Source organism: Macrosteles quadrilineatus, unplaced genomic scaffold, assembly GCF_028750875.1.
Source record: "Macrosteles quadrilineatus isolate MER2022 unplaced genomic scaffold, UCM_ALF_1.0 Scaffold_8__2_contigs__length_117827958, whole genome shotgun sequence".
In the NCBI taxonomy this organism is placed as follows: Eukaryota; Metazoa; Arthropoda; class Insecta; order Hemiptera; family Cicadellidae; genus Macrosteles; species Macrosteles quadrilineatus.
The window spans coordinates 35,269,621-35,330,568 of record NW_026542601.1 but is presented as its reverse complement, the minus strand read 5'-3'; the positions used below and the strand labels follow the sequence as shown (position 1 = coordinate 35,330,568).

General features: G+C 33.3%; 1 protein-coding gene across 1 annotated transcript; it reads left to right on the top strand.

The window, feature by feature from the left end:
• Positions 1-7,323: 7,323 nt before the first annotated feature.
• LOC129000063 (uncharacterized) lies at positions 7,324-30,067 on the top strand. Its single transcript, XM_054426923.1, has 6 exons — positions 7,324-7,697; positions 18,456-18,528; positions 20,162-20,456; positions 24,724-24,846; positions 25,346-25,593; positions 27,765-30,067. Exons 2-6 carry the CDS (start codon positions 18,488-18,490, stop codon positions 27,850-27,852), a joined length of 795 nt encoding a protein of 264 aa, XP_054282898.1. The 5' UTR covers positions 7,324-7,697; positions 18,456-18,487; the 3' UTR covers positions 27,853-30,067.
• Positions 30,068-60,948: the final 30,881 nt, after the last annotated feature.

Below are 60,948 nucleotides of genomic sequence, written 5' to 3'. Positions count from 1 at the left end.
TAAAAGACATTTTTTATATAATAAAAATGGTAAAAAATAATAAGAAAACATGTAAAAAGGGCAAAGGTTTATTCCTAAAGCCTTATAGGGGTCGAGGGTTATTGAATACTCTTATAAATAACCTTCCATTTCCACTTCACATACCATCATATCGGTACTGTGGACCTGGAACGAATATACGTGAGAATTTAGCTAAAAATGTACCTCCAAAAAATAAACTAGACTCTTATTGTAAAGAGCATGACATATTCTACATGAATAATCCCGATACCGCTGCTCGGAACAAAGCAGACATGAGATTAGCAGACTTAGCTTGGACTAGAGTAACAGCCAAGGACGCAAGTCTTGCCGAAAGAGCTGCTGCTTATGCCGTGACAAATTTGATGAAGGCAAAAGCAAAGATGGGAATGGGATTAAAATTTAATAAAAAAGATGGACAACTACCAGCTGTTAGAGGCCGCAAAAGACGTGCCTCACTTCAGGGGGGTGTACCTAAAAAACGAGCTAAAAAATCTAACACCAAGAGTAAAAGAGTGCGGAATAGTTAATTTGGACAGTTCATCTGGCACACATTGGACAGCTTATCGTAAAAATAAAGATATTGTAATTTATTTTGACCCATTTGGAATCCAACCTCCAAAAGAAGTAATTAAATATTTTGAGGGATATAAAATCTACTATACAACCGATCAAATACAAGATTTAAATAGTTCCATTTGTGGAATTTTATGTTTATCATTCATAAAAAATTTTTGTTTATAAAAATGGATTCATTTACTATAGCATTTTCGGGTACAGAGCCAGAGCTTAAGTCAGTGTTCTTTCCTCCCATTGAATTAAATGATGATTATGTAATTGGATTAGTAGATTTTCAAAGTTATAATTCTATATTTAATGTTAAAAAACCACTAAATACTTTAACATATTACAAAGTAGAGAAAATAACATTACCAAAGGGAGAGATCTTAGTTGATGATTTAAACCAATTATTAAATGGTAAACTTAAAGTTATAATAGATAAAAATGGAGAAGCATTAATTAATACTAAATCCAAACTTTTATTCAAAGGGCTTATTCCAAAATTAAATCAACTTAAAGGCAATAAATTAACCATTGGAGAAGGTGATGATGTTTTCTATTATGATCACAATGCTCCAGTTACAATAGAAATTTCTGAAGGAACATATGAGGTGGTTGAGCTTGCAAAGGAAATTCAAAAGCAAATCCCAGACTTTTTCCTTACAGCTAATAATAAAACTATGAAAGCGACATTACTTTCTAGCCACGTGTTTGATTTTACAAAACCATGTTTAGGGTCTGTTTTATTGGGATTTAAAGGTATTTCTACTCCTGGTGTTCAGTTTGAATCTACAAATAAAATAAACATTAATAATGTAAATGTGATTAGAGTAAAATGTAATATTGCAAACGGGTCCTATTTAAATGGAAACAAATCACACACCATACATAGCTTTTATCCAGAAGCTCCTCCTGGCTACAAAATTATTGAAGTTCCAAGAAATATTATATATTTTCCTGTAAATAAGAGAAGTTTAGATGTTGTCAGTATTACATTTGCCGATCAGCACGACAAGGCAATTGACTTTAACGGAGAAGAAACTACAATTACTTGTCATATAAAAAAGATATGAGAATTTATAACAATTTATCTATAAGTGTACAAAATGCTAGGTTCCTAAAATCAATAGGACTAAAGTTAAATTTTTCTATTAATAAAAATGGAAGATTTTCTAGACGTTACAGGGAAATCCCAATTCGACGATAGTGTGGTTAAAATTACAAATCACTCCTATGTTCCCCACAACACTTTAGCAATAAATAATTCTGATGAAATTCGAATATGTATTAATAATCAAGATTTGCTAACTCTCCCATGTAGGAGTTATCTGTATATTAAGGGAGAAATTGAGAATCATGATAAAGGTCATTTTATAAATAATGCATTTGCGTTCTTATTTGATGAAATTAGATACGAAGTCGCAGGTAAAGAAATAGACATTGTAAGAAACCCAGGAATTTCTAGTCTTATGAAAATATTGAGCTCTTACAATAAAACAACTAAATTGTCAAATGTAGCATTTGATTCTGACACAAATTTAAAAGAGTTCCATAAAGGTGGCAAGTTTAGTACATGTTTGCCATTAGAGCTGTTAATGGGTGTATTTGAGGATTTTAATAAGGTATTAGTAAATGTCAAACAAGAATTGGTGTTGAAAAGATCCAAAAATGATTTGAATTGTATATTAACAACCACTAGTGCTCCAGCCAGTGGCACTGCTGATACGATTCCCAAAATTACACTTAACTCAATTCAGTGGGTAATGCCACACGTGATACCATCAGATGGAGAGAAGTTACAATTACAAAAGATGTTATTGCAAAATAAAAATTTGCAAATTGCATTTAGAAGTTTAGAGTTACATGAACTTCCATCATATCCCAATACTACAAGACATACATGGTCAGTAAAGACATCTTCAAGTTTGGAGAAGCCTAGGTATATTATATTTGGTTTCCAAACAGCTAGGGATAATAGTGCACGAAAAAGAACTGATGAATTTGATCACTGTAAGTTAAAAAATCTCAAAGTATTTCTAAACTCTGAATATTATCCTTATAGTGATTTAAATCTCGACTTTGAAAATGGAGATGTCTCTAAAGCTTATGAGATGTTTATGAGGTTTAGAGAGACTTACTATAATACTATCCCAGATCCTATGATTAGTAGGGCTGAGTTTATGAAGAAATATCCACTAATTGTAATAGACTGTTCTAGACAGAATGAAACAGTGAAGGAAGGAATTGTTGATATTAAATTAGAGATTGAAACTGCAGAAAATGTACCAGCAAATACATCTGCATATTGTTTGATAATACATGATAAAGTGTTTGAGTACAATCCTTTGTCAAATGAGATAAATAAAATGTAAATAAAAGATGAAAAACATTCAACAAGAATTGGTTGACTCTGCAAATCAAATACGAGAGAAATATAGAGCTTTAAAACGTGGCAAGTTTCTAGAGGCTGAAGAGAGGTTTCAAACATTCCAACCTTTAATAGAGCCATTACAAGAATTAAAAAAAATCACATCAGAGAGGCCTCGAATGGAGATTCTCCCAATGACTCCATCTAGAATACCAATAATACCAAGATTGCAACCATTACAACCATTACAACAATCCACTCCACAGAAATTAGATTTTGGTCTTTTAGCATCAGACTATTTAGGAAATTACCTCAGTAAAAGTAGTATGACAGACACTACATATGGTATTAGACGAGAAGCAAATAAATTTTTTATCGGAAATAAGGAAGTTGACATTGCCAATGATGATGTTACAATTGCAAATAAAACCTACAAGGGGACAAAAGGTTTGTGGCAATTGTTAACTTTAAAAGAACCTGAGGATTATACTCCGGCTGATTTGCAAAACTATAAAGAAATTTTGGAAGCTACAAATGGACATTTAAAGAGTTACAAAGATGGTGCACCAATTTCAAGTAATAGACATACTAAATATCTTAATATAATTAAACCTCTTTTTAAATCTGTTGGTGAAGGTTTGAGACAAGTGACTGGTAATAAAATAGACTATATTTATTGGGATGATCCTAATGAGCTTGTAGATAGGTTAAGACTTCTTTGGCTAAGTCGCCAAGCCGGTAACTCAGGAGTGGATAATGAAATAGATTCCATTATTGAGGAATTAAGAGAAAGTGGAATTATTTATTAAATAAAAATATGTTTATAGATAAATTTTATCGTTTATATAATCCATATAATAAGCCTGCAGAACCCAGGGCTAGTAGTGAACCTACTTTAAATTTACAAGACAATAGTTGGAATGGTTTAAACCGTAAAATTGGTAATGTTAAAGATGGGGAGTTTGTAGATGATGTATCAACTTTGGGACAGACATTAACTAGAAAAGGTGATGTCTTTTTACAAGGTAAAACTAAATATGAGTTTTTAGAATCTAAGAATAAAAATTGGAATGCTAAAAAACAGAAAATTACTAATGTGGGAAAGGGTGAAAGTTTAGATGATGTGCCCACTTTACAACAGACTTTAATACGAAAAAAAGATGGTACATTTGTACAAGACGATAATTATGAATTTTTAGAATCAGAGAATGGTATTTGGAATGCTAAGAAACGGAAAATTACTAATGTAGAAAAGGGTGAAAGTTTAGATGATGTGCCCACTTTACAACAGACTTTAATACGAAAAGAAGATGGTAAATTTGTACAAGACGATAATAATTATGAATTTTTAGAATCAGAGAATGGTGTTTGGAATGCAAAGAAACAGAAAATTAGTAATTTGATGGAAGGTACAGATAGTAAAGATGCTGTGAATGTTTCACAAGTTCCAAAAATGGAAGCAGGCTATTGGAGTTTTAATAGTAAAAGGTTAGTACGTGTCAAACCTGCCATTGATGACACTGACTGTGTTATAAAAGAACAGACTATAACTTTTGATAAAAAAGAAAAATGTTGGGATGCCAAAAAACAATTTATAAGAAATCTACCAGAGGGGGAATATTTAGATGATATTTGTTTAATGTCACAAGCTATGTATTATGATGGATCAAAATTTGTATATGGAGGAAGAAAATTTAATTTGATGGAATACAATCCTGATTTATTAGTTGCCGACCCCACATCTTTGAGTGGATTTAAGTATATAGATAATAGACCATATATACCAGAAAACTATGTATTTAAAAGAATGGAAGATAATCTATTGATTGGGGCTAATGGTAATATATTTACAGTACAAGGAAAGAATGATGTTATAAAAAATGAATGAAATTGCATACGAACTTCATAAGCCTGCAAGAAAGAATTTCATTAGAAGGTCTTTTAAAGTATTAGGTATAAACGAAACTGTACAAATAGATTTAATTGATATGCAAAACTATGCTAGAGAGAATTCTGGCAATAAATATATTTTAACTTTAATAGATACATTTTCTAAAAAAGTTTATGCTGCTCCGCTAAAGAATAAGACGGGTTTGGTGGTTACAGAAGCCATTAAAACCATTCTACCAAAGGGGGTTAAAAACATTCAATCTGACAATGGAAAAGAATTTTTTAATCAATATTTTAGCAAACTAATGAAACAATTAAATATTAATCACTATCACACATTTTCTACAACTAAGGCTGCAATTGTAGAGAGGTTTCAGAGAACTTTAAAGAATTGGTTATATAGGGAATTTAGTGCTCAGGGGAGTTATAAATGGTTGGATTTACTTCCAAAGTTAATTCGAAAATATAATAATAAGGTGCATAGATCTATAGGAATGAAGCCTAACCAAGTGAATATTAAGAACAGTAAATATGTGCATGAGAGGTTGACTTCTAAAGTAGTGCAAGTTAAAAAGCCAAGATATAAGGTAGGTGATAGTGTGAGAATTTCCAAGTATAAACATGTTTTTAGTAAAGGATATACCCCGAATTGGACAGGGGAGCTATTTACAATAGCAGAAGTAAAGAATACAAAGCCTGTGACTTATATCTTGAAAGATGAAAATGGTAATATAATCAGGGGAGGCTTCTATACAGAGGAATTATTAAAGACCAAATATAAAGACATGTATTTGATAGAAAAGGTTATTAGGAGAAAAGGTGATTTATTATATGTCAAATGGCTTGGGTTCCCAAGTAGCCAGAATTCATGGATTTCCACTAAGGATGTCCAAGGGAGCGCGCCATGAGCCGGGAGCGCGCCCGAGTTCGCATACAAACCTCACACTGTCAAGTTGATGATTTTGAGAATATACATGTGAATGCATGTGGATTTGAAATAGTAATGGAGTTATACAATGGTATTGATCATTTATATAGGCTTGTATTGGTCGAGAGCTGGATTTTTAAAAAAGTGGTCAAAAAAAGCTCACCATGTTATTCTTATGGGGAAAACGTGCCTAAAGTGATGTCATATTGTGGGTTCACCACTACTCTACATTTACACTTGTAAGGGTCAATAAATATAAGAAATAGCTTTTTTAGCTTAATATCGAATATATTTATGGGAAATAAGTAAGAAATAAGGTTTGACAATTTTATAGGGATATGTGAGCAAAGATCAGGATTTTTGGTTTTGGTGGCCAAAAAATGATCCCCATGTTATTCTTATGGGAAAAAACGCCTAAAGTGACTTATCTTTCTGGGTTCACCACTACTGATGATGATACTCGGACAAATGAAATCTCGGACAGTTGACATTTTAATATACTCGGACAACTGATATTTTAATAAAATCAGGAAATAAAAACTCGGACAGTTGATTTATCTAAATATTATTAGTTATATTTATCAAACCTTGGACAACTGATTTTCCTAATATTTTGTAATTTTTAGATTATAAACTGTAATTTTTTCTCCATTTTTGGTATTGCTTCAGTAAGAGTGAAACGCAATGGGATATCGACCATAAAACCGCTATATGTTGCTCGTTGCTCCCTGGATACAGTCCTATTGGGTAGAAATTATCTGTGGTAGAACATGGATCTGACATTTGCAGATTAAACTTCAATAATATCGATGAAACTCAGAGGGTCAATAGGTTCTATAAAACATGACAAACTTTATTTGTACTTGAACCGAAAGTTGAGGATGAAGTTAGAAATTTTGAAACCGCAATAGTCAAGTCAACTGTTCACAAAGTCAACCATCCAGTAATCTTCAAATACGGAGACAGGGTTCTAGTCCAGTGCGCATGGGAGAGGTTTGGAAATCTGGCAAAGTTGTGACCCGGCTCGGAGAGCTCCATTACACAATCAAACTGGGTAACGGTTATGTTAAAGAAACGCATCAATCAACTGAGGCGACGAAGTACCAAGAAACCGATTCCCAGTTTGATTGTGTAATGGAGAGCTCCAAGCGGCACCTTGACATGTTCCCCTACCAAGTCCACTTGTACCTATTTCTTGCCCAGTGGTTATATCATAGCTGCCACTCTGTAAACGCCTTTAGTCTTCGTGAATGTAGCATCAATAAACAATCACAAACCTATAACAACACAAAAAAAGGTTTAAATTAGTCAAAAGATTTTGATTTTTTCATCTTTACAAATTTTTTTCATTTTTTACAATATTGTAAGAAACTGTTTTCAATAATCAACGGTATTACCGTTTGATAGCCTTCATACCTTCTCTTACTCTTTTCCTGTCTCACAAAAGTGAGATAGCGATTGTTCCCAGTTCCCAATTTGTGTGAGTAGTGTATGTATGTATGTGTCAATTTTTCAAAGTTCAAGTCTATTCTTTGCCCGCTCGTCCTGTACCGTTCCCTACCCGATCTATTTTCCATTCTAATTAAATTTGCTATTAGTGCTATTTTCCTTTATCATCAGGCCTACCATAGTGATCACATTGTATGTTTTGACGTGAATAACTGAACGTTAAATTTATTTTGTTGAAGTGAAATAATTTTTAACGCGTCAATCGAGATGTGTGATGTAGGCCTACCATAAATAATCCAGATGAACACTCACATTTTTCGGCAAAGTTAGTTAACTTAAGTTTGGTTAGTAGGAAGGAAGTGCAATTTTCATGTTGGCCTAAAATTATGCTTGTTAGGAAGTGAATAGTTCTTGTTAATGCGTTGGGAAATGTACTTTAGTAGTTGTGCACCAAGAGGACACCTTACTGGCTGATATTCTCAGGTAACGGTAATTTAGGCCTAGGTCTAGACCTACTAATACTTTAACGTTAGGGCTAAGCCTATCCTATCATGGGATTGTTCTGCGGGACACTTATGAAACTACAGCCTTAGCTAGCCTACATTTAAAACTCGAATAAAACTGACACTGTCCTAGGTTAACTTAAGTTAAACCTAGGCCTTTTCCTCCTTGTTTTACCAATACCAATCCGATTCGGTCCAAAGGAAGGAAATATTCCCCATGTTAGGCTTAGTTTTGATAATCTTGTCTAACCTCAACATTCAGCTAAACTAGGAGGTTAACCTGTTGTAAACATCTAGCCAGTGACAGCTCATTCTTGGTGGAAATCCAACTCCTCGTATGGAGGTCCTCTACCCTCTCCACCCTCAATTTTAACTGTGAACACTTTTAAGAACTTAACACGTTCGCTACTGAGCGACGCACATTTGCGTCGGTCCGGTCACTCCTACAGACTAAAAGGAATGATCATGACGTTCCTTACAGACCAAGTGATATAGGAATAACATTGCCGACAGACCAAAAGAGAAATATCGTTTAAATGGACTAATTGACTTCATAATAACCTTAAGCGAATTAGGCCTAGTAAGCAATAAATGACTTATTGTTTTTATTTTTCGTTATGAACTAATTTTAAAACGCCGCATATATGCGTCGGTCAGTCTATTTAATGAAATCCAGTTAAAAAGATTACATACATTTTCGTTTCAATAGACCAGGCGACGCATGTAAGCGTCGTTGTAAATTTGGTTGTTTCAAGCTTTTACACAAACAAATAAAGAAACTCCACTAAACACTAGCCAAAACTGCAAAGGTTATAACGTTTACATCTGTTCTGTGATGTCGCGGAATACACAATGTAAACAACAATGTTGCCAACTGTTGTGTGACGTAACCAATTGTCATATCCACAGACCAAGCGACGCACATTTGCGGCAGATATCCCTCTAGACCGATACGATAAAATCCGAGCTTTACAATAGACCGCTGCTAAGAAATACGCTGTTTAATAACATTAGAACACCGACGCAAATGTGCGTCGTTAGTCTATTTCAATGTGACCAGCTGACGCAAATATGCGTCGGTGGTCTATTGTGAGAAACGAGTCGACGCACAATTGCGTCGCTGGTCTATGCGAACGTAGGCCTAAATTCCATATAATTGTGGTAGCGAACGTGTTAAGCTGAGGCCTGATTTGTATGGTAGGCCTACTGTAAGCTTGTTTGTCAGCGATTTGGTTGACTTAACGAATTCAATCTCTGAACATCCCTTAAAAATCTGAAATAGGCTAGGCCTACACTAGATTTCTTTGTAAAGTAGAAGGTTACCATTATAACGGTAGGTATCAATCTACCTACAAGAAACGTCCTACATACTTACTGCAGTTTGGTAGGGCCTATATTTCATGGTTGGTTAGGTGTAGTTTAGAACAGTTTCATTTTATAATCAGCTGGTAGTTAATGTATAATGTAATAAATTATTGGGTGTAAACTAAAGTGCAACTATAACCTGGGTACGATATATAGTTGGGCTCAGAGTCTTAACTAACATAGGTCAGTGAAGGGATCAGTAGGCCTAGGTTATGGGAGATTATTTCAACCATAATAAGTTACCACACTGTGAACACTCTTTGTGATTAACTTATGTTTTGGATTGAATAACTTGCCATCTTAAGAGTAGGTTAATAGGGGTTTCAGGAAGGTTAAGTCTAGTACCTCCGGGGCACTTAAGAAGCCAGCGAACCTGGTTGGTAAGGCTTTTGAAGCTGCAAATTTCTCAGTGACTCTCAGAATGTGAGTTTTTGCTTAACTTAGCACCATTGACTGTATTAGTTAGTCCTAAGTTAAACCATGACTTTCTTGCAAGGAAACGTGAAAACATTGATGATGACTAAGCTATGCTGCTAAAGGATTAGACCTAGATAACTTACCTATCCAAAATTATCTTTGAACTTAAAAAAAAACCTCAAGTCAAATAGTCAGTCGGGAGAGCAAATAGCTGGATCTTAAGGGTGCTTCCAAATGGTTGGAGACAAATATTTACCTGTTAACATAGACCAGAAGACTGTACTTGATCAGTCTCTGCTAGAAACTCCTCCCTTGACGAATGTGTCTTTATTTATTTCTAGATAATTATTATAGGCCTATTATTTATTTCTCTCTCAACGGTTACCGTAGGCCTACACCATTTTACAAATAGGCCTATCTTCAATTTAGTCAATAGACACACTAACAACTAGTCTTCATCGTGGCTTTACCCCTGCCTGTGTTAGAATAGAGTTTTCCTCCAGGGGAATTTATTTTTATGGAAAAATATGCATTCTATCTAGCTAGCCGGATGTTTTAAGAGAAAGCAATACTGTACCCCAACACACTTCTTTCTAGGAACTGATTAGCTGTATGGGCTATTAACTAACAGCTGTGTCCAAGGAATATGTCGGCCTTGGTCACTAACAAGACTACAAGATCCACTCATCCTACACTCATCTCCATTCATACTTAGGCTATTTTAAAATACCTACTCTGTTTGATCGCCATTTCAATGAAAAGTATTAAAGTATTGAACATCATAACTTATTTTGGTCTCTCTATGTGCAGTAGTCTCCTGTCGATCATGAAGGGATGCATTAACAATGTGTTATCAAAGATTGCTTAATTCTCGGTGTACACATGGCATTTTACCTAAGAACAAATAGGCCCTAGGCCTACGTACATTGCTACAGTTACAGTCTGCAGTTAGATGTAATGCACAGCAGAAGTCAACAGACAACACATAGGATATCCAAATAAAATAGGGTTGTTAAACAGAGCCCTAAAGCTACATAGATTTATACCATTTTAGATTTATATCTCCCATAGTTGATATTTGGTACCAAATAGGAGGAGTAGGCCTATTTGTAAATAAAAAGCAAAAGTGTGTAGTACAGGCCTAAGAGCTTTGCTCACTCCGCTCAATAATTAGCCTATGTACCGGTACTGTAGCTAAATATTAATAAATTAAGAAGGTGATTAAAAATATACCTACATAGGTCTAGTAACACTTGAAACAATTTCATTCATACTTTTATTTAACTCTGAAGAATCTATCGAAGATGTTAAGTGGTAATCGATTGCGATTGAACATTCCAATCTTTATTAGACCTGATAGGTGAATCAAACTATATAATATAATTGACGTGTATTCCAAATTTACCTTGCTATTACATCCGTTCTGTTCGGGTTGTTATTTGTTATCATGAAATAGGTAGGCCTAGTCTCATTCTCACATTTCTCTAAAACATTAGGAAATACGATTTGACCCAGTAGAGATTCTTGATTGTCTAATTTGCATCAAGAATCGTATTTGTTGTAACTTTGTGTCCATATCCCCTCCTTTATCTTTTATGGCTAGTACCCTTTGTAGTTGGACAAATCTATCCGCTTGACCATTGATCCCTGGACTAAAATATCACCGAAAAAACATTGTACACCATCCATAATTTGTAGTAAGGAATCCATGAGTTTTTGCCACAGGCATGGAGAAGCTTAACCCCCGAACATTAGTCCATTTACTTTGAACGACCCGTTATGAGTACTAAAAAACGCTACTTACTTATTAGTACGGTAACTAGTGTTTGCATTTTGCTACTCTCTTCATCCATTTTCAAACGTGCATAGCTTATATCAAGACTTAAGTATTAACCTCCACTCATTGTAGAAGAAATTTCTTCAATCCTCGAAATTGGGCATTTCTTGTCTTTCACCACTTTGTTCAGAGTAACTTTGAAATCAGGGCAGATATGAATGTCACCAGTGGGTTTAAGACTTAGGCACAATATGTGTTCCCCATTCTAAGTTGTCTACCTAAGTGATAATATTTTATGTTTCCAGAAGGCTGAGTTCATTTTTAACTTTTGTCCTTATGCCATATGAACCTGTCTGGCGTTTATGTAAATAGGGCTTAAGCTGTCCTTCAAGTTTAGTTTTGCTTCAAAGTTTGGAATAGACCCTATGTTTTTGTCAAATAAACCTTCATAGTTTGCAAGTAATAAATCCAGCTCCGGCTTCCTTGTTTCATATATGATCATGTAGATGTTATTTCTCCCTAGTCTAGTTTTATTTCTCTCGTCCATTCACGTCCAAAAATCCTGTCGACATGTTTATCAATGACAAAAACTTTTCCAATGAAACACTGTCCCTTATAGGCCTAGTCGCATTGTACCTATGTTATTCCCTTAGGTTTTATCATCTCCGCCAAATGTTATCCAATCAATTGATTTCCCTATCCAAGAAAGCTTTCATACCTATTCATAGCCAGGGCTAGAGATATACTGTAGCCCTGATTCATAGCAAAGAAAACATACTACCACAGACAATGGAAAGTATTATATTGTCTGTGATACTACTATAACCCAGAATGCCAACCGCATGGTAAAAAGCGTTAAGTACTCGGAGAGAGCTTTGACTGTCAAATCGTAGGCAGCGCCACCAGCGTTGCTATGCTGAGTGCCTGACCATTGATCCAAATTACAATTACAGTACATCCGAATTAGCTTTATTGGACCGAATTACACGCGGGTTGTACCGTTGTACCAAAAAAAAGGTTACGAGTCCTATATGTGCAGGTTTCATTTGTATTTTGAAAATATTTATGTTAATTGGGTCAAAAATGGAAATTAAACTTTTCTTATGGAGATTTAAAACATGGGGCCAAATTCTTTAACTTACGACAGCCACCCTGACCATACTACTGGACTGATTTACACGCGCATTGTACCAAAAGAAAGGTTATCGGTCCTATATTATGTGCAGTTTTTATTTGTATTTTGAGAATATTTATTTTTATTAGATCAAAAATGGAAATTCAACTTATCTTAAATGGAGATTTAACATGTTGCTAATCCTACTAATATTATAAATGAGAAAGTTTAGATGTATGGATGTGTGGATGTATGTTTGTGACAAGTGAACGCGAAAAATACTGGTTGGATTGGGCTGAAATTTGGCATGATGATAGCTAACATTCCCGATTAACATATAGGCATATTCTTATTTCAAAAATCCTTTCGGGCTCCGCCCCAGTGGCTCTGGAGTTTCCCATGTTAACCTTATGAGAAATGGAATTATTGAATCTTAACAGCTGTTTCAATTAAACAAGTTGGTTCTGTTCTATGATGTTCAATAGCATTAAAGTTACAAGGATTACCAACAGGGTGCAGCACTATTATTTCTTTTACATTTATGACAACAGCTAATTTGCAACCAAAAGGTGAGTGAGCGTAGCGAACAAACTTCAACCTGGAGGCGAGTTAGAGTAGCGAACGAGCTAACCTGAAGGCAAGTGAGCGCAGCGAACGAGCTCCAACCTAAAGGTGAGTGAGCGTAGCGAACAAACTTCAACCAGGACGTGATTGAGCCATGCGAACGAGATTAACTTGAAAATTTAGAAGTTAAACGGGGCAAAGCCCGCGGGTTACAGCTAGTTCTATATAATACACAACCATGTTTGTTGAAAACCTTTTTTCTCAACTCCTGTGCATCACAGGGAATATCTACGCCTACTGTTAGAAATATATTTGCCTGTAGATGTGCAGAAGCCCTTTATAAATTATAATAGGCTAGCTAAAAGATTAGCACAAAAAAATGATTACAAATTAAAAAAAAATAACACGGGCCTTATGGGTTACCATGATAGTCACGAAATAAAAAAAAAATATATGAATAGGAAATTAAAACAAATGGAAGAAATTCCAATCATTGCTCAACTTTTGGTCGAGTTTTCGACCAAGGGGCGAGCTCTAGTTTATAAATAATTTAATTTTCAACATAGGCCTACAATAAATAGCTTACGCTTTGAGCTTGCCTAAATAATTCAAATTCCCAATAACACTAAAACTCGTAGATAACTATGCAACAATGCATATCAGCTGATTTAGCAATGAAGTTAGGAAAACAGGTTAACCAACATATAAGCTGGTTTTTGACGTTTAAAAAAGTGTCTCAGGGTAGTTGTTTTAAATAGGTTGGGTTGAAAGAAAAAAAACACCCTTTATTAGGCCTAATTTACTATTTGAAAACAAAGCTCTTGTCACCAACATAGTAGGCCTACTTAGCGGTCAGTTTTCGCAAACTCGACCAAGTTCCCAGATGTGCCTGCTCATTGTTGACAGGGTAGTAAATAAAACAGCGGGGGGTGAGGGGAGGAAATCCGCACAGGGGGGGCCAGCCAGCCCACAGTGTGTTGAAATTGAAATACTGTGGTTTAAAAATACACTTGTAGAATGCCGTCAGTTGTATATAAGGGGAATTTAGCGATCCATCAAACGGTCCAACGGTTAATCGCCGGATCGATCCCTGAGAAATTACTGCAGATTTTTTTCTCAAAACTGGACCAAACTGCCCGTGACATTCATCTCTAGCCTAAACAGTCGGGTGTGTGGTTTTGTTACAAAACTAAACAGATCATCTAGTTTTAGTTTACATTCTCCTTTCATTCATATTCACTCCAAAATACCTGCTCAAAGTATTATGCTGTTTTTGTGAAGTAAAAAATTTAGAAAACTGCGAAAAATTGAATTTGTTACATGCATGGCAGATATTTCCAATTTAAGAATCTTCTTTATTTTTTTATAAATCTGAGAATTGCTCACTTCCTATCCAATTGCAAAAAGTTAAAAACGTATTAATTAACACTAAAAACGAGATAAACCATCTTAACCACGCAAATTTTCTCCCCATGTAAAAAATAACATTATTGTGGTCTGGAAACATTATCAGACCATTTTGTTCTAGGCATAAAACGAAGGTGTAGTCAAACGTAATTAGGCCTACGCTATTTTTGATAAGTTAGTTATATCCATGAAATAAATAAACACCGTCTGTAATATGAATAATAATATGTGTGTAGTTTCTCCCCTAATATCGTACCCCTACTTGGGAAGCAGAAGTCGTATTTCCGCCTGTAATAATCGTTTCCGGTCCCTGGGTAAATATCAAAGGCCGCTCCCTCCCTTGCGGGTAAAGTGTCAAACGGTCCACCCCTAACTACAGTGAATATAATTCGTCGCGAAACTCCATCGCCGAAACCACGTCATCGAGGCTTTACTGAGAATGTTAAAATATGCGGTCTTTAAAAGCGTTTTACGAAAATAGTTTTTGGAAACGGCGTTATGTTGTACCAAAGGTTGTACTGACCTTCAACTTATTTCCGCTGTTAATCCATAGCTTGTTATAGATTCGTTGTTTTGGTGACAAATGCATGTCTTATTAATTTTTCAAACATTTGCCATCGTTAAATTTTAATTTGATGCTATAAATATTGAGCAACTATAAAAATCGTATTGGTAATTTTAAAAGATACTCCAAAGGATGTATAGGTTAACTTAAACTGTTTTTAAACCCTAGTTGTTTAACAAAATAAGATTGCACAACAATCGCAAGAAACTGTTTATAGCTTGAATAGTTTGAACTCGATCTGTCCATGGTCATCGCGATTTCAATATAATATTTCTGGTTAGGAATCCCAGTTTCTGTAACTAAATTGCACAAAGCTTCTTACCGAATTCCACACCCAACTTTCATTCGTATTCGGGTGAAAACCCCAGGTCCGATTTTTTATCTGCAATTTATGAACTATAGTAGTCGTGTTTCTTGAAACGTTTTCTAGCTATTCACATTCATTGCTACTTTGCCGTACTACGACGGGTTTAGACAAAATATAGCCTAGATTTATATCATTATATTCTGTCTGTAATCGGAAACACTGGCGTTTGTAATTCCTGTGAAATAATTAAAATAGAATTTCTCTGATGTACTTTGTGAAATACTATTAGCAAGTAGTAAATTATAGAGTCAGTTTCCACAATTTGTAATGTTGAAGATCGATAGGGTAGTTTGATTCTTAAATCCTGCAATTATACAAACTAAACAGTTTGGTACAAACTCTGCGGTTCGGTACACAGTTTAGCAGTTTAGTACAAACTTTAGCTTGGTACAATCTTTTGCAGTCTATTAAACATACAGATTGTTGGCTACAATAGCTTTTAATTCATGATATTTCGACGTACAATTTCGAAGGACCACAAATTGGGTTTAATAGTTGGGAGCAAACAGAAACATGACAGCAGGACCCCACACACCCAATCATCCGATAGACCACAGTAGGTGTGTGTGTGCGTGTGAGAGAGAGAGAGAGAGCGAGGGGGAAGCAGATGTGACATGATAACAAGCCAGCGGTCGCGGCGTTCAAAACCGGTTCTGTTCTAAAGGTAGTAAATCTTCAAAACGAGCCGCGACCAACGTGTATTGCCCATTGCCTGCTTCTTCGACCTTGTCTTGTTAGGGAACAATCGAATGGAACAACCGAAACCGAGTAGTTCTCTATCGTACCGAGTAGATTGCCGGGATCGGATTTTTGGGGGTATCACGAATTCGCAATTTGGTGTTCCTGTTTTACTCTCCACTCATAAACCAATCATCTTGGGACCTTTTAAGTCGGTTAAATCATGCAACCATGTAAAATGATTTTGAAAAGTTTTTATATGTATGACTACATGATCGTTGCAGTGGTATTCAAAATCTATAAGTGTGCCATTTAATCAAGTTACAATGGCATTTAACAAAGTGAATGTGCAAAGATAAGTGAATGTACCAGTTAACTGAATGTCATAGTCAATGGTTTCAGCAATGTGTGTAAAGCCTGAGCTTGGGCAACTTGAGCTTTCATTCCACCTTTATTATAAAAAAAAAAATAGTAGAGGATTTTCTCTGCTAAATTTTTCTCCGATTTTTTTACCAAAATAAAATAAAATTTTTGAATACTTAATTCCTATTTTTATACCTTATTTCATTATGGTACATTTTATTATTTTTTAAGCAACTTTTTGTGCATATGTATGATACTCGTTTTGTAAGTAGGTACCGGTAACAATATGTTGAGTTTTAGCAAATTACCCCATAGGGAAGTAGCTATTACCGTAGGTGGCACGGTAAGACTTAGGCCCGGGACAGACTTATTTTTTTCATTTTGATGTCCCCAGAGGCCAAAAACACTATTCGTTCAAATTTTTATATATATGTGTCCGTGATCGCTTAATTTTTGTCCGATTTTAATGAAATTTGGTTTGAAGGTGTAATGCGAGATAAACTTGGATGACCTCGTGAACCAGCATGATCGGACCATGGGAACAGAATATTACAGGGGATTTTATGAGAAAAAATTTGGTTTTCTCATTTTTGACCCTCAAAAGCAGAAATATTTCAATTTCTCTCTAGATCATCTAAAAGAGCTTAAAAAAAGCAAATAATTCAGTATATCAACGTTTTTTACTACAGTTAGTTAATTAAAAAAAAATGTAATTTTAAAATTCCCATGGTATTCTTATTGGAGAATATTGTAAAAAATGTTGTAGTTTGCTTGTTTATGGACAATTTTTTATCAAACTTAGCAAATTTATTTATTAAAAACTAAGCTATCAATATTTTACTAAAAACACACTTTTTTAGTTTCCCTGTACCGTAGCAGCAAACTTAGGTACTCGTTAAACCTATGTTATTTAGGCCCTAAATAGATTTGAAAATCAATTCAGGCAAATGGAAAGTCAGCAGGTTTGCTGCGGCGGGGGTATTTATTCATTAGTAGGCCTAAGGTTGCTCCTTAACCCAGCATTTTGATTTAAATTATTTTTTATTTGTGCTGTAACAATTTTTTAATGATATTACTTATTTATCCTGCTTTAACAATCTTAGATTATTTTGGAGTACGGTACATGCTTATTTTGTCATTCAAAAATCATGAATAAGGAAAGCTATATCAAGTTTATGTATGATGAAGTTGTCTATCTGATTCTTGCTAGAAACTAAATTGTAAGTTTCTGTCTATTATCTGTCTGTATTAAGAAGGTGTTGATGTTGCCCAAGAGCTGAGAATGTTCAGGATAAGTCCAACTTTAGGCTACTACATGTCTATTGCCTCCAGCCTGTTTGTTAACAAGCCCTTCTAACATTCCTAGACATATTATCATCCCTCACTTGGGTATCTGATAATTCACAAACATTGTAACAATTGGATATTTGCTCTTAAAGATGTTTTCGATAGGGTGCTGTGCTGTGAAATTTTGCCAGAAGTTGGAATTGCTAATTCAATTTTAATGTGACGGAAGTTTTAGCTTTTTGAATTATGGACATTCATATATGTAACCAACCAACTATTTACAGTTTGTAGAAATCAATATTGCAGCATTAAGAATTTTCTCAACCAGTTAAACAATTTTATTCACTAACTAGATCCACGTCACCAACGTAAAAAATTATTTTGAAGGACATTAAATCTAGAAAATAGCATTATTAAATTTGTCTCCTTTTCCTGAACTGTCATGAACTTGTTACCTTTTGCAGGTGTTCTGCATCCCCCCCCCCCTGTAATGTACATGTAGAGTTCTGACTTTCTGCACTCCACACTGTTCTAATTTTTCAAAGGAAAAAAACAATTACCTCTGCTACAATTTCCCTTTTTGCCAACATAGCTCTTTGCACCTGGGCAAGCCAGGTTGCTTCATTAGGCCTAATACTAGACCCCATGACAGTATTTGTTTAGCAGTCGTAAGGTTGGTTATTCTTTCATTAATCTAGTCAACTAACATTTAATATTTGTTGTTATTAGGGATGTTACGCCTAAAGAACTTGATGATAGTTATTCTGAAAAGCGTAGATTGAGTAGCTCTTTTAGAAGCTATATTTGTTTACTTATTTTCGATTTCTGTTCTAGACGCAGTGTTACTGGCGAGATGTATGTAAAGTATGACCTCTCGAGTGCCTCCTCTACATGCTCATCACATACGGTGAGTCTTCGGTCTGCGGTGGTTTTTAGAAATCTTCCTAAAACTGAGAGTTTACTCAGCCTTAACCGAAATGTGTTGTTCAAAATCTACGAATCATTATGAAAGCTCTCTCCAGTATCTAAGTTGAATGTTCAATAAATAATCTAGATACCTTCATGAAACTAATAGCTTTCTCAGTGCCACAGCTCAGTGTTACACAAAAGCTGGAAACCTTCGTAAAAATGTGTAATGCAAAATCTGAAAATATTTGTGTGAAAAAAACTTGCAGCTATATTTACAAGTTTACTTAGCAATACTTATGCTCAGAATCATCAATTTTCATATTTTACTATATATATATCTATATAAATAAAATTAGAGTTTTGTCTGTACATTGCTCAGAATCATAAACTTTAAGGTTATTTTTACGTTTTATACATTAAAGAAAGCGAAACAAGTCTCATCTAAATTTCTGTCTGTCTGTCTTCCTGTCTGTTATGGCCCAAGAGCCATTTTACGCGGCCTTCTCCTGAAAAACGAGATTACCTATCAAGTTCCAAATCATTTTAATGTATTCCACTGGATTGGCGAGATTGTCTTTAGTCATTAAAATATGGCATCACTACTTTGTAAATAAAATGACAAACGTTTAAAAACCCAATTTTGTGCGATTTTTTGTAAAGTTTTCTCCCAATGTTTATCACATATTCATCTATGAAATAACAAACAGCTGTTCGAATCAAGATTATTTCTTCTAGCTGTCACTGATATGTTTACATTGAATGTTGTTTACAAATACTGCAACCATTTCCGATCACGTTTTGAAAGCAAATCCAAACCAAGTAAGATTGAAAACGTGTTTCCTTATATAACGGATTTAATTAATCGCAAGTGCAATAATTTGTAGGGTAACCGTAAATGAAAATAGAGATTCTTTGTGTATAAAATTGTTCTTGAGTTTTGATAACCGGGAAAAAGACCTTGAATCAGTGTTGTATATGGCTGGAAAACTTACATTTTTTAAATGAGTGTTTTCAGTCGAGACTCGGCACACGACCGACGCGCGTCTACATGTCCATAGTAAAAATAAAAGTAGGCCTACCGTGTATTTATGTTTTATTCGTCATAAGTGTACAGTTCGTGTATGTGTTTTAAAACTTCAAGACGCACCTAATGGGGAAGCTCGAGACCTTATATTAGGACTCATGATGGCGATTTATTTTCGCCGAAATGCATCTCCTGTAATAAGATACATTAGGATCGACCGGCGGACACAGGTACCTTTTATTGATTGTTACCGATCCGGAACAACAACAAACAACATAAAATGAAGTTATGTATAATAATTTGGCCAGCATATATCTGAAAACATGCAAACCAACTGCTGTTCTTTATATAAGAAGGTTTCAACTGAATACTATAAGATCCCCGTGCGTAGAACAGGTACACAGCTAGTATAGGCTATTATTATTAGGCCCTAATAATTTTTTGGGTTATAAACCCAACACATAAGATAAACCATGGTTAATCAAATACATCATCCTAATAAGTATATGCAAAAATAATGTGCATCCGTTAAACATGTTTTAAAATCTTACTCATGGTGTTAGGATTTTCTTTTATCTCTACTAATATTGCATTTTTACTATTTTAGTACCCCATGGGGCGGGCCACCCTCAGAGTCATCGTCGGACCGCACGTACCACTGTCCCGCCGACTGTTACTCAGAACCCCCCGACAGTCACTGGTACTCAGCCCCTGCACGGACGCCCAGTCCTCACTACGATGTGATAGAAGGCCCCCGCCCACACACACATACACACAGTCGCGTAGGGGGAAGCAGCAGAGCTGTCACGCCCGCCAGTACCGCTCACACGCACGAACCTGCCGTGGACCCGTGCGGGGGCCATTGCACCGCCTTCGAGAACTTCTGCCACTACTGCCTACAGGTTGGAACTCGCTTGTATTTTTATAATTTTCTTGAATAATTAATGTTTACTATCACTACTATAATTCTGATACTTTTGATATAGTTTTTAAAATTTCTTCAGGTTCCGGTATTTTAAGGGAAGGTAGCATTAAAGAATAACTACCTCAGATCTTTGCATCATTTTACAAGCTCATAACATGATACAAGTACAGTAATGCCATCACACACAGCTGGGAAGATATGGTTCAAGTCTCACTAATGACTGATTTCAGCTGTGAGATTACTGTAAACGACCGTTTACAACCCACCTTAAGGCTCGGGTCAATCCAAATGAAATCAACCAATAAAAAAATAATTTGTTGTGACAATTTATTTAATTTTTATTTGCTTATTTTCTGTTACTATATATATTGGAGAGCACAAGACAATATTTTCCAAAATGTTATCATCAATGCTTTGGCTGCTAGTGGTCATTTTGTGTAAGAAGATTGTCCATTTCACGTGTTTTCAAGGGTTAGCGATAAGTCCAATAACTTTTTTATTTATTAAGAATATTAAGATATCAACTTGAAATAAAAATAATCTAACTCTAAATTAAACCATCTACAATTGATGTCATGACCAACGTTTTTGTACCTTGTAAGGAAATTACCTAAAATTTTACTGAAAAATTAGGTTTCAATTAGAATAAATTGCTGACTTTATGAATTTATTTCCTATGGAAGGGATGAAAACATATCTTCAATATTTTTTCCCCACAAGGATGCAACAGGTGCTTACACTTAAAAAAAATTGAGATCTGTCAAATCCATCCTTTAGTTGTATGAGTCTTAAAATAATGTTTTTTTTTACAAATAGCAGTTTTTCAGAGTACTGTATCTCAAAAAGGACTAAACATAAAAATTTGAAATTTTCTTAAAATATACTTCTAATAGATGGTAATTGAAACAATGAAATAGAAAAATTCCCCTATAGGGGCTCCTCTATGAAATTAAAATAGAAAAGAAAAGATTTTTTAGCAAAAAAAACTTTTTGCTGAAAAATGCTCCTGTCTAAATGGTATATGACTTAAAAAAAAAAATATTATGCTAATATTTTTAAAGTTTTTTTTTCAGAGGTAATAGATCAGGGCATACTTTAATCAATGCAACACAACCAAACCTCAGACCTTTTATGGCAGATAACTTGGTTGATTTAAATTCAAGTCAAGAGAGTGACACATGTAGAATGTTTGATTGTTTGTTCAACAGCTAAATTTATTGTGTCCTAAGTCACGCTTAGTCAGTGATGCCAGCTGCAATAAATCACACACTGTATGCTGCATACTGATCACCAAACTGATTGAGAAATGAAATGTCTTTTGATGTTTTACATTCCATCTTTTTGTTTATGTTTATCTCTTTGTCCCCCCTCCCGTGAATAAAAATATGCTTATACTGCATTTCTCAAGTGTTGGGAGTCAAGATACTCCCGCAGTCCAACAGGGGTTGTAGCCATGAGAAAAGGGAAAGTATGGTCGTATTTCCCAACAAAAACCTGTTTCACATTCCCATGCCAGCTGCTTGCCAGTAGACTAAAACTAAACAGCTGAATTTTATTTGAAAACAAACTAGCTGTAACCCACAGGCTTCATCCCGTTTGACTTCATAAGTTAAAACTATTGATTGGTTAACCCTCCAAGTGTCCATAGTTTAGGCCTTAATGTCCACCTATTTTTGGCGCATTTGCAAGGTTTTATTAAAACGGATCTGAGAAGCTTAAAACAATGTTAATTCTAATGTTCTATATACCATTTTGTTTGGAAAATCATGGGCTTCAACATTATATATAAAACATAAGGAACATTTAAAAAAAAAAAAAAATTTTAGGTAAAAATAATATAATTTCAAAAATTTTCAAAAAAAAAATAAGTTCGCGCTCAATGAAATTGTATAAATTATAGGCCTATAAATATTTGAAAATAGCCACTTTGTTCTAAATTTTATGAGGATTACAACTATATAATAATATAAGGAAGTATATTTGCAAATAAATAAGTTATGGGCAAAAAACTGATTTCAGTACATAGCGTTTAGCTAAGAATGCATAGCCTAACCATAGCTAGGAATCTGGCTGATAATTTACATCAATATCACTACCTACTTCTTCAGGATCATCAACCAGCACTTCAAAACCACTTAAATCTTCTTATAATGCACCACGTATATCACTACTTTTGATTTTTAACACTAAAACAATGATAAACGTAATAAAACACATCAGTCATCGGTCCGGGGGAACCTAGCTGTTTACAAATACACGCACGTCAGCTGTCTGCTACAATATTTTCGGAACTAAAATGAATAGCGCTTAGAGACAGACCTCTGGAGAAAGCTTAGAATATTACGGAAAGAACGATACCTAACTCGATCCAGTTCAATCCGATTCAGTCAGTCATAGAGCCTTCGCCGTAAACGATGTCTGCATGTCGAAAAGTCGACAAGTAACACTACACAAAGTGTGCTGCTTGTCGAATTTTCGTCAAGTAACACTGGGAGGGTTAAGTTAAGCTGAAATAAACAAAACATAATATAATAATACAAAAAATAATCATACCTGATTTTAATAAGGTACAATTTGGAAGAATAACAAACAAATAAGTACAGCTGGGGTATTTTTAACATTAGGTATATGGAAAGTTCCCTAGAAAGGAATTACGACCTTAAAGGGCAATTTATGAAATAATGGATAGTTTTGCACACGGTTTCTCGTCATGATGAACATTTTAGATTCGCAGAGGATACGCGTCCGGTAACCGGACGTGGATTAGGCGTCCGGCAGTTACTGTCATAACCTAACCTAACCAACCAAACTTGCTGATAGTGAAAAAAATCAAATGAAGGTTCAATTCTCTTCATAACATAAAATTATAAATGCCAAAAATTCTAACAAAAGATGTACAGTTAAGAAGAAATTACATTCAAAGCAAAATCTGTGACAAAAAGTTAGTGTTATCGATGGGTTTCGAACCGGGGACCTCTCGCATATCAGTCGAGCACTCTATCCACTACACCACGAACACTGATAGCTGAACATCGTATCATTGTGGTAATGGCGTTCCGGGACCCCTTACCGGACGCCTAATCCACGTCTGGTTACCGGACGCCTAATCCACGTCTGGTTACCGGACGCGTATCCTCTGTGTTTTAGATTTTAAGTATATGGTTTATGGGGGTGTGACTTGTAGCTTTCTCAAAAGTTCATGGGTACTTATGGTTTAATATATGGATATTTGAATTTTACTAAAACTTTAGATTTGGAAAACTTTTCTTTCATTGTTGAATGCCAGAACACTATTAATATAAGTTAATTATCAGTATTTATTTAGTGATTACTGTATACCGTTACTGTAATTGAACTAATTAGTTATTTTAATGTTTATATTAATCTACAAAGACATTTTTAACGATTTAAACTCTTAGGTCTGTAAAAATAAACAGGGATAAGTATTAAATGTGTTAAGTACATCGTCAATGTTAAACACAATTATTTTAACTGAAATCTTTGGTAGACTATATCAGAGAGAGTGCATATAAAGTCTTCACCATGGTAGGAGTGGGTGGATTAATTTCAGTCTACAAGAAAGATCATGTTTTGGGACTAAAATCTCTTAAAAAAGACCCCTCAATTTCAATTTTGATATAAATTACGACTTTACAAATGAGACATTAGGCAAAAGGTGCACAAACTTTTCTTTAATAGTTTTATAGAGTGGAAAAAGTTTTGAGTGTAGTAAATGGGTGTTTTTCAGGGTTTTAACAAACATTCCACTGATAAAATTAGTAACAAAATGTTTGTGGATGGAGTGTTGATACCAATAGGAAGGCTGAACAGTAGGTTCTGTGAACCTGCCTGACCCTAACGTAACTCCCTCGGGGAGCTGGTCTAGTGTTAGAGCGCGGGACTTTGGTCCCCGAGGACCCAGGTTCGAATCCTGCCAATCGCCAATGGATTTTATCTAAGTGATAATGCCACAACTTTCTCCAGAGCTAGCCTGAAGTAATGTGGAAAACAAATCCGAGCGATAACCTTGTTTTAAAAAAAGTCACAGCAAAAGTCTCAGCGGGTGAAGCTTCATTTGCAAAATTCACCGAATGCGGTACAGTTGGTTTCTGAGGTGTTTAAATCAGAGCGAAGCATAGTCAGCCAAGGTAATCAAAGTAGATCCCAGTTGTAACTACTGTATGCGCTTTGATGTACGCCGAGATGTCAAGGTATCCAGTGGCTCAGTTGTGTTTTTGTCGCAGGTGCTGTTCATAGCTGGTATCCTGACAGGAATATCCCTGACCATCGCAGGTAGTGTGCTCAAAGGACAGAAGAGAGGAGGAGACCTCATGGTGCTGGTGTATATAGGCTGCCTTACTGCTATGGTAATGTATACACATTCAATCTCTTGATGTATTGATACATGTAATAGTGGAGCAGGAATGTGTGGAACGGCATGCCCACTCTGCTTTTCCTATCCTTAAGTCCTCCAGTGTAACTTTCTATCTTTAAAGCCATTTTAAAATCCTTTTTTCATCCCTAAATTAAATATATATATGACTCTCTTCCACACACAGGAGTAATTTTTCCTTTGTGAATGATTTTGCTTTGTGAAATTTAAAAAGCTTTTATAGAACGTTTGTATATTACCTACAAAACTAATTGTTGTAAACATTTTTGTACTGAGTATTAATTAGTAATGTAATTTGAATTTGTAAAAGAATTTTCAAAATAAATCATATATTGCTTTTATTTTTTCAATAGTCAGTTCTTAGATGATGAGCATTATTCCTGCGACCACCTAAATCCAGCAGTGTTCATAATTGTGTTTGTTTATGATTAATCCAAATCTTTACAAACTTCTCAAATCACTTGTCTCTACAGGTGTGTACACTACTTCTGTCAGTGCAGTGTTGTGTCAGACGCAATGTGAAGCGTCGCAAGCGAGCACGTCGCGGCGGAGGCATGGCAGGTGCTATACCTCTGCAGGAGCTGCCCCCATCTGCTCCCACAGCAGCTCCGCTAGCCCCGCCTGTGCTAGCCATGCCTGGCCAGTACGAGCCATTATTGCGGAGACTAGTGGAGCAGCATGACCAAAGATATGTTCCTCAGGTCGTAGGACCGGCTGCAAGGTTGGTGAAATGTTTAAGAAATTTATAAAAATGATGTTTGGTTCAGGGATTTGCAAGCCAGATTTTTTTTACTTTGGGACAAGTCAAGTGAAATATGTTGGCCCTTGAATCACGGGCCAAAATTGGGTTGCTATAGAAAGTATATAAGATTTAAAAAAAATATTAATTCTATTTCTATCTAGTAGTAGGGTTTTTTGGTCAAAACCTCAACCAAAAGTTGTGCAATATTGTACAAACTTCTCTATTTTCACCCCACACTGTAAATAAAACAAGTGATTGGAATTTCTTCCATTTGTTTTGATTTTATTTTTATATTTTGTTGTTATTTCGTCACTAACATGGCAACCCATAAGGCCCATGTTAATTTTTTAAAAATGTAAATTAATTTTTTGTGCTTATTTTTGAGCCTATTTTAATTTATTAAGGAATTCTGCAAATCTACAGGCAAATATATTTTTAACAATATGCATATATTTTCCCTGTGATGCACAGGAGCTGAGAAAAAAGGTTTTCAATAAACATACATGTCTATTTATACAGGGTTAGTAAAAAGTGTGGAGACCCCCTGTTATTTTTTTAACGGCCCATACTAGAAAAACTAAACTCAGCACACCTTTATGACATGTTATGAAGTACTTTTTGGGCATAACCGTCACTTGGTGTACATCCCCAAAATGGGGGATTTGGGGGGAAACTCAAAAATTTCAAACACAAAGACCCATCGATTGACCCCTCATTTTGAAGGTCCTGGTAAAAGAAAACCAACAACGCAAACTAGAGGTCTTTATCTCAATCCAGTAAAAAGTGACAGCCAATTGAAATTCTCAGAAGTTAAATTTAACTTACGGCTTTCCAAGTCTGGAGACCCCCTGTAAATTTTGTAGCTGCTCACACTAGGAAAACTAAACTCTACACACCTTTTTGACATGTTATGAAGTACTTTTTAAGCCTAATAGCCACTTGCTTACCAAACCGAAAATGGGAGATTTTGGGGGAAACTCAAAATTTTTAAATGATAAGCCCCATTGAGTGACCCTTCATTTTGAAGGTCCTGATAAAAGAAAACTAACAACGCAAACTACAGGTTTCTATCTCAATCCAGTAAAAAATGGAAGCTGATTGAAATCTTTAGAAATCGGAAATAACTTGCAATTTTATATTCAATTGGCTGCCATATTTTACTGTGTTAAGATAGAGATCTATAGTTTGCGTTGTTAGTTTTCTTTTATTGTGACCTTCAAAATGAGGGGTCATTCAATGGGGCTTATCATTTAAAATTTTTGAGTTTCCCCCAAAATCCCCCATTTTGGGTTTGAGAACTTATGACAATTTCAATTGGCTGCCATTTTTTACTGAACTGAGATAGAGACCTCTAATTTGCGTTGATGGTTTTCTTTTACTAGGACCTTCAACATGAGGGGTCACTCGATGGGTCTTTGTATTGGAAATTTTTGAGTTTTCCCCAAAATCCCCCTTTTTGGGGATTAACACCAAGTGGCGGTTATGCCCAAAAAGTACTTCTTAACATGCCATAGTGGTGTGCCAGGTTTAGTTTTTCTAGTATGGGCCGTTAAAAAAATAACAGGGAGTCACCACACTTTTTACTAACCCTGTATATAGAATTAGCCCCATGTTAAATCTCCATAAGAAAAGTTAAATTTCCATTTTTGACCCAATTAACATAAATATTTTCAAAATACAAATAAAACCTTGCACATATAGGACCGATAACCTTTCTTTTGGTACAACTTGTTTGGGAGCTACAGCGTGTTAAACTTTAAAAAAATTAGCTTGCCGTGTGGTCATAGTCATTATGTCATTATCTTTTTTTCAAAGTTCAACACGCTGTAGCTCCTAAACGAGTAGGCTTAGAGAGAAAATGCCAAGAATAATAAAGTCTTAAAATTGTATCTAGAATCTATTGAATCTATTGATTAATAAAATACGGGGTGTGTCCCATAAGAAACTTAAAAGTTAGCTGCCATATTGGAAAATGTCAACCATTTTTGAAACATTGGAATTCATATTTTTTTAATTTTATTAAGAACTAGTTGAAGTTCCCTATTTAATGTTCTCTCCAAATATAATAGTTTCTGAGATACTAATGGTGGCACAGTTAAGTTGTTCACCCTGCAGTATAGATGTAACAACCTAACCTTTAACTGTTTCAGAGCGGACCGCAGTGGCACACCGTGGTGGAGACGGAACCCTCCGCAAACTCGGCAGTTGCCTCACTCACACATACAGATGCCTCTATGATATTGGTGCTTACGATTACTACTGCGATATATATGTTGTTGTGTAATGCACCTAGGATTGTCTCATCGCCTTTAAACAGTCTTGAGATCAGAGATAAATGTTTTATTGAGGGTAAGTTAAGTAAGTTTTGACCAAATTGTTGCCTTTTTGGGAAGATTGTTGGAAAAGTCAAGATATTTCAAATTTAAGTTATGAAGTTATTAAGTTTACACTGGATATACAAGGTCTATAGAGAAAATAGGGGTATTGTTTGTTTACCATACGTGCATACCTAAATATTGTCTTTGATTCCTATTGTTCCTGATTGGAGGAGTTGTCAACCTCTCTCAATTTTCTTTCCTCAATAACTCCTCGTCCATCTACCATTTGACTCCTCTTATCCACACCTCTCTTCACAATCGCGACGAAACGTCCATCCATCTTCCTTTAGGTCTTTCTCTCTCTCTCTCTCACAGTTCCCAACACACTCCTCACAGTCAACTCTATTTCAATAAAAATACACATTATTACCTTTGCTGTAGCAGCAAACCTTTATGCTGGGGGTAGCACAGATTATAAGGGTATATTTTATTGTAAATCAAACCAGGTAAATAGAAATTCCCCTAGTCTGCAATTTTGCTGCGGCTAGATAATTTTTTAATTTTAATGGCAGTGGCACTTGATTAAAAAGTACTAAATAAGGGGAAATCTGTCAAAATCTCTGCAGTTTTTGGTATTCTGGGGATCGAATTTCTCACTTTCTTACAAAAGGCATTTATCTACTTTCTGAATATACCATGTAATTAACTATAAAATGCAAGATCAAAAAATTATGCTGCTAAAAATGTTGAGCATCCCTATGCCAACCTTTTTAAACTATCAAACAATCCAAGGTGCATATTACATTTTCTTTATAATGTATATATTTTATGAAAGACTGACTCGTGTTTTCAAATGGTAACTTTGCTACCATACCTACTTTTCTTCCTTGTTGGTTTTTTTGAGTACTCGCCCACCCATAGTTTTTAACGTATGTTAATGTGTTATTGTATTTTATTGAATTTATACAATGTTGAAAGTATTTACTGTTCTTTGAACAATTTCTCAATATATCATAACCAAGACTACTGTGACTGAGACTTTTTTCTAGCATGACCACAGTCACAGTCACAGATAAAAAAATAGTTAAGCTAAGACTTATCATGTCTTTTAATAAGTGTAACTTGCATTAATTTTGTTTTATACTCAACTGGTTTAGTATAATTTGATTTTAAACTTTTAAATATTTACTCCATGTGTACTTTTATGTTACAGTTTAAATCTATTTAAATTTAAAAAATACAATTTAATACCAACATTACACGTTACCTTATAGTAGTTATAAGTAAAATCTTTGTGAGTTATTCATTGGATACACACTAATGTGTAATTTGTACATAGCTTGAATATGCCTTGAAATAAGCCTTATGAAAATATTCTCAATTTCTTCTTAGTTTAAGAGCCAATCACCTAAATGATAAAATATTTTGGAGTTTTATCCATGAAAAGTGTGAAAATTTGGGAAAAAAATAGACCTAGGCGTTTGAGTTCAGTTTGTAGAATTGTAAATTTTCACATACAGCATTCTTTCCTTTTCTTGCATCTCTGTCAGTGGCAATGAGAGGTTATAAATAAATGAAAACATAACCTCTCTTAGAAGTTATGAGTAGTGATTTTTAATAATTAAAACTCTGTAGTAGGTAAAGTAGTGTACGCAACTCGCAAAAAACAGTGCTAACGACACTCCTATAAGTTTTTAAGGCACATGCCAAGGCTCGTACCTTAAATTTTTTTACTTGTCTCGTTAACACTATTTGTAAGCAATCGTTGCGTTAACTACTATTTCATCACACTCCGCAAAAAGTCTCTTTTCAACCCTCGCTTATTATCTTGTTATTTTGATAATGAAAACTTAAGCTTGGATTGAAAAGAGTCACTTTACGGCCTGGGCCTAGTGCTTTTTATTACTTTTTCCTTAACTATTGTGCTAATTAATTGTGTCATCTAGGTTATTGGCTCTTATCTGAGATTGCTTGGATATAAGCACAAATCCTTTGAGTTTAGGAGAAGTTTTCTAGTCTATTTATTTAAAATGTAATTTTTATAAGAATAATTAATCTGTATCATATTGTTTAGTATAAAATATTATGTACTAATTTTATAAAGCTTATATTGTAATAAAACATTTGAATGTATATTTTGCTGAATTTGTATGTTTTATCCTCAAGTGTCATTTAAATGATCTTTGGAGTTGGTTGGGAAAGAATACCACACACTATGTTACAAAATGTTATTTGTGGGAAACTAAAATAGCTCTTTGATACTTTTACTGTTCCAGTGGTACATGTACGTCGGAGGAATACTAGTTTGATAAGTTTGAAACTCGTTCCCTCCAACAGATCTTTTCCTAATTTTAAAGTTTTTTTTTAACCACAAGTACCACACTGTTACTTTGATGATTATATGCCACAAAACAGAATTTCGAGGTTTCTGTGAGTGCTGTATTGAAGTTTTAAGAAAGCACATGATTACATTAACCATAATATATCCACAAAGGTAAGTCAAGTGGACCAATTTCAGGTTTCAATATTATTAAATAACACCAAGTTTATTGGCTTAAACTATAATAATAACCATATATAATATATCCAATAATGTTCATTTATTTATTACGACATAAAACCGTTGTAAATATAAAAAAAAATACTAAAAATGCATTCAACTGTAATAAAAATTAGGTGTATAAAAACAAAAACACTAGATAACCAAACACCTTGTGCTTACGCATTGTACAGCCATCGTGCTTTTTAGGCTCTAGTGGCCCAATCATAAGTCAAGTCAAGTCAAGTCAAAATTATTTATTCCATAAAAATAAAAACAATAATACAATACATTGTAAGTAAAAGGAATTATAAGCTAGCTGAGCTAGTCACCTACCAGGTTGTCTCTAGTAGTTGCTACTCAGGCAGAATTATTTTGTGATGCGCTGTTTTTCGTAGTACTGGGCTTGGCCACGGGTGGGGCACATCGACCTATAGCTATCGAGACAATGGGCACGGATCTATCAGCAATTAGCTTCATCCATATTTTATTTTGTTACTAAAACTGTACAATAGATTAGTTTTCATTTATATTTATTTATTTACAGTAGTTATTCTAAAACATTTTTTGGGGGGAAGTTTGTTGTATTTAGTATAAGTTACATACAGTATGTCCTGTTGACCAAAATTGTGTTTTCCAATTTTTGATTAGTTGAAGCACATTAGGGTTTAACATTTACTATCCTAAATTATGTTCTTTTTACTTTAGGTAGCATTGTGGTAAACTGCTAAATACAATACATAAAAAAAATACCCTAATGATCACATAGTCTAAACAATCTTAAACCAAAACTTAAAATCATCCAAAAGTATACATTTTTGGAGGGAAATGACCCATACAATTAAAAACCTCTTTGTATAACAGCCCATTGCTATTTTTCTTTAAGCTATTTGATTGGAACCATCGACTTTGGATACTGCAGGTCCTACATATTTATACCAGTTTGTAAGTGATTTATGTCTGTTTTAGTTTAAACGTACCTTAAAATTGTGTTCAGCTGTATAAAAATACAACTCCCAAAGGGATGTTTGAACTTTGATGGAACTCAGCGACGTGTATTGTTGAGCTTAGTCCACTAGTCAAACATAGACAAAAGGCTCATTAGATCAGCTTGACTCAGTTAAACAGTCGGTAAACCTAACTTTGCGCCAACTGAAGTTTAACTTCAAACCCATACAACCAATCCCTCAGTTATACGGTTTCTGATTGTTAAACTTGAGCTTGTCAGACAGTTTCTGTGGCTTAGAACTTGATTGTGTGTCATTTACAGATGGCAGAAAATCGTAATTGTTGACTTCTCATCATGATTGAAAAAGTTTAGAAGTATTAAACTGATTTCCTTTAAAGTAATAATTGGTTTCTTCAACAATGCGTAATGAGATTTTAATGACATAAAAAATTGTATCTCACGTAAATGTCTGGCTACAACAGATATTTTCCTAGCTTTCAACATTTGTCGATTATGTCTTTCTGGATGGATGGAAGTTTTAGTAAGTAATCCTTACTTAATTGATGGGTTTCTTCACCAGATCATTACAAGAAGTTTAAATTAATATTCCAACTTCAGTACAAGTCGAATAGTAATCGTGCCTGGGAGTTTGGGATTTAATCTTGTGGCTTTTTTGTCATCTTGCTTCCAAGGTGGTCTCAGTTCATTATAAGTTTAGATGAGGTAAAGTATGTTTTTGTCGTATAAACTTTACCTGTAAATTAATGTAGATGTTGAAAACTCTGACACTTATATGTAAAATAGGTTTAAAAATCGGTTAATATTAGATAACTTGTTTATCATGCCGAACAAAAAAATACAAAAATGAATTAATTTATTATCAAATTAAACTATCCTATTAGTTTTAATTAATACCACAACCAATATTCAGATTGATTACACTTTGAATGTTTGCATCACCATTTGATGCATTAAATCACACTTTAAGCACATATTCACTCATATTAAAATTTTAATATTGATGCAATCCAATTATCCCAAAAGCACATGCAGTATATTCATTATAAATCTCATATTGAAGTGGTACTTACTAAATTATATTATAATTTTAATCAAATTAGCTACCGATAAAATTACTCAATACACAATAATTGATATTTTTACAGTAATAATGAAGAATTAGAAATAATAATCAGGTTAAATTCAGCTAACAGAGCCCTTTATGCATGTAACAAATTGTTAAGCTCAAAATTACTATCCACCAACAGACAACACCAAATTATGTATTTACAAAAAAATATTAAGACCAGTTACTGTATTGTTAAGAAACGTGGGTAATGAGCAAAAAGACAGAAGAGAAAATAATAACATTTGAAAACAAAGTCCTTAGAAAGATATTTGGCCCGATTTTTTGAGGATGGAGCATGGAGGAGAAGACATAACACCGAGATTAGGGAGCGCTACAAAGACCAAGACATTGTAGCAGAAGTCAAAAGTAGACGGTTCAGATGGTTTTGGCATACTATAAGAAGAGAGTAAAACTCTGCAGTGAGGAACACAGATACTCGTAGAAACCCCGAAGACAGAAGACCACCAGGACGGCCTAAGCTAAGATGGAGGAATCCAAGTTAACTCATGGCGACTACAGATGACCACGTTCTGCTTGCATAAATTAATTACTTGTCCAAAGGTTTCGTCAAGTTTCACCCATGCATCATGCATTTTATTTCTTTTTTCATAATTTTCATCCATTGGATTCCACAGCAAGGACTTCTCCCGATATCCCTCGTTGAGCCTGAACACATCAGCCTGGTGCCACTTTATGGCACTTTATGCCTCTTTTATAGTATCACTGATAAAATATAAAAACAATAAAACTAACAAACAGGGGGACGCGGAAAGGTCGCCCCCGGAAACATCACCCCCCTACGTCATATTGACGTCAGAGACCGGGGGGTGATGTTTCCGGCCGCGGACACTTAATTTCAGTTGCAGCATGCACTCGTCGATATGACGAGTTATTTTTGAGTTTGCGTATTAATTAGATAATTCACTAATGCGTATATGATATTCACTTATCATATACAATTACCAGATTTTCTAATTAGAATTGATGCTAACCGGATACGTTAACCCCGATCGTTTTCAATATGCACACCCCGGAAAGGTCCCCCCCTGCCATGATCTCCCCCGGTATACCTGCTGTAGGGCTTGGGCTCGTGACTCGAGCCAGCTATTGTTCACAAGGGTAGAGACTGTCCCATATTACCACCGCTCGACTGAACTCGCAAGAATGGGAAGGATTTGGTATTATTACGCAAATGTTGTGGATATTAAGATAAATACAAATTAACACTTTGATATTGTGCTTTCTCTAAACATTTCCCCTTAATTTTATACATCAAATGATGTATAAATTACATAATAGTTTTTTTCCGTCAACGTATAAAATGTATTTGAAAAACGTGGAAATGAAATAAAATGTTTATAGTAATAGTGACAATTAGGTAAGAAATCAACTCGTATTACTATGAGCATGCTTCAACCACTCAACATCATAATACAGTCAGTGCACACTTGACAAACATATTTTCACATTTCCTAATTCTTAAATTGTAAACATTGAGCAATAAATGCTAATTTTTATACATTTAAATAATTGTCTGGATTTTATGGTAAAATAAATGCATTGAGAATATTCCTGATTTGATATTGGTGAAGGACTCTTTCCCGTAAAAAGAATTTAGAAAGTAAATATTGGTTAGTTTCTTCGGCAATAAACAGGAAAAATCTCACACTGTTTACGTTTGCGTTGACAGAGAAACAAGCAACAGTGTCACATTCACTTTATTTCATTATTTCACACAGCTGATATTAAATAACTAAATTGACATTGAAGTAGTACAGTTATTCCATGAACGGTCGCCCATTGTTTTGAAAGTTACACATTTAAATCTACCTGTAGTTCGCAGAATATTAATACGTATAACTTAAAAGTTTGCAAAAGAACATAATCCTAAGTATAGTATCCACTACTCTCAGAGTATTGATTTATGGAATTCGTCTGTAATTTGCAGACTATTAATTCGTAGAGTACAACTGTATTTATAGCGGGAAGTATTTTTTGTAAAATAGCTTAGATTTCCCCACTTCAGGTATCCCTCCCAAGAATACCTGAGCCAAATACGTTTGTTTAACATAGTCAAGGAAAAGTTTAGTTAGTTATTTACTAAAGTCAGTTTCATCTTTTTACCATAATTCGCACATTAACATAATTCATAATTATCAGTGTTATCTAGCCTATGTACTTAATTAATTTGGAAGGGGTTAATTTGTGAACAGAACCCCTCATTGAGTTTTAAACAGATTTTGAAAATGTTAATGTAATTTGTAAAAAGTATACTCTGAAGTTGCACTAACAATAAAACCAGCTCAAAATATGGTAGGGGATTTTCCCCAGTGTTTTCTAGAGACCTGCTACACCGGTTTACTTTTTTATAACCCTCGAAATTTTGGTATATCGATATAGACTACACACATTCTACAAACATGACATAACTTTCATGGCATAAACTTATAGGCCTACTTACACAGATTTGATTTAAGACAAATCTTGATTTTACCCAAGGGTAGAAGTATAGTTCAAATCTACAGATTTCCTGAATACAAAGATCCGTTACGGTAGGAAAAACAACATTTAAAATTGAAACAGTATGCGGGCAAACACCGACGATCAATATTTAAGTAAACTACTTGTAACATAAAAACGTCAATGACAGTTTGAAACCAGCTGTTAGTTAAAACAGCACTGAAACTACTTTAAATTATTAGCGTCGGCTGCTAGACTAAAAAAAATTAAACTTAAAAAAATGAAATCATGACATTGACATTCCCTTCCTTAGAAAATTATATATATTTCAACACAAAAATCACGAAATCGCGAAAGTGGTTGATTCAGAATCCTGAAATGAAAAAAAACTCTGTCACGTTTAAAAATATAATATATCACAATTAATTGCACGCTCTAGTGGAAATCGATGAAACCCACCCATATGAATTCTTGCTTATCCGTTTACTTTTCCACTCTTTGCGTTTTTGTACATGCCAAGTCAAGTCTTAAAACATTACATTTAAAACAATTGTATTAAATCTTCCATAAATTACAAGAAACAGTGACTCATCCATTTTCCCCGATTCCGAATATTTGTGCGCAATCTTGGCGACTTATGTTCAGTCTCCAGCATTTTGGAGGTGTTCGCAATTCAGACACACCCGTTCCCATAGTCCGATTATGCTGGTTCACGAACTCGTTCTAATAAACTTAGGCTTACACGTTTGTAACATATCTCATCAAACTCTCAGCGTTGTTGCCCGAGTTACCGCGCTCACGGTCACATATACAGGGTGTATTTATGAAGTCCCGCATGGGCTTAATATTTTCAAAACGGCAATAGATAAATCAATAAGATTTGGTACATATACACCACACCTAAAAACAACGTTTTAAAGACTGTCAGTTTTCTGTCATAATGGGGACATCCCGCAAGGAGTCAGAAGGAAATCTTAAATAAGAGCATAGGTTTATATTTACAGATAACCGTAGGCATATTCTACAACTTAATAAAACGTTATTTTTTGTATTACAGCCATTTTTAATTTAGGACACAAATAATTTTTTTTGCTTTCATTATTTGTTGTGCTCCTGGTCTTTAATGTTTACCAGGTTTTTAATGATTTATTTGTTGCCAAAAACAATTAAGAAAATATATTTAATTATTTACTTACATTATTTTTTACGTAGTTAAAATGACTAAATATTTGATTTGATAATTTGAAATATTATCAACATATTTTTCAACCTTTTCCCATTTAAGAAGGTGTTTACCAAACACTACCAAATAGGTAAAGGTACTACAGTAGCAAAATGTGTATTTATATAAAGAAATAAAAATAAGAATAAGAAACGAAACACACAAATTTAAAGTGCGTAGCACAAACAATTTATCTTTATGTTTTTTTCTTCTTTTTGTGCTCTTGATTTTGGTTTTGATATATTTTATTGTTTTAAATTATATTGTAAATGAAGTTTGTACCGGTACTGTATAAATTCCTTGACACTTTGTAGAATATTAAATTGTTATTCAGTTATATTTTTGTATTTTCTTTCCATAATTAAAATGTATAGGCCTAATAGACGATTTAGTACTCATTGTGTGTATTTATTTCTCAATTTAAGTACCTGTCTTCCAAACTTTGTTACAAAATCCTAAATTTGTGTTAGCGAATTTCCCCTATAGGGAATAAGCTATTACCGTAGTACTCATGGTAAGACCTGGACCCGGGACCGATTTACTTTTTCGTTTTGAGTTCGAATTCGAACGAATTCGCGAACCAGCTTGATCGAACCAAGGTAACGGGGGTTTATGGGGGATTTTATGGGGTAAAAATTGGGTTTTCCCATTTTTGACACTAAAAACTTAAAATTTAGCAATTTCTTTATAAACCATTTTGTAGAGCTTAAAAAACAAATAATTTAGTATATTGAAGCGTTAATTATGCGCCTAATGGTTACGGAGAAAATTCCAAAAATCTGTAAATTTAAAATGTCCATGTTATACTTAGAATAAGTAAACTGTTGTAGTTTGCTTGTTTATATACATATTTTAATCAAATTTGGAAAATGCATTAATTTCATACTAAACTAGTATCATTTTACAAAAAAAAACACATTTTTTCCCTCCCTGTTGCAGCAAACCTAAGTACTCGTTAAACTTTGATGGTTCAAAACTGGACCCATCTGTTCCTGATCATTGGGCTTTAAATAAATGGTCCTGGCTAATAAAACAGCTGATCTTAGTCAGTACAGTAACAAAGCTACACAGATCATCTCACACCATTCTACACTCATATTTGGGTTAAAATACGCACCTAGGTGGCGTCCCCATATCAATTGATATTGATATATTGAAATATTATTTAAATAGGGAATACATGTGATATTTTTACAGAGACGTTTTAGCGTAAATCCAATCAGGCAAGTGGAAATTCGCTTAGTCTGCAGGTTTGCTTTGTCGGGGGTATTTTTAATTATAATTGGCACTTTGTGATACATTAATTGGAGTATATACGTTTACAGCTCAACATTTCAAATTTTGATAACATATTAAAAATTTGAACTCAAGTATATTTTCCCCTTAGTAATTATGAAACATAATTTTGCAAACTTCAGTAGCAAAAAGGTTTTCTAAACATATACATCTTATATCACAATTTCACATCAAAATATCACATTTGTAACTATTTGGGAAAATAAACATTATTCTTATTCTTATTCTTCTTATAACAAAACTAATTAATTGGTATATCAACACTGATTGCAAGTCCTCTTCTCGATTTAAAGTGATTCTGATATTTTGATTATACTTTCATTATATTTTGACTCTATTCCAGTGATATGAAACTAGCCTAGGCTGTTTCTGAATAAAGGTACTTTTTGGCATAACCTTTAGAATAGTATCATTTACATTGTTGTAATTACTAACAATGAATTATTTCGATAAGTTTAAGGGATTAATCCCCTAAAAGATATTATGTTTATTCTTATTTAATAATCTGTTTCTAATTTTCAAATTATTAATTAAATCGGGGCCAAACCTAAAGCAATGCGATTCATTTTTAATACATTTAGAAATTATTCTATTTTTAACAAATGTGTTGCTTAACAATTACCATAGGGTGTAAGGTAAGTTTACTGATGTTGATAAGTATAACTACCATTTAATGCAACAGAAAAAATGTATACTTTACGCATTATCGTTGGTTATGAATTAAGTATAAAAGAATCATTTTTTAAAGTCAATCTTTGCTCGCATTATTTAGTTGTCTTAGAAGTTCATACACATCTAAATCTACTGATTGATATTCCACCACAGCGTCTGCAATTTTCTTCTGTGGAAAAGCTGTTGTCCAAGCGACAATAATAATGAACGAGCGGCCGACCCAAAAGAACAATGGACTGAGGAGGACGGGCAGCAGGTAGGCTGCCGAGCAGCACAGCCCTACTAGGGGTAGCGTTTCAGGGGGGGACGATTCCGGGGTGTACATAGGGGATGCCTTGCCGGGGAAGACCTTTCCGTTTCTACTTGTTTGAATTATAATTAATAACATAATTAGTTCATATCAACTAGATTTTGATAGATTACTTGTCAAGCCTTGGGGGGGAACGATTCCGGTCGCGGACATAGATTTTATACCAGCTGGTTGTCTGGTTTCGTGACGTCACGTTTAGCCTGGGGGGTGATGTTTCCGGGGGCGACCATTCCGGCGACCCACAAACAGTATTACCATGCACTAGAATTCAACTGAGCGACTGATTCCCCTCCCCCACCACTGCGATTCCCCTATTTCAACTGCGTTCTGTAACTTGTTACAGGATATAAAGTAGTAAAACGTTCTTGTAACTTGTTAAATGTAACAAGTTACACATTTTCTTTTATCTTTACCAACTTCGTGCGGGAAAGGAAAAACTTGTTACCTTAATTAATTTAATTTTGTAATTTAATTTTTGTAATTAATTTTGTAACACGAAATTAAGTTATAAAACACGAAGTTACATGTAACAAGTTATATGGATTTGTAACATTTTTGTTAAACTTGTTGTATAACATAGTGTAAACGCAGCTTAAATCTTTGAGCTCGGGTCGAAAAGAGTCATTTAACGCCCTAGTGATGAAAATATACTAGGTACAGTATTAACAACTTAATGATCCAGCTGAAGCAATTTATTTACTCAAAGAGTTAGAACGTGCCTCGCATAAGGTGTGCTACACTGCTAGAAAGTAAAGTTCTAATTCAGTATTTCACAATAACAGTTGTGTGGACATTAACGATGCTATAATTTACAATGAAGCTGTTTTAAAAAGAAAACTGTACCAGCAGCATACAGCAGCATTTGTCTGTACGTGTACGTTGTTGGGAACTCAGTTGGATCAAGCTGTATATTATTCTTTTCCCTCATTATTTGATTGTCTCTTTCTTTCAACCTTCAATTTTGCCTGTACAAATGTGCTTCAAAATCCTTCAAAAAGATCACTTGATCTGGTACAGGAAAAAATTAACTGTAGGCCTTGTAATTTTTTTCTTGTAAAATTCAGCAAATTTTATTAGGCTACTATTAGTTTTGACACAACGTAATATTATTAATTGGTAGTTTGTAACTTGTATGTTTTACTAATAAATTAATAATATTAGTACTGTTATGAAATATAGGCCCCTGTTATTTTGGGGCAGCTCGAACATTGTATTTCACCGTTTTGTACTGGGTTAAGATAGATGATAGAACGTCTAGTTTGCGCTGATATAGGCCTACTTATTTTATAAGCTCCAAATGAGGTGCACTCAATGGAGAATACAATAAACATTTATGATTTGCCCGCAAAATACCCTATTTTGTGGTCCTGGGCACAATTGTCGTATTATTAAAAAGTGCAATAATTATGTTTTATACAGGTTTGCACAGTTTAGCTTTCCTGGTGTAATCCGTTGCAAAGTTAACAGGGGTTTCCATAATTTTACCTAACCCTGTATATCATTCTTGGCGATAATTAGGCCTACCTTAACAATAAATAATAATAAATTAATGCAAAGGGTTTTATTCATCAAAAATTAAATTTGTTAGCTTAGCTAAATAAAACGTCATAAAATATATTGAAGATGTGTTTTGTGTCAATTAGCACGAATGTACCAATTAAAACAGCTCTGACGTGAATTAATGTTTTATATCTCACCATTAGAGTGAAAAAATTAAAATCGTCGTAAAAATAGTTGCAAAACCGATTGCAAGGAATCAAATGGAAGAGCAAAACAGCTGTGATGGAATCACAGAGTTTACAAGCTGCTGTAATGGTTCCTAAATTCTCGTAATGGCTGCTGTAATAGACTGACTATTGTAAAGGAATTTGTCGTTTAAAGTTGTGTCGTTGTCTCGCAAAACTCGTTCTGTTCTCTTTGAATTTCTTTAGACAACAGCAGTTAACGAAGAACTTTGAAAACTTGGAATTGTAAAAACCCAGACGAGCACTATACTTTTATCACTGCATTTGGCATAAAAGCATGTTTGCCTATTGAAGACGATTTTCACGAGTGAGTTCCAAAGAGATGAACATAGTTTTACAGAATCTAAACTTCGAACTAGCATAGTGGTTTTTAAAGTAATTTTCTGTTAATTCTATTATTTTTGTATTTGATTCTTTAAGAAAATATTAAGTCTGTTTTACTAAAACTACTTTAATTACTTGGTAAAATTTAAAATATTTGAAATTAACTTTCTGTACAGGATAACACGATAAAATTTTGAAACATTAAGTTTTGATTTAAAGTAAAAATATCAGTAGTTGATACACACATTCGTCATTTTTTTTATTCTCTGAAGCTCTAGAGTAACAATTGTTGGGATAAAAACAGCTGATTGTTATTAGTCATATGATAAATGGTCAGATGAATTGTAGGGGTTTCTTCATCTTAAAGGCAGAATGTTCAAAAAATTATTATAAGCAGGAATGGTTTTTTTTATTAAAGACAAACAAATTTAGGTTTTACGATGATTGAATCTCCATTAGAAGGTTTCATACATTTAAATATCATTATCAATTAGGTTACGATGTTTTCCTATTAAACAATGTTAAGTTTAGTAATATAAATGAATTATAGGTTTTAGCGAATTTCCCATATAGGGAATAAGCTATTACCGTAGTATGCCTACTCATGGTAAGACCTGGACCTGGGACCGATTTTTTTTTTCGTTTTGAGGTCCCTAGAGGCCAAAAACACCATCCGTTCAAATTCATATATATATATATATATATATATATATTTATATATTTATATATGTGTCCGTTAGCGCGATAACTCGAGCAAAAATGATCCGATTTTGATGAAATTTGGTACAAACGTGTAAACCTACGTTTATTCGAACGAGTTCGCGAACCAGCATGATCGGACTATGGGAACGGGGGTTTATGGGGGGGTTTTATCGGGTAAAAATGGGGTTTTCCCATTTTTGACTCAAAATACATGCAATTTTGCAATTTCTTTCCAAACTAATTTGTAGAGCTTAAAAAAACAAATCATTTAGTATATTGAAGCGTTATAATGCACCTAATGGTTACGGAGAAAATTCCAAAAAATTGTAAATTTAAAATTCCCATGTTATTCTTATGGAGAATAAGTAAACTGTTGTAGTTTGCTTGTTTATTAACATATTTTGCCCAAATTTTGAAAATGTTTTTATTTCTTACTAACTATTAACATTTTACATTAAAAAACACGTTTACCCCCCTGTTCAGCAAACCTAAGTATGTGTTAAACTGATTCTATTTAAATAAGGAATGTAATATTTTTAAGGAGACATTTAAATCCAATCAGGCAAATGAAAATTTGCTTAGTCTGCAGGTTTGCTGTGGCGGGGGTATTTTGGATATGAAATAGGCCTAAGCCTATCAAATAGGAATATTTATACTAGAGTAGTCTAAAGCAATGCTATATTCTTAAAGACTAAAATATAAAGTCTATAAATGCTCTTAATATTCCGGTAATAGCATAAAATTAAATGTACCTTATTAAATTCATTGTTTATAATAAGAATTATTTGAATGGAGAATCATATTTTCGTCATTTAAAAATGCAAGTAAAAATTTATTTTTATGAAATGATTTGAAAATTAAAACTAAAACAACACATTTATTTTATATTTTAAAATGGATACTAAATTATAAAAATTGTTGACAGTATTCAACATCAAACGTGAATGTTGGATAATAAATTAATGCAAAGGACTAAACTAATTGTTGGAAATTAGCAAATTCTTCCGACTTAACTACAGTAATCTTATTTCGTTACGTGTTCTTGCTACGTATTAACACTTAGTAATAATAATCTGATTATCTTGATCAAGTTAACGATTAATATTTTCTCTCTGAATTCGTCTAGATTTACTTTACTAGAGGTCGTCCAGTGGTCGAAAGCTCGACCAAAAATATGTTATAATGTATACAAGTGGTCATGCAGTGATCGAAAACTCGACCAAAAATATTTAATAATGTATACTAGTGGTCATACAGTGGTCGAAAACTCGACCAAAAATATGTAATTTACAGGCATTAGCTCAAACTTCACTCAAGACTTCTCAATTTTCATCCCACGCTGTAAATAAAACATGCGATTGGAACTTCTTTAATTTGTTTTGATTTTCTGTTTATATTTCGTTATTATTTCGTCACTAGCATGGCAACCCGTAAGGCCCATGTTCATCTTTTGTTACTTTTAAAATTATTTTTTTGAGCTTATTTTTGAGTATATTTTAATTTATAAAGAGATTCCGCACATTCAGGAAAACGTCTTTCTAACAGTATGCGTAGTTTTTTTCCCGCGATGCACAAGAATTGAGGAAAAAGGTTTCCAAGAAACATGCTTGCCTACTAATATATAGAATTACTAAAGTGAATTTTAGAGGCATTCTTTAAATTACATAAGTTTACCTTGTTATTCGTCTAAAAAAATATGTTTAGGGTTATTTTCACATGTGTTCTGTCCCACGGGAAATTAACTTGTCTCTGACAACAACCATCTTATCTCTTCTCTGCTACATAAACATATTTGTCAAACTTAGTTTGACGGTATGTTTGCCATGTGGTGTAGCAAAATGTTCCAGTAGAAAAAGTTGAGTTCGATGATAGACCTAAGTATCAAACCGTTTGAACAGTTTAGATGAGCTTTGTATTATTAGCTATCCTGTTACCGGATATTGCTTCGCTTTACGAATCTTTGATTGGAGCTTTCCATGAGTAAATAATTAAAACTATTCATTATTTAAAAAGGTTTCTTTTCTATACAGAAATACGTACAGAGTGATCCTCCAAATAACGATTCATTACTCAATTGCATTTTTAAATTCTCAATTAGCTCAAGACCACACTATTACCAATAATTGGTTAAACACTTTCATTCATTCAACTAAAACATTCTGAGCACATTAGACAGATGTCCTATGGATAAGCTTCAATCTCAACAAGTAAACCCCCCCCCCGTTTTATTGATTCCTTGATGCTAATTAGACTTGTAGCTAAGAATAATATTTTTTTATTGTAAAAGGTAGTTTAGTTCGTTATTATTTCCTCACCAAAATGTTTAACACCACAATTTTCACGTAATGTCAGAGGGGATCAATGACCAATGTCGAACTATTAGATTATTTAATTAGTAATTATAAAACACTAACTGTTACCCACGGGCTTCACCCCGTTTGACTTCATAAGTATTGTATTAATAAAACTATTGATTGGTTAGCTGAAATAAACAAAACCGAATACAGAAATGCAAACAAATAATCCCACCTGATTTTAATAAGGTATTAAATTGAAAGAATAACAAACAAATAAGTACAGCTGAGGTATTTTTAACATTAGGTATATGAACAGTTCCCTTTAGAAAGGAATTACGACCTTAAAGGCACACGTTTTCTGTGTTTAAAGGGCAATTTATGAAATAATAGATCTATATGCGCATGGTTCTATTTGCGCAAGGTTTATCGTTATGACGAATATTTGAAGTATATGGTTTATGGCGTTGTGACTTGAGTTTTCTCAAAAGTGCATGGGTACTTTGGCATTTATAATTTGTTTGACTAAAATTTGTTATTAGGGCCTATAATCTTAATTTGCATAGGTTTAGTGTTCCGCTAATTTATAATTATTGGTATGGAATGTCAAAAATAGCAATTCAAATGAAACATAAGATATTTGTCCCTTGATATAGCAATTATCATCGGGTAAATATTTAAGGAATGCAAATTACGTTAAGAAAGCGGATGTCAAGGTTACATTTTAGTACATAATTTAACCGACAATAATAAAAAACTTCTTTTTAAATCCTCTTCTTGTATGACAAGAACAAGTTAAATCCATTTCGATCCTGATTTGTCTCAGTCAGTATTTACTGAGGATATAGTGATTTAATCTTATATGTTTCTTTGTTTGAAAAGAACCAGGGAATAATACTTTGAGATCCAATTCATTTAAATGGTTCTATATAATTTATGTGTGTTGCTCTATCTTTCTAAAAAGAAAAAAACAACAAAACTCTACAACCAATAACATAATTTATACCAACACTTGTGCTTTATGCACCGTATGGTCCTACGGAGATGAAATATGAAGTTATTCGTTGCACATTTGTATAAATTAAATAACTTTTGTGCCACCTTAATGGAAACGCAATATTTTAGAATGGAAGTATAGTTAAATTAACCTAGATAATGACAATGACAATGACTGTATAGCGAGAAAAAACCTGCAAAAATAATAAAAATTTACTCTGTCCGGTTTTATATTAGAATTTACCTATCATTATTTTTTCAAGTGATTCAGCATTGAGTAATTTTATAACATTACACCATATTATAGTGAATGGCATTTGTTTGGTTTTCGGATATTTTGTGAAAATAACTAATATGTCTTATTTTTAGCTTTAACGTTTGAATTAATTCAATGACGCACGCGTTTTTACAAAAAAAAACCCCTCCAGAGATAAGAGCTGTGTTAAATACCACATTTACTGATTAAACTGGACTTTACCTTACTGACTCTTTAGTATTTTCATTAAAATATGTTCAACCATAGAGAAACACATTCCCTTGTGCTGGTTATTCTATGGTTCAACGTACCATTGCAACGCAATAATGGAAATAGTATGTTTCATAAAAGAGTGGAAAGGGAGTCATTACATATTTGAGCACTTTAAATATGGTTGAGAATGTGTAATTACCATCGATGTAATTACCCACTTTGACTCGAGTTTTGAAAGTTACTTTTCGCTATACTGCTATTTATACACTACAAGACTAATTATGGTTTTTAATTTAAAAAAAATAGGCATTGGAATATTTCTTTATTACAATTAGGAATATTTCAAAGCGAATAGAACTTTTTAGGTTAGACCTTCTTTTTAAAGTTTAAATTTACATTGAATGTACAGTTTGGTTTTTTGCAAATTAAAACAGTTGATAAAATAATAACAAATGTTTGATTATGTCGGTATAATTCAGAAATAGTTATTTGTGCAACTAGTGAGAAAAGTTAGCAAACGACGAGCCGTAGGCGAGTGAGGAATGGTTTCTCGAGTGAGGCAATTGTACTTTGAACTCGAGTTGCACATTATACTTTTCCTACAGTTACCATAAAACAAAAACATTTGTGAAGAAACATGAAGAAACATAACCTATTTTTACACAGAAGTGAACTTTTAATATAACATTTAACATGAAGTGACAAATACAACAGTACAACAGCTGACCAGCTGATTTACAGCCAGTGCTGCCAACGTATTTCGCGCGCACACGACGTTGCCTGCATGGTACGCGCTCACTATTTCGTGCCTTCACGTTGCAAATCTGGAGTGAGACAAAGTAATTAGAGTGAGACAATGTTAACATTGTCTCACTGATGAGCGAATTGGCCACTTTGCTTTCTCAAATCAGTGAGAGAACATGTACATTGTTAGGTAACTGTAGGAAAAATATAATAAACATCACTTTCGCATAGCAAACATTCTTTTTGCGTAGTAAAAATTGTAATGATGAATTTTAGCAGGTTAAATCATATAACAAACAGGTGATTTCACAGTAGTGTAGCGAAAAAACGTTTTTTTCACCTTCAACGATAAATATCAAAACTAGTGTATTAATCAATAATTTGATTTTATATTATAAGTTTTTAACTGCTTATAAATCTCCGAGGATACTTGGAATAGTAATTACCCTCCCTTGGTACAAGCAGCACAGCCATACTATAGCGGGAGGGAAGGGGTCACGTACTAAACATGTGATGTGATTAGCCCAAACAGCTGTAATTTTTGGTTATTGGCAACACTGATTATAGTGATTGTTAGCGTTGTAACGTTCAACTGGGCTAGAAATAGATTATATCAAACTGTACAGCAGGTTGGATATGGTTACCTTGTCACTGCCACTTTTTTATTTCAAATATTTTCCCTGGGTAAAACACATAACATATTTATTTAAACAATTGTAAATATTACTGGGAACTTTAGTCTGTTACTAAGTCCTGCCAGCAGTAATGTGATTAAACTGTATTTTAAAACACACTGTGATTGAGTGACCGAAATAAACAACCACCAACAGCTATGTGATTTATGACTTATTCAAAGGTTGACATGAACACAAAACGAAACTGAAATATGCTGAGTTACGTTATTGCAATGATTGATTCACGCAGTGATTCAAAACAATAGTTTTAATTTTTAAACGTTTAACTCTTTTACCAATCTGTGATTAATTTTCCAAATCCAATTAACATTTCATGTAAACTGTTTCTGAGATGTTTACGTCCATTTTAGGTTCCACACAGACGTTTGACGAAATTTATTTTTCAATCTAAATAGAATTAATCTATATCTATAAAAGAGGAACTATGTATGTATGTGTGTGTGTGTGTGTGTGTGTATACGTTATGGACTCCGAAACCGCTCGACAGATTGTAATGAAACTTTCAGGCATTGTTAAGCATCTTTCAAGGATGGTTCGAGTGAAGTTTGGTGCAGATCCGTCAAAAGGGCTCTGCCCTAGAGGGTTTTAAGTGGGCCAATGTCATACTTTTTGATCTACAATGTTTACAAATAAATATAATTTAAAAGCAGATGTTTACTTTCACCAACTGTGTTTTGTAGGTTTGAATAATCACAACATTCTGTATTAGCATTAGTCGTGATTTGAAATAGTGCCACAGTGTTTCTACAGAGTGCAGCACAGAAAACTATTTTACTTTTTAATAAGTCCAAATGTATTAAACCCCAATCGCAACACACCTGTGCACTGAACAACGTTTAAATTCTCCAATGTTAAATATTAAAACATAAAAACCTTTATCAAAGTATTATAAACAATTAAAGGGATGACTTTTTTAAATTTATGACAACAGCTAATTTGCAACCAAAAGGTGAGTGAGCGTAGCGAACGAACATCAACCTGGAGGCGAGTAAGCGTAGCGAACGAGCTAACCTGAAAACAAGTGAGCGCAGCGAACGATTTCCAACCTGAAGGTGAGTGAGCGTAGCGAACGAACTTCAACCAGGAAGTGATTGAGCCATGCGAAGTTAAGCGGGGCAAAGCCCGCGGGTACAGCTAGTATTAAATAATATCAAGATGTATTGTTATTGCTCATGTAATTCTATGTGATTTTCTCTAAGGTATAAACCAAATCAAAGCTAGAAGATGGGGGGTAAACTTGTCTATTGTTGCTAATTATACACTCTCTACCTTAGGGGATGCTTGTGATTAGGTTTCCTAACGATAACTACAGAGTTGTAGTATATTATGAACATTAATTCTCTTTTGCTTACCTGTTTATTTAAAGTTACGTATTATGTATGATCTAATAAGTTCTACACATGAAGAAATCGTTAGTATCTACTTAATAGTTTATGTGTTGTTGTAAACGTTTATTTTACGTAAAAATAAGTTGACATTTAAACCAGATAAGTAGTAACTATATGATACCGGTTTATGTTACATCCTACTCCTACTAATATTATAAATGAGAAAGTTTGGATGTATGTATGTATGTTTGTGACTAGTAAACACGAAAACTACTGGTCGGATTGTGCTGAAATTTGGGGTGATGATAGCTCACATTCCCAACTAACATATAGGAGAAATTGTTATCTCAAAACTCCTTTCAGGCTCCGCCCCAGTGGCTCTGTAGTTCCCCATGTTAACGTTATGGGTATTCACATTTAAAAGGAATTAAATAATTTTGTCAGCTGATTTGAACAATAAAGTTATTCTATGATATTCAATAGCATTAAACGGGATGAGCACTATTATACATTTTTCCATTGTGATAACAGCTAATTTGAAGTGCAGCATCAAAAAGCTGTGATACACTATGATAACTGTCAATGTAGCATTTTTTACAGTAATGTTTATTTTTTTAATTTAATACATAATTCGTGATAGTGTGTGAATGTTTGATAATTTAATTTTTTATGTTCTTCAGGTGCAGAGGTAGAACAGAATGGCTATGGTAGATGTGTAATACTTAGTACATAATACAACTTTAGTAATATTAGTACTTTTTCGATTACACATAAAACTGACTTATAAATCTTGGAGTGTTGGAATGGTTAATGGAAAGTAAACACTCAAAAGCCGAAGTCTGGGAAAACTCGTATATTCAGCGATTTATGGTATCTCGTAACATGTTTCTTGGAATGTGTTCATTTTTATGGAAAAATCTGTTCAGTTGAAAATAAATTTATAGTTGTTGGTTCAAAACAATTCTATCTGTCACAAATTATCAAAAAGGTTAATTTTATGAAACTTTGCGTATCTAATGTCAAAGATAGGCCTATATAAATGAAGAAATATTGATAAATATCAACTCGAAATAAAGATTATATATAAAAAAACAATGTTGAAGATGTGTTCACGTTGTTTGAATTAAAAATTTAATGAATCACTTTTTATTTATAGTCAACGAAAAAACAACTACATTTCCCTCATTATTATTTATTTTTTATTTTATGTTATACAACTAAATTCAAACATATTTTTATTTTGATTTCAAACTATCACTTGATTTTGAACTGCTAGTTAAATAGAGTAGGGCTTAAGAGCATATTGATTGTTAAAATTGAACAGGTGGGTTATTTTTTAAACTACTGTATATTTTTGTGTTTTGAAATTGGGTTTTCTTTACTTATTCATCTTTTTTGAATGCTGGCATTTTATTTTTTATTTTAAACATTAAAATTGAACCCCCAAACATGCAGAGCCTTGGTGGCCTTTATTTTATCTTTTGTATGTTGCATAAATCAATAATTTTCTCTAAAATGATATGCTATAAAATTATAAACTAATCAATGCCAGTCTTTGATTTTCTGTATCTAATTGTATGAATTGTAAAAATGTATGTGAAAAAGAGGAAATAAATGTACGAATTTGAATTTGAAATTGTAAAAATACAGTTCATACTCAACGTAATGTGTCTTAACAATATTTTGTTATATGATATAGAGATTATAGTAAACATTTCATACAGATTACCAATGAATTATGATTAAAATAAAAAGTAATTCGACGAACATAATCAATTTTCATGAACAATATTGGTTATACTCATTGGATATTGTAGCATTGGATAACTGTGTAATTGCAAACTATTGATATTCACTTTATGATATTGATATTAATTTGGAATTGAATTGCACACAGGACAAAACAAATTAATATTCAATTTGTGATATGAGATCACCACTGGAGTCATTGGACCGAAAAGGGAAAACCACAAACCAAATACGAGTTTATACATGTTTCTTTTGATAAAAAGCTACAAAAGTGAGTTGGAGTTCACTGTTTGTGGATATTAGTAGTTAAATGTTCTATCATTTAAGTTTTAATTTAATTTTTATTTTAACTTTCCTCAATCGTCACTTATCTCAACAGAGATAATTTAACAAAGTTGTTCATTACCTGACTTATGTTAACTTGTTAACTTATGTTAACTGTGCCCTTTCTTCAGGTTAAGTGTAAGAAAGGGCCATGTGGCCCTAACTTTGCCTGAAAAAATAAAGGATTTTTCATTTCATTTCATTTAATTCATTTCATTACCAATAGTACAATTTGGTATAATTTTATAAATATGTTTTTAATAAAAATACACCTGTTATCTTATATATTTAAAAACTTTTGCAAAACTTGACAGTCAACAGCTATAGCCTGGAACTACTGGAACTACTGGAACGAATTATACGCGGTTGGTACCAAATAAAGATCTTTTTCTGTAGATATGCAGAATGCCTTTATAAATTAAAATAGGCAAAAAAATTACATTCTACATAATTATTCAAATTCATCGGTCTAGATGTTTATTGTCAATACAACTTTTTTGGTCTATAACTAACATAATATCTTGTATGAACTTTAACCTTTTTTTAACCATGCATGTTTTTAAAGGTGATAAATGCACAATCGAAGCGCAGTTCTGATATACTTATTTTAGTGAACTGGTGGGACCAATAGCTTAAGGTAGATTCCTAAACATCGGATTTGGACATAAACACGCAGCCATATCATTGGTGACTGGCGGGATTTGAACCTGTGCCTTGACTACCGAAGTCATGTACTCTATAAATATTACACACAATACTCCTGGATTTATCCTAACGGATACAAAATACTCTATGATTATCATTTGCTACTTTTGTTTCTAAGTAAAAATATTAATTTAGTATTCGTAGTTTAACAATACAATATTCAAATATCAGACAACACTCATAGGTTAGACAAACTCACTTTTACAAACAGCACTTTCACATTTTGTTTGTATCAAAGCTCTGAGGTTTCAATTTGTTTCGGAAATCCACCTTATTGTCTGAAAAGAATGCAAGTAACTTGCATGAACTGGTATTTCTGCTTCCCAGCCGTTGTTATAGGAAACGGAGTGAAAATTGTAAAAAGTAATTAAAATCTCTGTAAGTTATTTTTAGCATAAGCCACTGTTGAGGAATTTACGTTTTGAAATTATTTTACGCCTTTGTATTAGTAGTAGTCGTTTCATATTGCTCAACGCTTTTTATAAATTCTATTATTTTATATACATCTTTAAAAGTTAACTACTTCTATGTACACTTACATTACGTTTCTTACTTAGCAATTATAAAACACAAATTATGTATATTTTGTTTGATTTAGAATAAATTTGTGTATATTTTGTCAAAATAAAGAAGTATTGTATTTCTTGCAAGTTTTAAGTATGAATCAAATTGCCCATTGTAAAATTATGTAAAAAATAACATTCATTGGCCATATCATAAATGTCGTAGTTTTAAAAAACGAATTAGTGAAAAATATATGTAATTTGAACAAAAATCAAACATAAACAGTGATATAAACGGTTATGTAAATTCCAAAGTAGGCTAATATCTGATTGAGAATAAAAGTAATTTGTAAAGTGAAAATACGCATTTATGATTAAAACTTTAAATTTATTCAGTCTACGAGTATAATGTAACGTAAGTCAGTAAAAAATACAATGATGAAACTTTGAAACCAGTGATGGTAAACCTAATATAAAAAGTTAAGTTCCCCATAACCTAAGCCTAGCAAGACAAATAATCTAACAATGCGTATACATATTAATACAGTAAGCCTTAAAATATAATTACAACATTGAATAGATAAAAACACGACTAATAATACTTATAATTTATTTTGTATTATAATTAAATATAATAGTAATACTAACTAGCATTATAAATGTTATTTATTTATAAATGTGATTAATAAACAAGTTAACAAATTACTCCTGCAAAAGCTTTTTGTTAGAAAACATTTGGCAAACAAAACTTTTATCCTCTTCCATAACAGAGCTATTTATAGAACAAATATTGCATTAAATGAGCAAACAGTTCCGATATTGTTATTTAAACAATTCCGCCCTCTGCGATTTATTCAGCACTAAATTTCACCATAGACCGTTCATATAGTCGGATTTACAAAAACATGCTTTTGAATATGGGTTAGTATTTTTTTTTTTATAAAAAAGGCCTACTTACCTTTAATACTGCAGGCAGACTTATAAATCCTCTGTAATATCTAAAGCCTTTTTTATTTATGATTACATGTCATGTTTTTGTTTTAATTCGTTATACGAAATTTACAAAAAAACTGAGGTGCTATTGACATTATTAATTTAATTGTTTATGTAAAACCGGGAGGACTAACAATTGTTAACACATAATATCAATTTATTTGTTTATTTAAAATATTGGTTGTCAAAATAATATGAAATACAAATAGTAGTAACAACAACAAACAGTTTAATTTGCATGATCTATACGGATGGTGCACAAGCAAAGTCTATGTATGAGGCAGAATTTCTAGTCTATGATGAAAGATGTGTGAGGTAAAAAAAAAACACATGTGTGTGTGTGTGTGTGTGTCATTAATTTGTTTAGGTGTACGTACAAACGTATTGAGAAACATCTATTTAATATCAGAGTAATTTTTAACCGTAAGCTAATAGTTTGTTCAATATTTAAGTAAATTCTTGGTAAATCCACAGTTATTGCGAGTGAAAAATTAAATGGGTAAAAGTAAAATTTGTTATTTAATTATTTTTTCAATTTTCTCCAATTAGCTTAAAATAGATCAGCGAATGCAAATGTTACTATTGAAAACTTTGCACTTTTATCAGGAATTGGATTTTAAGTTATTTTTTTTTTAATTATAGTTCATAACCTCTCATTTCTTTTTCTACTTTGTCAAAATAAATTAAAACCAACTGATTTCAGTAACATAGGTAAAAAAATCAATCGTACCTTTTTCCTGGAAAATCACACGTTTAATTTAAAGGATAACAAAAAAAAGAATGAAAACATATTTTTTATAACCTAACCCTGCTTAGTTAAAAGTGATTCATAGACTTATTCGTATCATCTAGGATGGAAAAAGTATTTTAATAAAAATGCAAATAAAAATTAATAAAAAAGTTGTCTCATGCTAAAGTTTGATGGAAGCACTTGTTTTGAGTAGCCCAGGGATAAAGGTTGGTACTTTATTATTATACGACATATAATTTAACATTTCAAAATACTATTTAAATTATACCGGACTGGAAGCTACAGTATGACGTAAATAAATCAAACAAAATCCATCTAAACTTTGATAACAGTCGTCAATTCCAAACATATTACGTGAAGTTTGTAGGAATTCCTCTTTACAGTTACGATATCTTGGATGCTCAAGTTGTTTCAGCTTCAAACAAAACTTTGTGTTCAAACTCTGTTAAGTCCTCTATTTAACTCGATCTTATCAACTTACTTATCTGTTGTCCGTTGTAAGCTTTCGCCAAGTTTTCCTCTCTACCTTTAGTGAATTCTTTAAAAAATCACAACTATTAATCTGGCATCGTAAAACTTATAGTCGGGGGGCAAACTGTATTCCGTGGGATTTTTTGTGAAGGGAATGTGTGACTATGTGGAATCTCTTTATTATATGTCACATAATGGTGTAGTACCGGGTGTTTACCCAAAAATTGCGGGGTTTGGTTTTTATGACGTCTTAAATCCAAGATGGCCTCCATGTGTGACATCTATTCATTAAATTTATAATAACTCTTTCCAGAGGAAAATAATCGAATTTTAATTTATACCATTGAATTCAGCTCAGAAAATCAAACAATTTGGTGTTTTGAATCATTGCTCTATGACCATTGGTTACCGAGATATTGAAGGCGGAAAACACAGAACATTGTCCCCAAGCAAGACCCCACTACCCCCATGTTATCCTTATGGGGAAAAAATAAAATAGTATATCTAGCTTATTACTCAGCCTATCTTAATAATAATTGGTATGTGGCTTCATTTAGTAGAAATCTACTTGATTATGGCCTAAAATCCCCCATTTTTACATTTACGTGGCAGCAAACCTGCATACTCACTTCCCATGTTATTCTTATGGAAAATTTCGTGCATGCTTGTTTATGAACATACGTGTTGAGAAATGTTAATGTGTGGCCCCATTTTAATTATTTATTGCAGCATTTGCAATTCGTTGAGTATACAGGTCTGCTGCTAAGGGGTTATTGTAGCTATAAATAAATTACAGGTATTAGAAAATAAAATAAGTTAGACCATAGTGTTGAGGCATATGTAATTTTGTAGGATTTTGAATTAAGCAATTGTATGATTGTTCGCAATAGATAGGTAATGACATGTCTGAAAGTGTGGCCAAGCTGGTGTTTTCGGCCGCCATCTTGGATCCGCCATATTGGATATTAATAACTTTTTTTATGCAATGCTAGTGTTGTGACACATCATTATGAACTAGATTTTCACGCTGATTTCAATGCTGAAATATGTTTTTAAATTTCTTTTGTCGTTTGGAAGAGATATTCAAATAAAAACTCTCCTTCATACATTTCTTACGGACGTTTCGTAAGGTCATCAGTGTTACAATTTTTAGACGTGGAACCTCTTATATGCCTTATATGTCTTATATGCCTCATCACACATAATTTACTTTGTACTTACACCAAACGAATGTTGTAACCCTGATGACCAGCCCTGCATGTCTTTAATTGCTTTAACCAAAGACAAATTTCAAAATAAAAATAATTATTAATAATAAATAAAGGTCCATGATTAATTTTCAATAAGTCAGATTTCATTTAGTGATTAATAAAATTTTAAACCAACCATTTACTGAGTAATTTGAGACTAGAATGAACCCTTTGACGTATTAACAACCCGAGATATAAATCTTTTAATAAAAACGGATTAGGAAAAAGTTAAATTTAATATTGTGTTGTGGTTCATAGCTCAACTCTAACTTGTCGGATTTTAATGATCGATAGCTTAAATAAAAGATCTTACATCACTGAATACTTTAGGAATAGAACGAATTACAAGCGATAATAAGAACTGGATATATGAGAAAAATAATCTGAAAAATAATCAAAGTACGAAACGTCCGTAAGAAATGTATGGGGGGGGGTTTTCTTTTCAATATATCTTCGAAACGAAAAACGACATTTACAAACTGTTTTCGTAATTGGAATTAGCGTAAACATCTAGTTAATAATAATGAGTCACAACACCAGCGTTAGATTTTTAAAATTTGTATTAGTATCCAACATGGTGGATCCAAGACGGCGGGCCAAAAACACTAGCTAGGCCACACTTTCAGACAAAACACCCGGTAGTACACGATTCTATATGTCATTACCTATCTATCACCACCACTCATACAATTATTGCTTAATTGAAAATCACAAGAAATTACATATGACCCAGAACTATAGTCTATTTTATTTTTTTTATACCTATCATTTGTGAGATTTTTTATTGCTACAATACCCCCGTGGCAGCAGACCTGTATACTCAACGAATTGCAAATGCTTCAATAAATAATTAAAATGGGGCCACACATTAACATTTCTCACGTATGTGCATAAACAAGCATGCACAAAATTTTCCATAAGAATAACATGGAAAGTGAGTATGCAGGTTTGCTGCCACGGAAATGTAAAAATGGGGGATTTTAGGCCATAATCAAGTAGATTTCTACTAAATGAAGCCACATACTAATTATTATTAAGATATGCTGAGTAATAAGCTAGATATACTATTTTATTTTTTCCCCATAAGGATAACATGGGGGTAGTGGGGTCTTGCTTGGGGACAATGTTCTGTGTTTTCCGCCTTCAATATCTCGGTAACCAATGGTCATAGAGCAATGATTCAAAACACCAAATTGTTTGATTTTCTGAGCTGAATTCAATGGTATAAATTAAAATTCGATTATTTTACTCTGGAAAGAGTGATTTTCAATTCAATGAATAGATGTCACACATGGCGGCCATCTTGGGTTTAAGACGTCATAAAAACCAAACCCCGTAATTTGAGGGTAAACACCCGGTACTACACAATTATGTGACATATAATAAAGAGATTCCACATAGTCACACATTCCCTTCACAAAAAATCCCACGGAAGCTGGATATGTGCAGTTTGCTCCTGGACTATTAAAGATTATTTAGGATCTTGACATTTATGAAACTTCTTAGCATCAAATTGATGAACGTGTTTTTTTGTAAAAACGTTCACGTTTATACACAAACATACGTTTGCTAAAACTGGTTGGAACAAGAAATATGTATTAAAAAAAAATATGTTAATGTAGAGTTTAGAAAAGAAAAACCAACGTTTGATTTTAGTTTTTAGAATATTATGTTAATGTACAGGGATAGGGATGAGCTAGCTTACCTGGTGGATAGAGTCCAAAATTAGCTTTGGTAACACAAATATAACAAAATTTGGATTTTGCCAACGTAAACAAAAACAGATTTATTTTTGTTTTGTCAACTGTTTTATTTTTTTTCTATTTGCAACAACCAAAACCAATGATTAACTTTAAACTGAAGGCATAACCTAAACCATGCAATGCGTTTTAAAATGTTCCTAACTGTAATAAAGAAATATCCTAAGTCTGTTTTAATTAAGAAAATAATTATCTGATTAACGTAGTGAAAAGTAACGTTCAAAACACGAGTGAAAGTGGGTTCATACAAGGCCACACTAGAAAAACAGGCCATGCTGCAGCGCAACACCACGTCACTGTGGTGGATGGTTGATGTGATGGCAGTTAATCTATCAACGAATCTATCCACTAGTGTGACGTCATGGATCCTGCAGCATGGCCTGTTTTTCTAGTGGGACCTTGGTCTATACATATTCTCGACCATATTTAAAGTGCTCGTTAAATCTCGCACTTCAAACATATGGTCTTAAATATGTAATGACTCACTTTCTACTCTTGCTATGAAATATGCTATTTCAAACTTATTCAAATTGTTTGTACAGCTGTAAAATTTTACTATTTTACTATGTATCGCAACAGTGTCTAACCAGTCTAACATACAGTTTAAAAATCTGGTTTGATTGTTTAAACACTAATTCTACATACAACAGTTTAACAATAAATGTCAGAAGTTAAATAAAGTTGATTAACAACGTGTTGCACGAACATTCTAACGGGACAACGTGAAAAGCGACGATGAAAATGCAATTTGTTAGAGAAACAAAACGTGTTATGATGCATGATGCACGATAATTATTTCTGTTAAAACATTACTTCAACTACATTACATGAATAATTTTTATTAACGTCGATACATTGAATTTTAATTAATTGTATAAAACCAAAACCTAATGCACAGGTTTTAATTTATTTTAATTTTAACTATGTTCAATAAATACAATAAAATAACTAACTTGCAAATCTACTTCAATAAACTACCATCACGTAAACCAATTTATTCGTTAAAATATATAAACGTGGTTAGATAAAGTACTAATTTAAACTATGCGAATTTTTTATCAGCATAAAAAACATACATTTTACTTTTAAAAACTAATTCTTTAATTTATCGTACATTGAAACTCAGGAATAGTAAGTGCTCTAAAGCAAAATATTAAATAATGTATAGTATAAATATTTTGCTTTAAATTCCTTTTTAAAATTGTCACCGGTGATAACTCAAATGTCCGCTGTTTTGTGACCGATCATAATTGGGAAATAAGGGAAAAACTATTGAAATGATATGAAGTAAATTTAGGTGTTCGTTTCAGGCCATCTAAGTTTGCTTCATTAAAATGCAAATTTGTTGTTAGCTGATCCGGGAACCTTATGGCTCTTAGATAGTTAGATTTTGTAGCTACAACGAATTTTTTTTAGAAACAAGTAAAAATAACATACTGACTCCCTTAACCGGTTGTGATTTGATTTTAACCATGAAAAACTTGTTTGTCACAAAAAACCATGAAAAATCACTGTAAACAGCCAAATATAAAGCTCCATTGTTCAAATTAGTATTTTAAGTGTATTTAATGAATAAATGAACAAAGTAACTCAATATGAACGACCCTAAGGCAACGTGTTTTAACGAAATAATAAGAAGAAAACCACTACTACATTATGAACTCCATCATATACATCCAGAACAAAACTGGACTTAGCTAAACATAAAACATACTAAACTACAATATTTTCCCAGAAAGTCTTATCTTCTAGTATAAATCAAGTCTTTTTCTGGTTTATAGCCAAGATATCTCTCATTTAATGCCCTTTCAAATGTATTTATTACACGGTTTATATTGCTAATCTTTGGTTGTTGTCAATATTTTGAATGTAGCATTAATGTGTTTAAGAATGTTAGACGAATACATAATGATTCAACAATTAATACTTATAAACTGAAATATATTTTGCTATAAAATGTAGGTAGATTCATCTGCGTTGAAAAACTTATCCACAGTATTTTTATCGTCTCCATAAACAAATATTTACTTCAAATTTTGTCCATAAACTTATAGTCACTAACTTTTAAGATGCTTAGATTTTGACATCAAAATATGTCGTGTTCTTCTTTTACAGTGCGGCGACGTTTTCGTTCCCCTACCCGTTATAACTGAGAAGGTTATAGTAAAAGTATATAAATTTAACAAAATACTAAGAATAAGTTAATATATAATAATTTTAAAACAATAATAATTTCAAATAGTTGTTTGGCCTCCGGATTACTGTATTATACTTGAAATGGTTTACAATACCTGCATATAGCAACCCTTTGTTGCTGTTTTGGCAACTAGTTTCGGTTATTCTGAACCACCATCGTAGTGTGGTGAAGGGTGAAAAGACTATCTACACGAGTTACGTACACTACTTTACCTACGACAGTTTTTAATTACTAACAATCACTATTCATCACTTCTAAAAGAGGTTATTTTTTTATAACCTCTCATTGCCACTGATAGTGACTCATTATACCAACCACTCATCAAAAAATAATTGGTCTTAACAGCTGATAAGTTTACGTTTTGACGCATTACAATTTTACTTCTTTTCTCTCAATCCTTGAAACGAATTGGTCCATTAAGCTGGAAACCAACCTCCGACGCTCTCCGCTACAATCAGTTCCGATCCGACACCTTTCGACGACATTGCTCTCTGGGTCATTGTTGTCGGACGTCGGATCCGATTTTTCTCTAGTCTTCGTACACCAGGCCTAGATTAGTCACTGTCTAGCTTCGTGTGTGACATGAGTGTAGACGATATTTTGTTGGAAGCAGTTTGGGAGTATCCCTTTATTTATACAGCAGGTGATAAAAGCAGCTTGAAAATATTCTTATGCTTTCAGTAGTGTCAGTTCTATGAATTCAAATAGTGATTGGTTCTTAAATTGTGGACCTTCAAATAGTGATTGGTTCTTAAATTGTGGACCAAATAGAACAAGATGATGCGAATAAAGAACCATCAGTTGGACAAATAATGACTTTTACTACTCCAGCAGCCTAAATTAACAAAAAAAAAAAGCGTGAAACATCTAATTTCCTGTCGGTTACTGACGGAGCCCGTCGGCCCAATAGGTTATTGCCTTGGAAGGTGCGGAAGACGTCGGACCCAGTCGGAGACCGAACGGAACGGATCGGATCGGAGAGCGTCGGACTAGTGGGTTTTCTGATTTACTATTGTTATAAGTGTTGCAAAGTAAAAAAAAATCTGTAAAGTGAATCTTCTCCATTCTAAGAACTGAACTAAAAAGGCTACTTTAAAAAATGGTCGTAGGTAAAATTAAATTTCAAGATGATAAATAGGCCCACATTTAACTTCAAAAATTATATTGAATGTAATTTGTACCGTTTGGTTTATGCTATCAATGAAATATTATTATCGAATACCTAAAGGGTTTTATAATTATATCTTCATAATTTTAAAATACGCAATTTTACATGTTTTAGTCACTTTTATAAGACAAATCCTTACAAATCCAGATTTCCGTCAGATTTACTCGACAAGTTTTTCCTTATTTATCTTCTACTTTAATTTGATAGCTTAAAATATTCTATAACATTGTATCAGTCTAAATCTTTTAATTTATTTCCATGATTAGTGATAGATATTTTACCTCAATAGAAAATGTTCGACCATTTACCTTTAACAAAACGCTAATGGGAAATCTTAATTTAAACTAGTTTCAACATTCTATTCTACTTTACAAGGTGATAAAGGTGTGTACGTGTACATGACAAAATGGTAAAGATTTTTAATCACCCAGCTAGGGGTAGGGAATTTTACTTATATGGTGTTTTGGTTTTGTGACTGAATAGTGGCCGAAACTCATACTTCTTGAACTTAATTAGATTGAAATGAAATATTTCAGAGTGACACATTTGCATTTCACCGTGTCCCCTACTGTTATCAAACTCGAACGAACTATTCTGTTTATACATTTTTGTCCTAGGATGCTAGACACGAGCCCGGGATTGTTTTTCACATTATTTCAGACTAGACATAACGATATACAACACTCGTGAGTGTTGTATATGTTGGAGTGTTATATATCGTTGGATAGACCTAGGGGTTGCGGCATTATTACTTAGATAATATCCATTGGTGATTTGACGGGATTCGAACCCGGGACCTCGGGGACCGAAGTCCCGCGCTCTAACAACTAGACCAGCTGGCTCTCCCATATTTAGACTATATGTACTGAAAATATGTTTTAACTTATTTCCTGCAAGGGAGAACAAGTCTGTAAATCATATTTAATTTCATAATGTAAAAAAGAAGCTGTATTTAAGACAACAAATTCTAAACATAGTTCACATCAATAATGTGATAATATTTAGTTATATACTCGTTGCTTACGTACTAATGTTTAGAGGAAAGTAAAATATCTCAAAATTTCTGCCTGATTCTAAGGAAAGGGTTGAGAAGAAAAACATTCTTTGGATGTTTCAAGAGCAAAATATTGTTTTAGGGGGGAACTCTTGTTTTTATAGGTCAGTTGGGTCATATTATTGTAGCAATGTAGAATGTTCATAACAAGTGTAGAAAAAGAGTCATTACATATTTGAGACCATGTTTGAAGTGCGAGATTTGTCGAGTATTTTAT

Coding starts and splice junctions, on each gene's coding strand:
- LOC129000063 (XM_054426923.1), top strand. CDS start 18,488: ATGACCTCTCGAGTGCCTCCTCTACATGCTCATCACATACG. Junction 18,529..20,161: donor CTACATGCTCATCACATACG/GTGAGTCTTCGG, acceptor TTACTATTTTAG/TACCCCATGGGGCGGGCCAC. Junction 24,847..25,345: donor TAGGCTGCCTTACTGCTATG/GTAATGTATACA, acceptor TTGTCTCTACAG/GTGTGTACACTACTTCTGTC.